Here is a 60,001-nt window from a genome sequence, read left to right as displayed (position 1 = left end):
GCGATACTTTGCCATTGTCGCCTTTTGCGATCGTTTGAGAATACGGCCCCTGTTTAGTGTGCGTCAGCAGTGACGAGAGCACCACCGCTCCTCCGTGATGTCATTTCTTTATACCTTTCGTCTCGAGTCACGTCTATGACGAATGTCACCTGTCCAAGGGTCATGTGGAGGCTTCAGTGATCTAACGAAGGCCACAATAAGCTATCGTTCAAAAGCACGAAGTGTTCGCCGGAGCACCGATATGAACGTACGCCTGCGCGCCAACGAACCGGCGAGCAAACTAGCCGAGCGGCTGAGCGGGCTGGCGGACCATTGGCAGTGAGAGACTTGGACATCACAAATTGCTTCGACGTCAACGTCCAGCAACTAGTTCCCCTCATTACAGAATGCAAGCTACTCCAACACTTGCGGTGCGCCGCCTGCACCATACCGCCCAGCGACGTGTTGATGTTGGTGATGCAGCGGCTACCGCACCTCGTTGAAGTCGAGTTTTCATGCCTCATCGACAGCGACGTGCACGCCGAGATTAGTCGCCTAGCCGGAATAGCGTGCACTCTAGGCTGCAGTGCTCTGAAACTGCAACGCCTGTACGTCGAAATTGGACAAGAGCACAACTTCCGCCTACTCTCCACCTTCTTGCGTTGCTGCCCAACGCGAGCTCCCTACACGTGCACCTAGTGTGCGGTGAATTCCATGAAGCCGTTCGGGAGTGCCACACCCTCCTTGAAGAGCACAGACAACTGGACACGTTCAGGTTCACCTCCGAGCTGCATTCGCCCTTTCAGTGCGATCCGCCCAGTGCTCTCCATTTCGCGGTCTATGTCGCAGTCTGCGCCAACTTCACCTACCAGAGGTCCAAAAACTTGCGGAGCTGCGCACGACTACAGGACCTCGCGGAGGCCGGCGTCGAACCCCAGACTATACCATTTCAGACGGCCTTGGTCGCGGTCGAAGACCAATTCACGCCTGAATGGCTTCGCGCGGCCAGCATCACACAGACTGGAGGGACGTGCGACAACTATGCCTAGTACTATTTGCCACACCTGTCTACCACCTTCCCACGGCGGACGGCACGTACCGCGACTGTCTTCGCGAGTTCAGCACGCAGCTCAGGCAGCTCGTCGAGCTCAACGTAAGCTCGTTCCATTTCGGACCCGGTATCGACGTCACCGCATTCTTTGAGGGGGGCTGGATGCCGTTCCTGCAGTCGCTCTCGGCGGCCCCTTGCGGTTTTCGCAGCGTCTTGACCCTGAAATGTCTGGCGACGTACTGTCCCGACTTCAAGGAACTGGACGTTCGCTTTGAGAGTAGAGGCAGCTTTTGCCGGTGCGCTGGATGCGAGTCTGAAACCCTTTACGTTAGCGGATTTCACAGCTTCCCCAGTCCCGCCTTCCGGAACGGGCTTGCCAGGTTGACACTGAGCCGAGTGCACGACGCTGCGTGCCTGTCGTTCCTCGAGTGCTGCAGGCCAGTTGCTACACTGCGGTTGTCCTACTGCCCTTTAGCTGGACTACGAGCGTATGTCTCGCGCGCTCGCCCACAGCAGTGATCCTATCTGCCTTATTTTAGAGCACCATCTCCTACGGTTGGACGACACGGATCTGCTGGTGAGTGCCTTTGCGTTGTGCATACCCTTTCCTTGCCACAAACGGGAAATACCTCCTTGGTTCTTTACATTCGAAGCGTCTCGACGACAGTAACTGTGGCCAATTTTTAGATTCATCTGTCTCTACACCGTTCGGGCTCCTTGCTTAGGACGGTTAAAGAGGAGTGCCTGTGATGCCGCACTGTAGTACTCGCGTGTCATAATGCACCGCACTGTACGCTTACCGGGCTGTTTTCTCTGGTGCATATCACTGATTGTAATGGCCCTCGCCATCATCCTTAGCCTGTTTTAGCCTTCTGCAGGACGAAGTCCTCTACCAATGATCTCCCTTCACCCTATCAAGTGTCAGCTGGTTCTCATTTATCCCTGCCAACTTCTTAATTTCGTCCCTCGATCTAACTCTGTCTTCCTCCACTGCTGTGCTCATTTCTTGTTAACCGTTCCGTTGCTGTTAGTGTCGTCTGGTTGTCGGTGCTACGCGTTACGTGGCCACCACAGGTTCATTTCTTTCGCTTGACATCAACCTATTTGTCCCATGACATTCTATCGTTCTGTCGTAGTCTTCCGATCCCTTATGTTACCGTATCGTTTCTAGTCCCATTTCATCATGCGTGGTTCTTAACTTTTTGCCTGGCTGCTTATCCCCGTGTTCCCCTTCAGTGCAATGCAAAAGCCATTTGTAAGCAGTGTAGTCTGCGTGTGTGTGGCTGTGTGTTATGCAATTTTTAAGCTATCACTGTTGTTTTTATTACATCAAAATTCTGTTTCTAGACTTTACTGCAGACCTGCAGATTCAGTCTATCGTGCTACCGACAGCTCCTGTTGCGTGTTAGTCGCCTTCGAGCTGTTTGAGCTTCCGTGTCACCAGTGCGGCCAAAAAATTTCCACATTGTTTCTATTACAGGAAAACCTGCACCGCTTCACCGACCTCCAGTACTTGTACCTCCTGTTGTACACGCGTCTGGACGAACGAGAGTTACCCAGTTCTACGACTTGCATCTTGCGGAGCCTACCACAGCTCAAGTGCTTGCACGTCCACTACGAATGCGACGACAGTCCCAGAGTCCTTAGGACAGCAACCTGGATGCGTGGACCTGGCGGGGAAATGAGTGACGAACTGGTACGCGGTGGTCCCTGCTTCCAAAGTTGTTCAACGGCTACCTTCATAGGACTCGCAAAGCCACTGAACCGCGACTTCCAGCCGATGCTGTAGTTGAAGGCTGGCAAACTTTTATGAATGACAAGCACAATTTGCTGAAGATAAGAAGTTGCGCCTTACCTTGCTTTAGTTGGTACATGTGCACTAATAAACACAGTACACTGTGTGCTAATTGTTTCTTCGTCATGGGATGGCTTGGTTCGTAGCGAAGCATGAAACAGACATGGCAAGAATGTACAAGCGCACACGACAATTTTACCACTTCCAACCAAATTCTTAATTTTGGTGTCGGTAAAACTTCATCATCGGCCTCACTACGCCCACTGCAGGCGCATCTCATCTCCAATGTTTCGTCAGTCAACCCTGGCCGGTGCTTGCTGCGGCGATGTTATCCCTTGAAACTTCGTAATCGCATCTGCCCATCTAACTTTCAGGCTTCTCCTCGCGCGCTTGGCTTTCTTTAGAACGCTGTCTTTTTTTTTTCTTAACAGCGGTCACTTTGTCTTTGCTCTACATGCCCTGCCCATTTCTTCTTTATTTCGACTAAGATGTCGATCAAACTCGCATAGAACAACGCGGCTAGCAATGTCTCGGCTTTGTGCCACTTTGAAAACTGCTTCAATGCAGCAATCTTCGACCTACTTAGTCACCATCACAACAATAAACAGGGATAATAATTGTAGGTGAAGTCCCCTTACAAGACACGCTTAGATAATCTACTTCTTTAGCGAACAATGACATTGGTTTGCTCACACGTTGTTCAGCGCCAGATATGATGCGACCGTTCCTATTGCTGATTTTCCCCTAATATTGAGCCAAAATATTGTCACGGGGTCGTGACGTCGACGAAGGCAGCAGTCGGCGTGTCTGGGATGAAACTCTTTGTTTGGCCGAACTTGTTGCCGGGAAACGGAAAGTCAAACAACAGCAATACACCGTGCACTGATAGCGGCGAACAGAGCGTCGGCCGTCGATAAAACTGATGATGGCTGGGACGCACCATCTTTTATACATCATACATCGAACTTTCTAGCCTTATCCCTGGTGGTTGCGCAAGCTCTGGAATAATCTTGACCATTGGCGTCATGTGCGCAATCTTGAAAAAATGGTCTACTACAATCTGGAATGTTCCCAGACATTCTGGCGCGGCCTGCGCAAGACAGAGTTCATACGCGCAACGGACCAGTTACACAAACATAGCAATGAAGCGCGCGTTGCAATATGCTTCGTACATATTGGGAGAAATGCAGTATCATTTTACGTTTTGTTCGTAAACAATGTCCCATGGTGCGCAGGTGCAGTAGACAAAGGTTCAACCGTGGACGTGCGTCGTCAAGTATTCAGCACACACACAAATACACACCTGAAGTACAGAAAAAGAGTCATTTGTGTCTGTGAGCTCGCGGTGTCGATTTATTTTGACCGCTGTACGTATCTTCCTAAGGGACAACAGAGAGACGTGGGTCAGGGAACAGACGGTCGTTACCTACTTCTTCGTCGAAACCAAGAAAAGAATGGGCAGCCATGTGGCGCGAAAGCAAGATAACCGCTGTTCAATAACAATGACTGAATGGATTCTAAGCGATGGCAAGGCCGTGAGGGTGAAGCAACATGTTAGATGGGTAGATGAGATTAAGAAGTTTGCGGCGACAACGCGTGAGTGCAGGAGGCGCAGGACCGGGTTGACTGGCGAAAACGGAGAGGCCTGAGCCCTGCATTGGATGACGATGGCCTGACATATAAAACGCAATGGCGAGTGCGGACCGTGTGTCCTGTGAAAGTTGACAGTGTTGCGGTCCCTGTTAGGTATAGGCATTTAGAAAGAAATACGTGTGGTTTAAAATGCCATTTAATTTTTTTTTAATTCTCGTTCTCGCGGTCACACCGCCGACGGCGACGTAACTGCGCGAACGAGTGCGTGCCACAGGAATTGGGCAAGCAAAGTGGGTACGAGCCACATATAAGGAACAAGCAAGCAAGCCGAGGTTTGGTTGCCAAGGAAGCCCATAACTTCCCATGATCCATTTCTTCAGGCTCTGAATAAAGTTGATTCCCTCTCTCTCTCTCGCTCTCCGTGTCTCCGGTTAACGTATGTTATAAAGCGTGGTGGGACAGTTAAATAACGACCGGGCGTCACACATATGAATTACGTAACTAGTGGGTCGTTCAAAGCTTCCAACCCATTACAAAGGGTTCAGCCATAATTCTTCATCGTCATCACCGTCGCATCAACAAACGCACATAATGCCTTGCAGATGGTACCCTCGCTTCTCCGCAGAATGACGAATAATCTCGTGGTGGGTGCTTCCCAACTTCCCAAAAATTATGATTTGTGGCGTAGTGGGTACGTTGTTGATGCACTTGTATTAGTAGCCACAAGAGAGTTATAACAGGCTCTAAATATAATTGTATAAGTACATTTTCTGTGCGTCTGTTCTCGAATCCTGCAAAGTATTGCTCGTGTATTTCTACTTTTTTATTTTTTTGTTTTTTGTATTTAGAAATATTCTCCCCCTTATGAAATGCCCCTAAGGGGCCCTAAGGGTCATAAATTGATTATGATGATGATGATGATGATGATGATGATGATGATGATGATGATGATGATGATGATGCTATGTGCGCTTTCCGCGCAGGCCTGGCGTTTTTCTTGCGAGCGTGCGAGAAACACCCAGGTGTTCAGACGTCGGTCGTCGTGCAGAGCCTGGAGCACCTCTGGTCGCAATGTCGAGGGCACCACGAGAAGGCAATCGGCTAGAAGCGGCGAGAAGTTCTTCTTTAGGAGAACACCGTTGCGCAAGAAAAATAACGTTGGTCCCCACGTGAATACCTTTGGAACAACGGTGGTTCTGCCCTCGAGGTATTCCACAAGGCCCGTGAGTTCTGGGTCCGTCCGCTGTCGTTCGGCGAAGTCGTCGGCACTTGTGGTTCTCAAGAAGCAGTCATCCTCCTGGTCGTCCTGCGGCGGTGTGTCGACTGGGTCGTGAGATAGGAAGTCAGCGTCGGAGCGCTTTCTTCCGGACTGGTAAACGACGGTAATGTCCATTCCTTGAAGTCGTAGGCCCCACCGTGCGAGGCGACCTGAAGGGTCCTTTAACTTAGCTAGCCAACTCAAGGCGTGGTGGTCGCTAACAACTTCGAAGGGCCGGCCGTAGAGGTAGGGGCGAAACTTGGATGTAGCCCAGATGATGGCCAGGCACTCTTTTTCTGTCGTGGAATAGTTGATTTCGACATTTGATAGCGACCGGCTAGCATAACCCTGTCTAGCCCGTCAGTCTTCTGCACAAGGACGGCGCCGAGTCCTACGCTGCTTGCGTCGGTGTGGATTTCCGTATCGGCGTATTCGTCGAAATGCGCTAGTGTCGGAGGCATCTGAAGGTGTCGTTTCAATTTTTGAAATGCTTCTATTTGCGCCGTTTCCCACTTTAATGGCACGTCGGTCTTGGTGAGGTGCGTTATCCGCTCGGCTATCCGTGAAAATTCCTTGACGAAGCGTCTGTAGTACGCGCACAAGCCGAGAAAACGGCGTACGGCCTTCTTGTCGGTGGGTGGCGGGAAGGCAGCGATGGCAGCTGTTTTCCGCGGCTCCGGGCTAACGCCATCCTTGCTGATCACGTGACCCAAAAACAAGAGCTCCTCGTACGCGAAGCGGTACTTTTTAGGCATCAGGTTGAGTCCGGAGGTCTTGATTGCTTGAAGTATAGTTTCAAGGCGCCGAAGGTGTTCGTCGAAGTTTGAGGAAAACACAACGACGTCGTCCAAGTACACGAGGCACGTCTGCCACTTCAAGCCGGCCAGTACTGTATCCATAATCCGTTGAAAAGTCGCAGGTGCCGAGCAAAGACCAAAGGGCATGACCTTGAACTCGAACAGGCCGTCTGCTGTTATAACGGCAGTCTTTTCACGGTCTCTCTCGTCGAATTCTATTTGCCAGTAACCGGTCTTGAAGTCCATCGACGAAAAGTAATTTGCTTTGTGTAGTCGATCCAGAGCGTCGTCTATCCGGGAAAGGGACACATGTCCTTCTTCGTGACTTTGTTCAGGCGACAATATTCAACGCAAAAACGTAGAGTCCCATCCTTCTTCTTCACTAGCACCAGGGGGATGCCCACGGACTCTTCGACAGCTGGATGATGTCGTCGCATAGCATTTCCTCGGCCTGTTTCTTAACGGCCCCGCATTCTCGCGTCGAAACTCGGTACGGGCTCTCATGGACTGGTCCGGCACCTTGCTCTGTTAAGATGCGATGTTTCGCGACTGAGGTCTGTCGAATTGTTGACGACGACGAGAAGCAGTCCTTGAATTGCAGGAGCAGGGCTTTAAGCTGGTCTTGCTTGTGCTTCGGAGGCTCGGGTTCCCGTCGAAATCTCTTTGGAGACCTCCATCCTGCAAAGCAGGTTCGGTAGCATCGAAGAGGACGAAAGCATTGCTGGCGTCCATGAATTCGTCGATCTAGGCGACCGTCGTACCTATATTGAGGTGCCTATATTCGTGGCTGATGTTTGTCAGCACTACCTTTGCTTTGCCGTCGCGCAGCTCGGCTATGCCTCGTGCGACGCAAATCTGACGGTTCTGAAGAAGGTGCTGATCGCCCTCAACGAGGCCTTCCAGGTCTGCTGATTTCTGAGTGCCGACAGAAATGACGCTGGAGCGAGAGGGAATGGTGACCTGGCCTTCCAGCACATTCAAGGCGTGCTTCCCAGGCGGCGTGTACGGCGGTAGTGCTTTTTCTGTGGATAGTGTTATCGACTTGGATCTCAGATCGATGACTGCACCATGAAGGCTTGAGAAGTCCATACGAATGACATCTCTCGAGCAACAGTGCAGGACTACGAAGTTCGCGGGATAAATCCGGTTGTTAATGGTGAGTCGCACTGTGCAGATTCCCTCCGGCGTTACTAGACGACCTCAAGCTGTCGGTATTCGGGGCCTTCCAGGCTGCCTAACTTTCTTCAGCTTCGTGGCGAACGATAAGCTGATGGCACAATAGTCGGCTCTGGTGTCTACGAGCGCGTGACGCTGTGGCCATCGATAAGAAGGTCGAGGTCGCTAGTTCGTCGTCTCGCGTTACAGTTAGGTCGTGGCGTAGGGTCACGGCTACGCCGGTTTGTTCCGCTGCTGCCCGTTTGCGTTGTCAGGTCTACATCTCTCCGCGAGGTTTTGTCGTCCGAGCTTCTCTGGTTCACGTCGTGCCCTGAAGGTTTCGTCGTGGCGTCGTCGTCGGCCAGCGGAGGATCTTCAGTATTTCGCCGTACAGCAACCGCACCTCCATCGATTTACTGCCCTTAGTTTTCCGGATACGGGCTAGGTGACCGGCCCCGAGGTTGGCCAGTCTATGGTCGGCATTGGAGAGAGACGTAGCGGCCTGGCGATGGCGGAAAGGAAAGGTTGTCGGGGTGTTCACTGCGCTCCTGCGAAGTAGTCGGCCGATGTCGCGTGGTCGTTCACCCTGCTGTGGACGCGGCACCGTACAATGGCGAACCCCGCAATCCATCTGTCTGTACTGGAACCGGCGGTAGGTGTGGCCAGCTCTCCGCAATGGTAAGCAAAGTGGGCGGTGGGCGGGGGGCGTCAAACGTCGGTCTTCCTCGGCGTGTATCGCTGGCCGGTGGCGGGCGGTATGACGTTGGTGGTGGCGGCGGTGGTGTCCGGCGGCGGGACTGCGGTGGTGCGGCGTCCTCCACGTCGGCGGTGAGGGGGCGCGTTACGGCGGGCCTGCAGGGCAGCGTAGCTCATAGCTTGTGGCTCAGGCTGCACTGATTCAGGTTTGCTCCCAGAAATAGCTGGATTTCCTGGCGTACGCGTGGCCGATCGGGTCCACTGAGGCTGGAAGGGGGTAACAATTTACGCAGCTCCTCCCGCAACGATGGCCTCTGATGGTGTCACGCAGGTCATCACATCTGCAGCGCCTGAACCTCGCCGTAGGTCGTCGTAGGAATGTGGCGGTTCTACTGCCTCGTACGCATTTTCAGTGTCTTCTCGATCGCTGTCGCTTCCTTCAGGAATTCCTGGACGGTCTTGTGCGGGTTACACATCAGCCCAGCAAAGAGTTCTTGCTTGACTCCTCGCACGAGGAAGCGGACTTTCTTCTCCACGAGCATGTCGGGGTCAGCGTGGCGGAACAGTAGGCCATGTTTTCGTTCGGGTGTTGTGCCTGTGTCTCCAATAAGGCCGCGGCCCTTTCTTTTCGGACGACGCTTGTGAACGTCGCCAAACAAAAAATTGCCGCGAATGAGGTCCCAGGGACGGAGTGCGGACTCCCGATTCTCGTTACCAGGTCCTCCCTGCGTCTTCCAGGTAAAAGTACACGTGGCGGAGGTTGTCGTCGTCAGAGTTCCACTTGTTAAATGAAGAGACCCTCTCAAACGTCTCCAGCCAGATATCGGGGTCTTCACATGGTGAACCAGGGAATATCGGCGGCTCCGTGCGGCTGCCTCACTATCGCTGCAGGGGACACTGCGGCCGTCATTGTGCTTGTTGTCTTCGTCGCCGTGGCTCTTGGCTTGTCCGGTAGGGGTCCGTATGGAGGGGTAGTCCTTTCAGTCTGCGGCTGGCTCGACTTTCGCTGATGGTATCGGTTGTCTTGTTCGCGACGTGGGCAGGGTCACGGCTTGGCGGGGCCGTCCGGTACATGAACGAGGCAGCACCTCCACCAGAGTCACGTGGCCGTGACGTCGACGAACACAACAGAAGGCGTGTTCGAGGTGAAACTGTTTCTTTGGCCGAACTTGTGGCCGGCAAATGAAAACTCTACTACAGCAATACACGCTGTACACTCATAGCGGCGAACAGGGCGTCAGCCGTTGATAAACTGCTCATGGCTGGCACACGCCCGTCTTTTATACATCACGCATCGAACTTTCCAGTCTTATCCTGGTGGTCGCGCAAGCTCTGGAATAATCTAGACTATTCGGTCCTGCGCGCAATTTTAACAAACGATCTACTACAATCGCGAGCTTCTCGACACTGCGGCGCGGCCAGCGTCGAAGCGTTGATAACCGTCCCTGCTGGTCAAACCCGAATATATCAAATAAAACAAGCGGGCGTAGCAATATGTATGACGTAAGTTACCTCGGAAGACGTATAATGTAATGAGATGTACCATAGTTTCTCTCACAAAACGAACCCTGTATCCCAACGGCTGGTTCATCTGTGTAATGATTCCCAGTGTTGGCTAAATGTTGCCTAGCATTGTACAGTCTTGGCGGATAAGTGGCAGGTGCCAGGGCAACGTTTGACAGCACATGCGAAACGTCATAAGTGACGTCATTAAACTTATTCTTTTACTTGGACCTAGAAAACTTCGTCTTCATTGTTTGTCTCGCGCTGTGGGGTTCCTTCACAACGCCTTGTTTTGGACAGCACCCGGTACACCACTATATCGGCCATAGGTATGCGAAGTTTCTGCAGTTCATTCCATCCACAGTAATTCGGTGCACACAAATGTCCCTTTGTAGTCTTCGGAGGGTGGTAGGCTCTTCCATGCCTAATTTTGGATGAAGAAAGTGGATATTGCCTTCTTTCTAACCGCAGTCTGCAATAGTGCGGCGCAGTTGATTGAATATCCTCCACTCTCGACGCTTCTGGTTAAGAAGCCAAATCCCGTCTGGTATGCTCATGGCCGATAGCATGTTCTGCTTCTTTTCCTGCCAAAGGTGGCAAAACATTTAGTGAGCTGTCAACATTGTGCCGTCCTAATAAATGCGTAGCCGCTTCATATGTGAATAAAGAGGCAATATATTTAAACTGGGCGGGGCAGATTATAAAGCGCCATTCATTTAGACAAAAAACTGTCTAGCAGCCAGTAGGATCCCCTGAAATCAGCTGACCAATCTCAGCATCTGTCAGCCCTTACTTGTATATTTGGCTCTTATTTATTCTTTTTATTGTGTACAGTTATTAAGGACAAAAACGCGAAACACGTCTTTTTTAATGTAAGGCCTGCTATGAGCGATCGCTCGAGAAAATCGTCGCATATCGCTACAAATATGCGCGGTAACATAAGGCTGGCGTAGACATGTAGGCGATTGAGTCAAAATTACGTCAATATAACACGAACTCAAGGCGCTGCAAACGAAAGTATCTGCATTACTTAGCCCTAAGTTTCGCGTTTCAATTCGTAAGCAAGGTACATTTACAACCCCGAATTTCTCAACGTAAGATTCTGGTCATCACGCTTTATCACACCGCGAAGCAGCACGTTATCAGCGATAATCCAGGAACTCTTGTAAAGCGTCGATATCAGTCATCTTGCGTGATTCCAGTGGCTCTGGAATGTCCGGCGCTGTAAACGCAAAGGCATGATGTCACACGAACGTTTTTTTTTTTTTTTTCATGCGGCGCCGTCGAACCCACGAGGTCCTGAATCTGCTTAGTTTTATGATATCACAGGCATATAAGACGGCGAAATCAGCAGATATAAGCGCTGACACTCGATAATGACCGTTACGAGTGACTCCTTTGAGCAGTTATACCTGCCGTGGAGGCCCGTAGCCAGGGGGGGGGGGGGGGAGGCACCCCTCCACCCGCCTTGAATTAGATGACACATGGTGTTTTATCGAAAGTAAATCATGAAAATAGGCGTTTTTCTCAAATAGTCAAGGCTTTCAGCATGTAGCCCCCCTCCCGAAAAAAATTCGTGCTACGGGCCTGCTGCCATGTTACAAACGCAAAACTACGTCACACACCTTCGCCGCGACACACATACGCCCACAAAAGCGTTTCGCCTTAGCATACGTTAAAGGGACACTAATAGAGCAAAATGATTTTTCTCATTTTAATAAAGTACTATTTCACGATACGAAAACCGCACGCTTGCTGCGAGAAGACGCTTAGTAAGAGAAAACGCGCAAAAACAATATGTGTGCCGACGCCTCCATGAAGTTCTGGTGATTTTCGATTTTCTCGATTTCTCCTCCATTATAAACCAATTGATAGCGAAATTCACGACATTAGAGTTCTCAGAGCCAATTTATCGATCTAATCCGATTCACTGTTTTTCTTTGTGTCCCTTTTAGGTTGCTTCGAGAGTGACGACAGCACAAGCGCACACCCGTGACGTCACATTATTCAAACTACCGGAACGTATCACGCCTGTGACGAGTGTCACCCGGACGCTCCGCTGCTATATATTTCGGATGAAGTTATCTGGCCACGCCACTTGAAGTTATCATTCGACGAGGGTGAACCATTGGCTATCCTATCGAAATGAACGTACGCCTCGCGCCAACGAACCGCTGAGCAGACTGCCGAACAGCTGAGGGACGTCGGCGGGCCACTGTCCGTAGGGGAGTTGGACCTCACAAACTGCATCGGCGTCGACCGTCAACCAACTACTTCCCCTCATCGCCGAATGCGGGCTTCTCCAACGCTTGCGTTTGCCCCTCCTGCGCCATACCGCCAGCAATGTGATCAGGCTTGCGATGCAGCAGCTACCGTACTTACGGAAGTCGAGTTCTCCTGCCTCGTTGACAGAAATGCCTTGCAGGCCGAGATCAAAAACATAGTCTCATCGAAGTACCCTCCAGGCGGCGGCGCTTTCACCCTGAGACGCATATACTGCGAAGTGGGCCAGCATCACAACTTTGTCCTACTGTTGGCTTTACTGCACCACTCCCCCAATGCGAACGATCTACACGTGCATTTAGTGTGCGGTGATTTCCAGAAGACTGTCGAGGCGTGCCGCGGCCTCCTTGCGACGCACAGACAGCTGGAGACGTTCACGTTCACCTCGGAACTGCCTTCGCCTATCCAGGACGAACCGGTTCCACCATTCGATTTCGCCACGCTCGCCGCCGTCTGCCAAATATCAGCCACCTGAGGCCCGTAAGCTACTGGAGCTGTGCTCGACTACGGACCTCGCGGATGACAGCGCTGCAAGACGGATTATGCTATTTCAGACGATCCTGGTCGCTGTGAGGACGACCTCACGACGAATGGATTCGTTGGCCAGCGTGAAACACGATTGGAAGAACGTGCGCCAACTATGCCTCGTCCTGTTGCCGCCGCGCCCGTCCATCTTCTACCAGCGGCAGGCGGCAACTACCGCGACTGTCTTCGTGCATTCAGCAATGCACTCGCGCACGTCGTCGAGATTAACATAAGCACGTTCCATTTCGAAATTGGTCTCGACGTTACCGCGCTTCTTCAAGAAGGCTCGCTGCAGTTCCTGCAGTCGCTCTCGGCGCCCCCTTGCGGCTTTCGTCGCGTGTCAGCTCTGCGCCGTCTGGCGCTCCACTGCCCCGACTTCCAGGAACTGGACGTCCGCTTCGAGAGGAGGGGCCGCTTTTCCCGGTGCGATGGATGCGAGGGCAATAGCTCCCTTGTTACCGAGGAAGGTACCGAATTTCGCGACGGCGCCAGCCCCGTCTTTCGGAACGGGCTTGCGAGGGTGACCTTGAGCCAACTACACGACGCTGCGTGCCTGTGGTTCATCGAGTCTTGCAAGCCAATGGCCACACTGCGGTTGTCCTACTGCTCTTTGGAGATTCACTACGAGCTTCTGCGTCGCCCGCTCGCCGACAGCAGCGGCCCGAGCTGCCTCATCATTCAGCACCACGTTTTGAGGTTGGACGACACAGCTCTGCTGGTGAGTACCTTTGCCCTTGCCCACACCATTTTCTTGCCGCGAACGCGAAATGTCTCACTGCTTCCCTATGTTCGACTCGTGTGGACGACACCAGAAGTATTACGAATCATGTTTCTCTACGTACTACGCGTTCTCACGTTGCTTACTATGGTTCTAGTTGAGTGCGCGTGTAGCGGTTAACACTGTCATGCTCTAATGGCACTACACTTTAAGCTTCGCTGTGCTATTTTCTGTCGCATATACCAGTGATTGTTTTGCGTCTTAGTGTAATGGCAACAGATTTCAAACCTTTAACAACTTACCGCTGCTGTTTCTGCTATTTTATGATCCTCTGCTTCCAGAAGTTACTACAGACCTGTATATCGAACCTGTATACGGACAACTTCTATTCTTTCCAAATTCTCCTTACGCTGTTCCTCTCCCGAAACACCGATGAGACCCTAGTTTCCACGTCGTTTCCATTGCAGGCCAACCTTAACCGCTTTGGCCAACTGCGGTACTTGTACCTTCTATTGGAAACGCCTCTGTCACCCAGCGCGGCATCGAATGCCGTGACCGCCGCCAGCCGGAGCCTACCGCAGCTGAAATGCCTGCACGCCCACTACCAGGACGTCGTCGATCCCAACCTTCTCGGCACTATCACGTGGCTGCGGGACCTGGAGGGGCAAAGGTGATCGCGTGCTTCGAGGCGGTCCCTGCTTCCAAAGTTGTTCGACGGCTACCTTCATAGGACTCGCAAAGCCGCTCAACCGTGACATCCAGCCGATGCTGTAACTGAAGGCTACGACACTTTTACGAAGGACACGCAAAATTTTGCTGTAGAAAAGACGTTGCACCCTACCTTTCTTTAGTTGGTACATGTGCACTAATAAATAGATCAGACTGTGGCTTATTGCTTCCTTCTCTCTGGTTGGCTTGGGCATAGCGAAGCCAGAAACGAGGACAACACTCGGACACAAGACTTTTTTTTAATGTTTCGACGAAAATTTTTCAAGTTAGATGTCGCAAAATCTCACCATCGGCCTGACTACGCCACGGCAGGGCAGAGGCCTCTCTCCTGTTTCGTCGATCAATTGGTACGGTGCTTGTTACGAGTACATTAACCCCGCACGCTTCTGAATCACAACTGCCCGTATAACTTTCTGCCTCCCCCCTCCCGCGCTAGTGCCGTCTCTTGGAATCCATTCTGTTAATCTTAATGGCAAGTGGTTATTTCATTTCTCTCTGCATCCCATGCCCATCCCGTCTTCGTGATTTCGACTAAGGTGTCGGCAATGTTTATACGCACAGAAACCACGCCCATAGCATATCGCATTCTTTGTGTTGCATATTACGAAAACAATCTACTGGGTCACAATCACAAGACCAACATAATACATAGCTCGTGAAGGACGCTTCAGGTAGGCTAAGGTAATCAACTTTATAACGAACAATGACACTGTATTGTTTCCACGTTGTTCAGCGAAAAATATCAAGAGCCCGGTTTCTTTCATTGAACATACAGACTTCCGTTATTTTTCTGCCAGTATGTACGGAGGACGTTTCGACAGAAGTGTAGTCCCGTTCGACGTTTCCCTCGTGAGCAATGCCCCGTGACGCGCAGGTGCAGTAGAGCGCGATCCAACCGCGGACGTGCGTCAAGTATTGAACACAGACGCAAGTATAGACATCAACTATATAGACAGATGGTCACTTGTGCCTAAGTGTGGGCGGCGTTGATTTAGTTCAGATCACTGCGTTCGCATATCAAAATGCACCTGCGAGTGCGGACCGTGTATCGTGTGAACGTTGAAAGAGCGTCTGGATCGTTTTTCTGCACAGCCATTTACAAAAAGAAAACGCGCATCTTCCAAGAGGATTTAAAATTTGTAACAATGCAGCTCTTCTTTAGGACCCCTAGCTGTCGTCATTGTTGGCGTGGTCACGCTAAAAAAGGCCACTTCACCAAAGTGGAGAGGAGGGTGTCTAATGAGGGGAGGAGAGAGAAATAGGTGACTTGAACGAGCTTACGTAAGGCCGACGATTCAATGAGTGGATACAGTAGAAGTCACGTGATGAAGCTTACGTGAGGCGGACGATTGAAACAGTTGATTGAAAGGAGATCCGTTGCCCCTGAAATGGCAGGAGGTACACTGGAGGTGACAGCAAAAGATTTAGCAGAAAGAGAGAGGAGTTTAGACTAACCCAGGCCGACCAGAGCCGTCGATTGGAACTACAGACCTTACTTAGCTTAAATAAAGAAACGAGAAAAAATTACTCAGAATTATCTGCGCACAACGAAAGAAGAGAATTTCCTAGAATAGTGAATGGGCAGTTCTTCACTGTTCGACGGCAGTCCCTCGCCCTCAGTCTTTCTGCCATTTCAGGGGCAACAGCTCCCCTCTTACTTCACTCTTTGAATCTCCTGCTTTACGCAAGCTTCATCACGGAACAATCCCTTTCAACCAACAATTTCAATCGCCCTCCTTCCAAAAAGGGGCCCCGCAACACCCTTCCATGTAATCATCGAATGGCTTCATAAAAACAGCCTGTTGCCTCACGAGTCGACTGTCGCAAAAATGTTTAGAATCGCCAAGTACGAGCGGAGTTACAGGGATATGTCGCACCCTTCAAGCGCTTTCGCTCTCCTTTCTTACCAGCAGGCACGCTTAATGCTACGCAGAGGGGATGACAAGAGTGAAAGAAAATGCGCTCTTTCGTCAGCTCGCGTTGGGCACTTTCTTTTCTTTTTTTCTTCGAACGCGCGGCTTATTTTCAGTGTGATCGCCACCGCGGAAACGTGCCGGCATCCCGCGGCCGCCGCAGTAACTATGTAGCTCGCGGTACTGAAATCAGTCAATGGCCGGGACGTTGCGTTTGCGGCATCATTTGTCGAGAGAAGAAGGAACTATTTCTAGGTCAATTCGAAAATTAATTGAAAACACCAGGCCATGTGCTCTGCCGCGATGTTTGGCTCACGTGTTTTCAGGAGCCTCTACTACCGATGGGCAGCATTTTCTAACCATGCCAAAAAAGTGTTGCAAGGCCCCTTTAAGGTTCATCACGTGACCTTCCTTCCAGTTCACTGTTTGGATTGCCCGCCTTACGCAAGCGTCATCATGTGACCACCTTTCCCTCAACGCCTCTCCACCCTTGTCACGTGCCCTTTTTAGCGTGACCACGCCAATGACGCCGACAGCACAGAGTCCGCATCAACGCCTTCACTGTAAAACTGTTCCGACTCTAAGGGTCCTATTAAATTTGCCATAGCACGCAGGAAACCCGTATTAATGAATCATATGGGTTTGACTAGCTCCTGCTAGCAGATTAAACCAGGTTTGGTCTTTCCTCGGTTTTATTGAACACTGCATAAACTTTACCGCGAGTCGAAATAAAGCTCATGCAGATTAGCTCCCGCGCCAACGGAGGTGATGAAGTCATTAACTTCTTTAGCATGCCCGTCAAGCTCACAGTGTAAGCGTCCATGTACTGCGCATATAATCCGACTAAGCCGTCACGGCAACTGACAAATAATTTGGTGACGCATCAACAGTGCGCCGTGCTGGGTAACAGCCTTATACATAAATGAAACATGAAACGTTTAAATGTCTCACGGGAATGGAGGCGGAGGGGTACCATTACTACGCAAGAAAAAAAAAGAGTACCCGATGCTCATTCGGACAAGAGAGTGAGCTGACCAATCTCCATCTGTGTCAGCATTTAGTTGTACGGCTTCGTTTCAAATTGTGATTTTCACTCTGTGGGTTCCGGACCACCAACTACGATGGCAAGAATACAGTTGCCGCCCGCTCTTCCATGCCCAGAAGCTGCACGCTAGCTACGATAATCCACGAAATCTTCTCGAAGCGTCCGTAACATCGATGCCGCGTGATGCCAGCGCATCTCGAACGTAGGCTGCTGTGAACGCCCACGAATGCTCTCGAAGGAACTTCATACCCTATGAAGCCTCGTCGTATGCACAAGGTCCGGTATTTATTTCTTTTTGTGAAAAAAAAAACATAATGGTTACTATGCCGAAGTGGTCATCGACCGCTTCGAACAGTTACCTCCGCGGAGCTAAAACAGCACAACTCGGCCACACTTCTTCAGAAGAACAAACATACGCATAAATTTGCGCAGCGTTCCTAATTAGTATGAGCAAGGTATCTTCGCAGCGCCTCTTCCACGTCCCCCAAACCCGTTGGTCGAATCCAAAACACCAAATGCTTCACAATGGATGAAGAAATGAAGACGAAGCGATGATACGACGCCGATAATGGCCTGCCTTTGGTCTGCGCCTTTCCTGGAGCAAAGTTGGGCAGTCAAAGATTCTTGGAATTCAACATGGGGGGACTATGGCCGCCATTATCCTCAAATACATTCGTGGCCCTAACCCTGCTCTTTAAACAATGACGGATTGTGTCCGCCTGATTAACGATATGAGGTAGATTTAGCGCAATCTCACCCCCCCGCCCCTCCCAGAGACAACTAAAGGATGCGCGCGCATATGAACATAGGCTTCCAAAGCAACGTCGGGCGGCACCACTGCTCTGATCGCAACTAGGGGCATCCACGGCCAGAACACTGCCGCCCCAGTTTCCGCGCACGCGCAGAGCTCTCAGATTGCATCTGTGGTGCGTCGCAATGTAACTATTGCTGACTAGCAGTGCTCTGGCCGAATGAGGAGCGCATGCGCGCACGTGTCCTTGCCGCCGCCGACGGCATATCCGGCGACAAACTGCCTTCGCGGGCGGCGTCTGCCCCCATTAGCTCATTGCTCATCCGCGCAAGTACCGCGCCCAAACTTCAGTTTGGGTTCCCTATACGCCCTTTAAAGAGTTCGCCTTGCAATCTCGGCCCGTATTCTCAAACGATCGCGAAAGGCGATAGCATCGAGTTTGGCGACGTAGAATGTGATGCGTTCAACAACTAAAGAAACGCTTGTGACGTCATTGTTGCACTGGCCGTTGGTGTTACGAATGTCTCGCAACTCAGGAGTGAGTGCACCCGACTGCGACGTTTTCGAGCGTATGCTAGCTTCTACGCAGTGGCCCGGCTTGGCTGTGGCTACTTGAAATATAAGACGTGTTGAAAGTGCTTTCAACGTTCTCTTGTGCAATTGTTTAATGCACAGTATAATCTTTAAAGAATACAATTTGCGTGTAATGTATTTTCGTTGAGACTTTACTACGGCGTACTCGGAGAGTTCAGGTGTAGTGTGCCGCCGCAGCGACATCGTCTCAACATCTCAACATGTTAACGGCACGCGATAAACCACGCGAGCAACGCACCGTTCATCTTCCTGGAACGTTCAAACCACGAAATGCCACGCGCTGGCAAAGAGCAAGTAGTGAAAAGACCCCAAGGTAATGCTCGCTGAAAGCATCAGAGTGAAAAGTGCTGCGCACATCCACCGAGGATTAAGCGCTAGAAGCTACCGTCTGTGTCAGTGAAATGATAGACTTCACCACCAACCGAATGTGATAAGGTGTGTTCGTTTATTCCAGGCATGTCAGGAGCACCGTAGAGCACCGTCATGTCGACGGAAATAACAGATGGCGCCCGCACTTTCCCGGTTTTGCTCAATAGCCAATCAGAGCGCCCCAAAGGCGATACTTTTGCCATTGTCGCCTTTTGCGATCGTTTGAGAATACGGCCCCTGTTTAGTGTGCGTCAGCAGTGACGAGAGCACCACCGCTCCTCCGTGATGTCATATTCTTTATACCTTTCGTCTCGAGTCACGTCTATGACGAATGTCACCTGTCCAAGGGTCATGTGGGAGGCTTCAGTGATCTAACGAAGGCCACAATAAGCTATCGTTCAACAAGCACGAAGTGTTCGCCGGAGCACCGATATGAACGTACGCCTGCGCGCCAACGAACCGGCGAGCAAACTAGCCGAGCGGCTGAGGCGGGCTGGCGGACCATTGGCAGTGAGAGACTTGGACATCACAAATTGCTTCGACGTCAACGTCCAGCAACTAGTTCCCCTCATTACAGAATGCAAGCTACTCCAACACTTGAGGTGCGCCGCCTGCAACATACCGCCCAGCGACGTGTTGATGTTGGTGATGCAGCGGCTACCGCACCTCGTTGAAGTCGAGTTTTCATGCCTCATCGACAGAACGATCGTGCACGCCGAGATTAGTCGCCTAGCCGGAATAGCGTGCACTCTAGGCTGCAGTGCTCTGAAACTGCAACGCCTGTACGTCGAAATTGGACAAGAGCACAACTTCCGCCTACTCTCCACCTTCTTGCGTTGCTGCCCCAACGCGAGCTCCCTACACGTGCACCTAGTGTGCGGTGAATTCCATGAAGCCGTTCGGGAGTGCCACACCCTCCTTGAAGAGCACAGACAACTGGACACGTTCAGGTTCACCTCCGAGCTGCATTCGCCCTTTCAGTGCGATCCGCCCAGTGCTCTCCATTTCGCGGTCTATGTCGCAGTCTGCGCCAACTTCACCTACCAGAGGTCCAAAAACTTGCGGAGCTGCGCACGACTACAGGACCTCGCGGAGGCCGGCGTCGAACCCCAGACTATACCATTTCAGACGGCCTTGGTCGCGGTCGAAGACCAATTCACGCCTGAATGGCTTCGCGCGGCCAGCATCACGCACGACTGGAGGGACGTGCGACAACTATGCCTAGTACTATTTCTGCCACACCTGTCTACCACCTTCCCAGCGGCGGACGGCACGTACCGCGACTGTCTTCGCGAGTTCAGCACGCAGCTCAGGCAGCTCGTCGAGCTCAACGTAAGCTCGTTCCATTTCGGACCCGGTATCGACGTCACCGCATTCTTTGAGGGGGGCTGGATGCCGTTCCTGCAGTCGCTCTCGGCGGCCCCTTGCGGTTTTCGCAGCGTCTTGACCCTGAAATGTCTGGCGACGTACTGTCCGCGACTTCAAGGAACTGGACGTTCGCTTTGAGAGTAGAGGCAGCTTTTGCCGGTGCGCTGGATGCGAGTCTGAAACCCTTTACGTTAGCGGATTTCACAGCTTCCCCAGTCCCGCCTTCCGGAACGGGCTTGCCAGGTTGACACTGAGCCGAGTGCACGACGCTGCGTGCCTGTCGTTCCTCGAGTGCTGCAGGCCAGTTGCTACACTGCGGTTGTCCTACTGCCCCTTGGAGCTGGACTACGAGCGTATGTCTCGCGCGCTCGCCCACAGCAGTGATCCTATCTGCCTTATTTTACAGCACCATCTCCTACGGTTGGACGACACGGATCTGCTGGTGAGTGCCTTTGCGTTGTGCATACCCTTTCCTTGCCACAAACGGGAAATACCTCCTTGGTTCTTTACATTCGAAGCGTCTCGACGACAGTAACTGTGGCCATTTTTTTAGATTCATCTGTCTCTACACCGTTCGGGCTCCTTGCTTAGGACGGTTAAAGAGGAGTGCCTGTGATGCCGCACTGTAGTACTCGCGTGTCATAATGCACCGCACTGTACGCTTACCGGGCTGTTTTCTCTGGTGCATATCACTGATTGTAATGGCCCTCGCCATCATCCTTAGCCTGTTTTAGCCTTCTGCAGGACGAAGTCCTCTACCAATGATCTCCCTTCACCCTATCCAGTGTCAGCTGGTTCTCATTTATCCCTGCCAACTTCTTAATTTCGTCCCTCGATCTAACTCTGTCTTCCTCCACTGCTGTGCTCATTTCTTGTTAACCGTTCCGTTGCTGTTAGTGTCGTCTGGTTGTCGGTGCTACGCGTTACGTGGCCACCACAGGTTCATTTCTTTCGCTTGACATCAACCTATTTTGTCCCATGCCACATTCTATCGTTCTGTCGTAGTCTTCCGATCCCTTGATGTTACTCGTATCGTTTCTAGTCCCATTTCATCATGCGTGGTTCTTAACTTTTTGCCTGGCTGCTTATCCCCGTGTTCCCCTTCAGTGCAATGCAAAAGCCATTTGTAAGCAGTGTAGTCTGCGCGTGTGTGGCTGTGTGTTATGCAATATTTAAGCTATCACTGTTGTTTTTATTACATCAAAATTCTGTTTCTAGACTTTACTGCAGACCTGCAGATTCAGTCTATCGTGCTACCGACAGCTCCTGTTGCGTGTTAGTCGCCTTCGAGCTGTTTGAGCTTCCGTGTCACCAGTGCGGCCAAAAAATTTCCACATTGTTTCTATTACAGGAAAACCTGCACCGCTTCACCGACCTCCAGTACTTGTACCTCCTGTTGTACACGCGTCTGGACGAACGAGAGTTACCCAGTTCTATGACTTGCATCTTGCGGAGCCTACCACAGCTCAAGTGCTTGCACGTCCACTACGAATGCGACGACAGTCCCAGAGTCCTTAGGACAGCAACCTGGATGCGTGGACCTGGCGGGGAAATGAGTGACGAACTGGTACGCGGTGGTCCCTGCTTCCAAAGTTGTTCAACGGCTACCTTCATAGGACTCGCAAAGCCACTGAACCGCGACTTCCAGCCGATGCTGTAGTTGAAGGCTGGCAAACTTTTATGAATGACAAGCACAATTTGCTGAAGATAAGAAGTTGCGCCTTACCTTGCTTTAGTTGGTACATGTGCACTAATAAACACAGTACACTGTGTGTTAATTGTTTCTTCGTCATGGGATGGCTTGGTTCGTAGCGAAGCATGAAACAGACATGGCAAGAATGTACAAGCGCACACGACAATTTTACCACTTCCAACGACAAATTCTTAATTTTGGTGTCGGTAAAACTTCATCATCGGCCTCACTACGCCCACTGCAGGCGCATCTCATCTCCAATGTTTCGTCAGTCAACCCTGGCCGGTGCTTGCTGCGGCGATGTTATCCCTTGAAACTTCGTAATCGCATCTGCCATCTAACTTTCAGGCTTCTCCTCGCGCGCTTGGCTTTCTTTAGAACGCTGTCTTTTTTTTTTCTTAACAGCGGTCACTTTGTCTTTGCTCTACATGCCCTGCCCATTTCTTCTTTATTTCGACTAAGATGTCGATCAAACTCACGCGCATAGAAACAACGCGGCTAGCAATGTCTCGGCTTTGTGCCACTTTGAAAACTGCTTCAATGCAGCAATCTTCGACCTACTTAGTCACCATCACAACAATAAACAGGGATAATAATTGTAGGTGAAGTCCCCTTACAAGACACGCTTAGATAATCTACTTCTTTAGCGAACAATGACATTGGTTTGCTCACACGTTGTTCAGCGCCAGATATGATGCGACCGGTTCCTATTGCTGATTTTCCCCTAATATTGAGCCAAAATATTGTCACGGGGTCGTGACGTCGACGAAGGCAGCAGTCGGCGTGTCTGGGATGAAACTCTTTGTTTGGCCGAACTTGTTGCCGGGAAACGGAAAGTCAACAACAGCAATATACACCGTGCACTGATAGCGGCGAACAGAGCGTCGGCCGTCGATAAAACTGATGATGGCTGGGACGCACCATCTTTTATACATCATACATCGAACTTTCTAGCCTTATCCCTGGTGGTTGCGCAAGCTCTGGAATAATCTTGACCATTGGCGTCATGTGCGCAATCTTGAAAAAATGGTCTACTACAATCTGGAATGTTCCCAGACATTCTGGCGCGGCCTGCGCAAGACAGAGTTCATACGCGCAACGGACCAGTTACACAAACATAGCAAATGAAGCGCGCGTTGCAATATGCTTCGTACATATTGGGAGAAATGCAGTATCATTTTACGTTTTGTTCGTAAACAATGTCCCATGGTGCGCAGGTGCAGTAGACAAAGGTTCAACCGTGGACGTGCGTCGTCAAGTATTCAGCACACACACAAATACACACCTGAAGTACAGAAAAAGAAGGTCATTTGTGTCTGTGAGCTCGCGGTGTCGATTTATTTTGACCGCTGTACGTATCTTCCTAAGGGACAACAGGAGAGACGTGGGTCAGGGAACAGACGGTCGTTACCTACTTCTTCGTCGAAACCAAGAAGAAGAAATGGGCAGCCATGTGGCGCGAAAGCAAGATAACCGCTGTTCAATAACAATGACTGAATGGATTCTAAGCGATGGCAAGGCCGTGAGGGTGAAGCAACATGTTAGATGGGTAGATGAGATTAAGAAGTTTGCGGCGACAACGCGTGAGTGCAGGAGGCGCAGGACCGGGTTGACTGGCGAAACCACGGAGAGGCCTGAGCCCTGCATTGGATGACGATGGCCTGACATATAAAACGCAATGGCGAGTGCGGACCGTGTGTCCTGTGAAAGTTGACAGTGTTGCGGTCCCTGTTAGGTATAGGCATTTAGAAAGAAATACGTGTGGTTTAAATGCCATTTAATTTTTTTTTAATTCTCGTTCTCGCGGTCACACCGCCGACGGCGACGTAACTGCGCGAACGAGTGCGTGCCACAGGAATTGGGCAAGCAAAGTGGGTACGAGCCACATATAAGGAACAAGCAAGCAAGCCGAGGTTTGGTTGCCAAGGAAGCCCATAACTTCCCATGATCCATTTCTTCAGGCTCTGAATAAAGTTGATTCCCTCTCTCTCTCTCGCTCTCCGTGTCTCCGGTTAACGTATGTTATAAAGCGTGGTGGGACAGTTAAATAACGACCGGGCGTCACACAATATGAATTACGTAACTAGTGGGTCGTTCAAAGCTTCCAACCCATTACAAAGGGTTCAGCCATAATTCTTCATCGTCATCAACCGTCGCATCAACAAAACGCACATAATGCCTTGCAGATGGTACCTCGCTTCTCCGCAGAATGACGAATAATCTCGTGGTGGGTGCTTCCCAACTTCCCAAAAATTATGATTTGTGGCGTAGTGGGTACGTTGTTGATGCACTTGTATTAGTAGCCACAAGAGAGTTATAACAGGCTCTAAATATAATTGTATAAGTACATTTTCTGTGCGTCTGTTCTCGAATCCTGCAAAAGTATTGCTCGTGTATTTCTACTACTTTTTTATTTTCTTTGTTTTTTGTATTTAGAAAATATTCTCCCCCTTATGAAATGCCCCTAAGGGGCCCTAAAGGGTCATAACATTGATTATGATGATGATGATGATGATGATGATGATGATGATGATGATGATGATGATGATGATGATGCTAGAAATGCTGCGCTTTCCGCGCAGGCCTGGCGTTTTTCTTGCGAGCGTGCGAGAAACACCCAGGTGTTCAGACGTCGGGTCGTCGTGCAGAGCCTGGAGCACCTCTGGTCGCAATGTCGAGGGCACCACGAGAAGGCAATCGGCTAGAAGCGGCGAGAAGTTCTTCTTTAGGAGAACACCGTTGCGCAAGAAAAATAACGTTGGTCCCCACGTGAATACCTTTGGAACAACGGTGGTTCTGCCCTCGAGGTATTCCACAAGGCCCGTGAGTTCTGGGTCCGTCCGCTGTCGTTCGGCGAAGTCGTCGGCACTTGTGGTTCTCAGAAGCAGTCATCCTCCTGGTCGTCCTGCGGCGGTGTGTCGACTGGGTCGTGAGATAGGAAGTCAGCGTCGGAGCGCTTTCTTCCGGACTGGTAAACGACGGTAATGTCCATTCCTTGAAGTCGTAGGCCCCACCGTGCGAGGCGACCTGAAGGGTCCTTTAACTTAGCTAGCCAACTCAAGGCGTGGTGGTCGCTAACAACTTCGAAGGGCCGGCCGTAGAGGTAGGGGCGAAACTTGGATGTAGCCCAGATGATGGCCAGGCACTCTTTTTCTGTCGTGGAATAGTTGATTTCGACATTTGATAGCGACCGGCTAGCATAACCCTGTCTAGCCCGTCAGTCTTCTGCACAAGGACGGCGCCGAGTCCTACGCTGCTTGCGTCGGTGTGGATTTCCGTATCGGCGTATTCGTCGAAATGCGCTAGTGTCGGAGGCATCTGAAGGTGTCGTTTCAATTTTTGAAATGCTTCTATTTGCGCCGTTTCCCACTTTAATGGCACGTCGGTCTTGGTGAGGTGCGTTATCCGCTCGGCTATCCGTGAAAATTCCTTGACGAAGCGTCTGTAGTACGCGCACAAGCCGAGAAAACGGCGTACGGCCTTCTTGTCGGTGGGTGGCGGGAAGGCAGCGATGGCAGCTGTTTTCCGCGGCTCCGGGCTAACGCCATCCTTGCTGATCACGTGACCCAAAAACAAGAGCTCCTCGTACGCGAAGCGGTACTTTTAGGCATCAGGTTGAGTCCGGAGGTCTTGATTGCTTGAAGTATAGTTTCAAGGCGCCGAAGGTGTTCGTCGAAGTTTGAGGAAAACACAACGACGTCGTCCAAGTACACGAGGCACGTCTGCCACTTCAAGCCGGCCAGTACTGTATCCATAATCCGTTGAAAAGTCGCAGGTGCCGAGCAAAGACCAAAGGGCATGACCTTGAACTCGAACAGGCCGTCTGCTGTTATAACGGCAGTCTTTTCACGGTCTCTCTCGTCGAATTCTATTTGCCAGTAACCGGTCTTGAAGTCCATCGACGAAAAGTAATTTGCTTTGTGTAGTCGATCCAGAGCGTCGTCTATCCGGGGAAAGGGACACATGTCCTTCTTCGTGACTTTGTTCAGGCGACAATATTCAACGCAAAAACGTAGAGTCCCATCCTTCTTCTTCACTAGCACCAGGGGGATGCCCACGGACTCTTCTACAGCTGGATGATGTCGTCGCATAGCATTTCCTCGGCCTGTTTCTTAACGGCCCCACATTCTCGCGTCGAAACTCGGTACGGGCTCTCATGGACTGGTCCGGCACCTTGCTCTGTTAAGATGCGATGTTTCGTGACTGAGGTCTGTCGAATTGTTGACGACGACGAGAAGCAGTCCTTGAATTGCAGGAGCAGGGCTTTAAGCTGGTCTTGCTTGTGCTTCGGAGGCTCGGGTTCCCGTCGAAATCTCTTTGGAGACCTCCATCCTGCAAAGCAGGTTCGGTAGCATCGAAGAGGACGAAAGCATTGCTGGCGTCCATGAATTCGTCGATCTAGGCGACCGTCGTACCTATATTGAGGTGCCTATATTCGTGGCTGATGTTTGTCAGCACTACCTTTGCTTTGCCGTCGCGCAGCTCGGCTATGCCTCGTGCGACGCAAATCTGACGGTTCTGAAGAAGGTGCTGATCGCCCTCAACGAGGCCTTCCAGGTCTGCTGATTTCTGAGTGCCGACAGAAATGATGACGCTGGAGCGAGAGGGAATGGTGACCTGGCCTTCCAGCACATTCAAGGCGTGCTTCCCAGGCGGCGTGTACGGCGGTAGTGCTTTTTCTGTGGATAGTGTTATCGACTTGGATCTCAGATCGATGACTGCACCATGAAGGCTTGAGAAGTCCATACGAAGAATGACATCTCTCGAGCAACAGTGCAGGACTACGAAGTTCGCGGGATAAATTCGGTTGTTAATGGTGAGTCGCACTGTGCAGATTCCCTCCGGCGTTACTAGACGACCTCAAGCTGTCGGTATTTCGGGGCCTTCCCAGGCTGTCCTAACTTTCTTCAGCTTCGTGGCGAACGATAAGCTGATGGCACAATAGTCGGCTCTGGTGTCGACGAGCGCTGTGACGCTGTGGCCATCGATAAGAAGGTCGAGGTCGCTAGTTCGTCGTCTCGCGTTACAGTTAGGTCGTGGCGTCGGGTCACGGCTACGCCGGTTTGTTCCGCTGCTGCCCCGTTGCGTTGTCAGGTCTACATCTCTCCGCGAGGTTTTGTCGTCAGAGCTTTCTCTGGTTCACGTCGTGCCCTGAAGGTTTCGTCGTGGCGTCGTCGTCGGCAGCGGAGGATCTTCAGTATTTCGCCGTACAGCAACCGCACCTCCATCGATTACTGCCCTTAGTTTTCCGGATACGGGCTAGGTGACCGGCCCCGAGGTTGGCCAGTCTATGGTCGGCATTGGAGAGAGACGTAGCGGCCTGGCGATGGCGAAAGGAAAGGTTGTCGGGGTGTTCACTGCGCTCCTGCGAAGTAGTCGGCGATGTCGCGTGGTCGTTCACCCTGCTGTGGACGCGGCACGTCAATGGCGAACCCACGCAATCCCATCTGTCTGTACTGGAACCGGCGGTAGGTGTGGCCAGCTTCTCCGCAATGGTAGCAAAGTGGGCGGTGGGCGGGGGGCGTCAAACGTCGGTCTTCCTCGGCGTGTATCGCTGGCCGGCTGGCGGGCGGTATGACGTTGGTGGTGGCGGCGGTGGTGTCCGGCGGCGGGACTGCGGTGGTGCGGCGTCTCCACGTCGGCGGTGAGGGGGCGCGTTACGGCGGGCTGCAGCAGCGTAGCTCATAGCTTGTGGCTCAGGCTGCACTGATTCAGGTGCTCCCAGAAATAGCTGGATTTCCTGGCGTACGACGTGGCCGATCGGGTCCACTTGAGGCTGGAAGGAGGGTAACAATTTACGCAGCTCCTCCCGCACGATGGCTCTGATGGTGTCACGCAGGTCATCACATTGCAGCGCCTGAACCTCGCCGTAGGTCGTCGTAGGAATGTGGCGGTTCTACTGCCTCGTACGCATTTTCAGTGTCTTCTCGATCGCTGTCGCTTCCTTCAGGAATTCCTGGACGGTCTTGTGCGGGTTACACATCAGCCCAGCAAAGAGTTCTTGCTTGACTCCTCGCACGAGGAAGCGGACTTTCTTCTCCACGAGCATGTCGGGGTCAGCGTGGCGGAACAGTAGGCCATGTTTTCGTTCGGGTGTTGTGCCTGTGTCTCCAATAAGGCCGCGGCCCTTTCTTTTCGGACGACGCTTGTGAACGTCGCCAAACAAAAAATTGCCGCGAATGAGGTCCCAGGGACGGAGTGCGGACTCCCGATTCTCGTACCAGGTCCTCCCTGCGTCTTCCAGGTAAAAGTACACGTGGCGGAGGTTGTCGTCGTCAGAGTTCCACTTGTTAAATGAAGAGACCCTCTCAAACGTCTCCAGCCAGATCTCGGGGTCTTCACATGGTGAACCAGGGAATATCGGCGGCTCCCGTGGCGGCTGCCTCACTATCGCTGCAGGGGACACTGCGGCCGTCATTGTGCTTGTTGTCTTCGTCGCCGTGGCTCTTGGCTTGTCCGGTAGGGGTCCGTATGGAGGGGTAGTTCCTTTCAGTCTGCGGCTGGCTCGACTTTCGCTGATGGTATCGGTGTCTTGTTCGCGACGTGGGCAGGGTTCACGGCTTGGCGGGGCCGTCCGGTACATGAACGAGCAGCACCTCCACCAGATGTCACGTGGCCGTGACGTCGACGAACACAACAGAAGGCGTGTTCGAGGTGAAACTGTTTCTTTGGCCGAACTTGTGGCCGGCAAATGAAAACTCTACTACAGCAATACACGCTGTACACTCATAGCGGCGAACAGGGCGTCAGCCGTTGATAAACTGCTCATGGCTGGCACACGCCGTCTTTTATACATCACGCATCGAACTTTCCAGTCTTATCACTGGTGGTCGCGCAAGCTCTGGAATAATCTAGACTATTCGCGTCCTGCGCGCAATTTTAACAAAACGATCTACTACAATCGCGAAGCTTCTCGAACACTGCGGCGCGGCCAGCGTCGAGCGTTGATAACCGTCCCTGCTGGTCAAACCCGAATATATCAAAATAAAACAAGCGGGCGTAGCAATATGTATGACGTAAGTTACCTCGGAAGACGTATATGTAATGAGATGTACCATAGTTTCTCTCACAAAACGAACCCTGTATCCCAACGGCTGGTTCATCTTGTGTAATGATTCCCAGTGTTGGCTAAATGTTGCCTAGCATTGTACAGTATTGGCGGATAAGTGGCAGGTGCCAGGGCAACGTTTGACAGCACATGCGAAACGTCATAAGTGACGTCATTAAACTTATTCTTTTACTTGGACCTAGAAACTTCGTCTTCATTGTTTTTCTCGCGCTGTGGGGTTCCTTCACAACGCCTTGTTTTTGGACAGCACCCGGTACACCACTATATCGGCATAGGTATGCGAAGTTTCTGCAGTTCATTCCATCCACAGTAATTCGGTGCACACAAATGTCCCTTTGTAGTCTTCGGAGGGTGGTAGGCTCTTCCATGCCTAATTTTGGATGAAGAAAGTGGATATTGCCTTCTTTCTAACCAGCAGTCCTGCAATAGTGCGACGCAGTTGATTGGAATGTCCTCCACTCTCGACGCCTTCTGGTTAAAGAAGCCAAATCCCGTCTGGTATGCTCATGGCCGATAGCATGTTCTGCTTCTTTTCCTGCCAAAGGTGGCAAAACATTTAGTGAGCTGTCAACATTGTGCCGTCCTAATAAATGCGTAGCCGCTTCATATGTGAGTAAAGAGGCAAATATATTTAAACTGGGCGGGGCACATTATAAAGCGCCATTCATTTATACAAAAGAACTGTCTAGCAGCCAGTAGGATCCCCTGAAATCAGCTGACCAATCTCAGCATCTGTCAGCCCTTACTTGTATATTTGGCTCTTATTTATTCTTTTTATTGTGTACAGTTATTAAGGACAAAAACGCGAAACAAGTCTTTTTTTAATGTAAGGACTGCTATGAGCGATCGCTCGAGAAAATCGTCGCATATCGCTACAAATATGCGCGGTAAACATAAGGCTGGCGTAGACATGTAGGCGATTGAGTCAAAATTACGTCAATATAACACGAACTCAAGGCGCTGCAAACGAAAGTATCTGCATTACTTAGCCCTAAGTTTTCGCGTTTCAATTCGTAAGCAAGGTACATTTACAACCCCGAATTTCTCAACGTAAGATTCTGGTCATCACGCTTTATCACACCGCGAAGCAGCACGTTATCAGCGATAATCCAGGAACTCTTGTAAGCGTCGATATCAGTCATCTTGCGTGATTCCAGTGGCTCTGGAATGTCCGGCGCTGTAAACGCAAAGGCATGATGTCACACGAACGTTTTTTTTTTTTTTTTTTCATGCGGCGCCGTCGAACCCACGAGGTCCTGAATCTGCTTAGTTTTATGATATCACAGGCATATAAGACGGCGAAATCAGCAGATTAAAGCGCTGACACTCGATAATGACCGTTACGAGTGACTCCTTTGAGTAGTTATACCTGCCGTGGAGGCCCGTAGCCAGGGGGGGGGGGGGAGGGCACCCCTCCACCCGCCTTGAAATTAGATGACACATGGTGTTTTATCGAAAGTAAATCATGAAAATAGGCGTTTTTCTCAAATAGTCAAGGCTTTCAGCATGTAGCCCCCCTCCCGAAAAAAATTCGTGGCTACGGGCCTGCTGCCGTGTTACAAACGCAAAACTACGTCACACACCTTCGCCGCGACACACATACGCCCACAAAAGCGTTCGCCTTAGCATACGTTAAAGGGACACTAAAGAGCAAAATGATTTTTCTCATTTTAATAAAGTACTATTTCACGATACGAAAAACCGCACGCTTGCTGCGAGAAGACGCTTAGTAAGAGAAAACGCGCAAAAACAATATGTGTGCCGACGCCTCCATGAAGTTCTGGTGATTTTCGATTTTCCTCGATTTTCTCCTCCATTATAAACCAATGATAGCGAAAATTAACGACATTAGAGTTCTCAGAGCACAATTTATCGATCTAAGCCGATTCACTGTTTTTCTTTGTGTCCCTTTTAGGTTGCTTCGAGAGTGACGACAGCACAAGCGCACACCCGTGACGTCACATTATTCAAACTACCGGAACGTATCACGCCTGTGACGAGTGTCACCCGGACGCTCCGCTGCTATATATTTCGGATGAAGTTATCTGGCCACGCCACTTGAAGTTATCATTCGACGAGGGTGAACCATTGGCTATCCTATCGAAATGAACGTACGCCTGCGCGCCAACGAACCGCTGAGCAGACTGGCCGAACAGCTGAGGGACGTCGGCGGGCCAACCGTTGGGGAGTTGGACCTCACAAACTGCATCGGCGTCGACGTCAACCAACTACTTCCCCTCATCGCCGAATGCGGGCTTCTCCAACGCTTGCGTTGCCCCTCCTGCGCCATACCGCCCAGCAATGTGATCAGGCTTGCGATGCAGCAGCTACCGTACCTTACGGAAGTCGAGTTCTCCTGCCTCGTTGACAGAAATGCCTTGCAGGCCGAGATCAAAAACATAGTCTCATCGAAGTACCCTCCAGGCGGCGGCGCTTTCACCCTGAGACGCATATACTGCGAAGTGGGCCAGCATCACAACTTTGTCCTACTGTTGGCTTTACTGCACCACTCCCCCAATGCGAACGATCTACACGTGCATTTAGTGTGCGGTGATTTCCAGAAGACTGTCGAGGCGTGCCGCGGCCTCCTTGCGACGCACAGACAGCTGGAGACGTTCACGTTCACCTCGGAACTGCCTTCGCCTATCCAGGACGAACCGGTTCCACCATTCGATTTCGCCACGCTCGCCGCCGTCTGCGCAAATATCAGCCACCTGAGGTCCGTAAGCTACTGGAGCTGTGCTCGACTACGGACCTCGCGGATGACAGCGCTGCAAGACGGATTATGCTATTTCAGACGATCCTGGTCGCTGTTGAGGACGACCTCACGACGGAATGGATTCGTTTGGCCTGCGTGAAACACGATTGGAAGAACGTGCGCCAACTATGCCTCGTCCTGTTGCCGCCGCGCCCGTCCATCTTCTACCCAGCGGCAGGCGGCAACTACCGCGACTGTCTTCGTGCATTCAGCAATGCACTCGCGCACGTCGTCGAGATTAACATAAGCACGTTCCATTTCGAAATTGGTCTCGACGTTACCGCGCTTCTTCAAGAAGGCTCGCTGCAGTTCCTGCAGTCGCTCTCGGCGCCCCCTTGCGGCTTTCGTCGCGTGTCAGCTCTGCGCCGTCTGGCGCTCCACTGCCCCGACTTCCAGGAACTGGACGTCCGCTTCGAGAGGAGGGGCCGCTTTTCCCGGTGCGATGGATGCGAGGGCAATAGCTCCCTTGTTACCGAGGAAGGCTACCGAATTTCGCGACGGCGCCAGCCCCGTCTTTCGGAACGGGCTTGCGAGGTTGACCTTGAGCCAACTACACGACGCTGCGTGCCTGTGGTTCATCGAGTCTTGCAAGCCAATGGCCACACTGCGGTTGTCCTACTGCCCTTTGGAGATTCACTACGAGCTTCTGCGTCGCCCGCTCGCCGACAGCAGCGGCCCGAGCTGCCTCATCATTCAGCACCACGTTTTTGAGGTTGGACGACACAGCTCTGCTGGTGAGTACCTTTTGCCCTTGCCCACACCATTTTCTTGCCGCGAACGCGAAATGTCTCACTGCTTCCCTATGTTCGACTCGTGTGGACGACACCAGAAGTATTACGAATCATGTTTCTCTACGTACTACGCGTTCTCACGTTGCTTACTATGGTTCTAGTTGAGTGCGCGTGTAGCGGTTAACACTGTCATGCTCTAATGGCACTACACTTTAAGCTTCGCTGTGCTATTTTCTGTCGCATATACCAGTGATTGTTTTGCGTCTTAGTGTAATGGCAACAGATTTCAAACCTTTAACAACTTACCGCTGCTGTTTCTGCTATTTTATGATCCTCTGCTTCCAGAAGTTACTACAGACCTGTATATCGAACCTGTATACGGACAACTTCTATTCTTTCCAAAATTCTCCTTACGCTGTTCCCTCTCCCGAAACACCGATGAGACCCTAGTTTCCACGTCGTTTCCATTGCAGGCCAACCTTAACCGCTTTGGCCAACTGCGGTACTTGTACCTTCTATTGGAAACGCCTCTGTCACCCAGCGCGGCATCGAATGCCGTGACCGCCGCCAGCCGGAGCCTACCGTACCTGAAGGGCCTGCACGCCCACTACCAGGACATCGCCGATCCCAGACTTCTCGGCACTATCACGTGGCTGCGGGGACCTGGAGGGGCAAAGGGTGATCGCGTGCTTCGAGGCGGTCCCTGCTTCCAAAGTTGTTCGACGGCTACCTTCATAGGACTCGCAAAGCCGCTGAACCGTGACATCCAGCCGATGCTGTAACTGAAGGCTACGACACTTTTACGAAGGACACGCAAAATTTTGCTGTAGAAAAGACGTTGCACCCTACCTTTCTTTAGTTGGTACATGTGCACTAATAAATAGATCAGACTGTGCTTATTGCTTCCTTCTCTCTGGTTGGCTTGGAGCATAGCGAAGCCAGAAACGAGGACACACTCGGACACAAGACTTTTTTAAATGTTTCGACCAAAATTTTTCAAGTTAGGTGTCGCAAAATCTTCACCATCGGCCTGACTACGCCCCGGCAGGGCAGAGGCCTCTCTCCTGTTTCGTCGATCAAGTTGGTACGGTGCTTGTTACGAGTACATTAACCCCGCACGCTTCTGAATCACAACTGCCCGTATAACTTTCTGCCTCCCCCTCCCGCGCTGTGCCGTCTCTTGGAATCCATTCTGTTAATCTTAATGGCAAGTGGTTATTTTCATTTCTCTCTGCATCCCATACCCATCCCTTCTTCGTGATTTCGACTGAGGTGTCGGTAATGTTTATACGCACAGAAACCACGCCCCATAGCATATCGCTTCTTTGTGCTACATATTACGAAAACAATCTACTGGGTCACCGCACAAGATCCAAGATAATACATGCTTGTGAAGTGACGTTTCAGGTAGGTTAAGGTAATCTACTTTATAACGAACAATGACACTGTATTGTTTCCACGTTGTTCAGCGAAAAATATCAAGAGCCATGTTTGCTTCATTGATCTGACAGATTTCCGTTATTTTGCTTCCATTATATACGGAGGACGTTTCGGCAGAAGTGTAGTCTCTCTTGACGTTTCAGTCGTAAGCAATGCCCCGTGACGCGCAGGTGCAGCAGAGCGCGATCCAACCGCGGACGTGCGTCAAGTATTGAACACAGACGCAAGTATAGACATCAATTATATAGACAGATGGTCACTTGTGCCTACGTGTGGGCGGCGTTGATTTAGTTCAGATCACTGCGTTCGCATATCAAAATGCACCTGCGAGTGCGGACCGTGTATCGTGTGAACGTGGAATGAGTGTCTCGATCGTTTTTCTGCACAGGCATTTACAAAAAGAAAACACGCATCTTCCAAGAGGATTTAGAATTTGTAACAATGCAGCTCTTCTTTAGGACCCCTAGCTGTCGTCATTGTTGGCGTGGTCACGCTAAAAAAGGCCACATCACCAAGTGGAGAGGAGGGTGTCTAATGAGGGGAGGAGAGAGAAATAGGTGACGTGAACGAGCTTACGTTAAGGCCGACGATTCAATGAGTGGATTACAGTAGGAGTCACGTGATGAAGCTTACGTGAGGCGGACGATTGAAACAGTGATTGAAAGGAGATCCGTTGCCCCTGAACTGGCAGGAGGTACACTGGAGGTGACAGCAAAAGCATTTAGCAGAAAGAGAGAAGAGTCTAGACTAACCCACGGCCGACCAGAGCCGTCGATTGAAACTACAGACCTACTTAGCTTAAATAAAGAAACGAGAAAAAATGACTCAGAATTATCTGCGCAATACGAAAGAAGAGAATGTCCCTAGTAATAGTGAATGGGCAGTGCTTCACTGTTCGACTGCAGTCCCTCGCCCTCAGTCTTTCTGCCATTTCAGGGGCAACAGCTGCCCCTCTTACTTCACTCTTTTAATATCCCGCTTTACGCAATCTTCATCAGGAAACCCCTCCTTTCAGACAATTTCAATCGCCCTCCTTCCAAAAAGGGGCCCTACAACACTCCTCCAAGTAATCATCGAATGGCTTCATAAAAAGAGCCTGTTGCCTCACGATCGACTGCCGCAAAAATGTTTAGAATCGCCAAGTACGAGTGGAGTTACAGGGATATGTCGCACCCTTCAAGCGCTTTCGCTCTCCTTTCTTACCAGCAGGCACGCTTAATGCTACGCAGAGGGGATGACAAGAGTGAAAGAAAATGCGCTCTTTCGTCAGCTCGCGTTGGGCACTTTCTTTTCTTTTTTTCTTCGAACGCGCGGCTTATTTTCAGTGTGATCGCCACCGCGGAACGTGTCGGCATCCCGCGGCCGCCGCCGTAACTATGTAGCACGCGGTACTGAAATCAGTCAATCAATAGCCGGGACGTTGCGTTTACGGCATCATTTGTCGAGAGAAGAAGGAACGATTTCTAGGTCAATTCGAAAATTAATTGAAAACACCTGGCCATGTGCTGTGCCGTGATGTTTGGCTCACGTGTTTTCAGGAGCCTCAACTACCGATGGGCAGCATTTTCTAACCATGCCAAAAAAGTGCTGCAAGGCCCCTTTAAGGTTACTCACGTGACCTTCCTTCCAGTTCACTGTTTGGATTGCCCGCCTTACGCAAGCGTCATCATGTGACCACCTTTCCCTCAACGCCTCTCCACCCTTGTCACGTGCCCTTTTTAGCGCGACCACGCCAATGAACGCCAGAGCACAGAGTCGCATCAACGCCTTCACTGTAAAACTGTTCCGACTCTAAGGGTCCTATTAAATTTGGCATGGCACGCAGGAAACCCGTATTAATGAATCATATGGGTTTGACTAGCTCCTGCTAGCAGATTAACCAGATTTTGGTCTTTCCTAGGTTTTATTGAACACTGCGTAAGCTTTACCGCGAGTCGAAATAAAGCTCATGCAGATTAGCTCCCGCGCCAACGGAGGTGATGAAGTCATTAAGTTCTTTAGCATGCCCGTCAAGCTCACAGTGTAAGCGTCCATGTACTGCGCATATAATCCGACTAAGCCGTCACGGCAACTGACAAATAATTTGGTGACGCATCAACAGTGCGCCGTGCTGGGTAACAGCCTTGTACATAAATGAAACATGAAACGTTTAAATGTCTCACGGGAATGGAGGCGGAGGGGTACCATTACTACGCAAGAAAAAAAAAAAGAGTACCCGATGCTCATTGGGCAAGAGAGTGAGCTGACCAATCTTCATCTGTGTCAGCATTTAGTTGTACGGCTTCGTTTCAAATTGTGATTTTCACTCTGTGGGTTCCGGACCACCAACTACGATGGCAAGAATACAGTTGCCGCCCGCTCTTCCATGCCCAGAAGCTGCACGCTAGCTACGATAATCCACGAAATCTTCTCGAAGCGTCCGTAACATCGATGCCGCGTGATGCCAGCGCATCTCGAACGTAGGCTGCTGTGAACGCCCACGAATGCTCTCGAAGGAACTTCATACCCTATGAAGCCTCGTCGTATGCACAAGGTCCGGTATTTATTTCTTTTTGTGAAAAAAAAAACATAATGGTTACTATGCCGAAGTGGTCATCGACCGCTTCGAACAGTTACCTCCGCGGAGCTAAAACAGCCACAACTCGGCCACACTTCTTCGGAAGAACAAACATACGCATAAATTTGCGCAGCGTTCCTAATTAGTATGAGCAAGGTATCTTCGCAGCGCCTCTTCCACCTCCCCCAAACCCGTTGGTCGAATCCAAAACACCAAATGCTTCGCAATGGATGAAGAAATGAAGACGAAGCGATGATACGACGCCGATAATGGCCTGCCTTTGGTCTGCGCCTTTCCTGGAGGCAAAGTTGGGCAGTCAAAGATTCTTGGAATTCAACATGGGGGACTATGGCCGCCATTATCCTCAAATACATTCGTGGCCCTAACCCTGCTCTTAAACAATGACGGATTGTGTCCGCCTGATTAACGATATGAGGTAGATTTAGCGCAATCTCACCCCCCCCGCCCCTCCCAGAGACAACTAAAGGATGCGCACGCATATGAACATAGGCTTCCAAAGCAACGTCGGGCGGCACCACTGCTCTGATCGCAACTAGGGCATCCACGGCCAGAACACTGCCGCCCCAGTTTCCGCGCACGCGCAGAGCTCTCAGATTGCATCTGTGGTGCGTCGCAATGTAACTATTGCTGACTAGCAGTGCTCTGGCCGAATGAGGAGCGCATGCGCGCACGTGTCCTTGCCGCCGCCGCCGGCATATCCGGCGACAAACCGCCTTCGCGGGCGGCGTCTGCCCCCATTAGCTCATTGCTCATCCGCGCAAGTACCGCGCCCAAACTTCAGTTTGGGTTCCCTATACGCCCTTTAAAGAGTTCGCCTTGCAATCTCGGCCCGTATTCTCAAACGATCGCGAAAGGCGATAGCATCGAGTCTGGCGACGTAGAATGTGATGCGTTCAACAACTAAAGAAACACTTGCTTGTGACGTCATTGTTGCACTGGCCGTTGGTGATACGAATGTCTCGCAACTCAGGAGTGAGTGCACCCGACTGCGACGTTTTCGAGCGTATGCTAGCTTCTACGCAGTGGCCCGGCTTGGCTGTGGCTACTTGAAATATAAGACGTGTTGAAAGTGCTTTTAACGTTCTCTTGTGCCATTGTTTAATGCACAGTATAATCTTTAAAGAATACAATTTGCGTGTAATGTAATTTTCGTTGAGACTTTACTACGGCGTACTCGGAGAGTTCAGGTGTAGTGTGCCGCCCGTAGCGACATCGTCTCAACATCTAACATGTTAACGGCACGCGATAAACCACGCGAGCAACGCACCGTTCATCTTCCTGGAACGTTCAAACACGAAATACCACGCGCTGGCAAAGAGCAAGTAGTGAAAAGACCCCAAGGTAATGCTCGCTGAAAGCATCAGAGTGAAAAGTTCTGCGCACATCCACCGAGGATTAAGCGCTAGAAGCTACCGTCTGTGTCAGTGAATGATAGACTTCACCACCAACCGAATGTGATAAGGTGTGTTCGTTTATTCCAGGCATGTCAGGAGCACCGTAGAGCACCGTCATGTCGACGGAAATAATAGATGGCGCCCGCACTTTCCCGGTTTTGTTCAATAGCCAATCAGAGCGCCCCAAAGGCGATACTTTTGCCATTGTCGCCTTTTGCGATCGTTTGAGAATACGGCCTCTGTTTAGTGTGCGTCAGCAGTGACGAGAGCACCACCGCTCCTCCGTGATGTCATATTCTTTATACCTTTCGTCTCGAGTCACGTCTATGACGAATGTCACCTGTCCAAGGGTCATGTGGGAGGCTTCAGTGATCTAACGAAGGCCACAATAAGCTATCGTTCAACAAGCACGAAGTGTTCGCCGGAGCACCGATATGAACGTACGCCTGCGCGCCAACGAACCGGCGAGCAAACTAGCCGAGCGGCTGAGGCGGGCTGGCGGACCGTTGGCGGTGAGAGACTTGGACATCACAAATTGCTTCGACGTCAACGTCCAGCAACTAGTTCCCCTCATTACAGAATGCAAGCTACTCCAACACTTGCGGTGCGCCGCCTGCACCATACCGCCCAGCGACGTGTTGATGTTGGTGATGCAGCGGCTACCGCACCTCGTTGAAGTCGAGTTTTCATGCCTCATCGACGGAACGATCGTGCACGCCGAGATTAGTCGCCTAGCCGGAATAGCGTGCACTCTAGGCTGCAGTGCTCTGAAACTGCAACGCCTGTACACTGTCAATTTTTATGAAAGGGAACACGCGAGCGCGTGGCCCGCGAGCTCCGGCGGCTGCTTGCAGCGCCTTCAGGCGTGCGCGAGTAGCAACCACGGTATCTTTCCGCGTCATCTAGTGGCGAATAAAACAACCAGTCACGGGTAATATGCAACCAGCTGCAAGATTGCAACCCCCTCCCCCTTCAAGGCGATTACACAAGAGGCCGGGCCAGCGGCGTGTCGTCTGCTGCTCGTAAACTGCGTTTGGCACGCGGGCGCAATCGAAACGCGGAAGCTCTGTCGCTTGGCTTTCGCGCGTTACACTTCGGCCGATTTGGATTTAAGCGACAGCGGTCCAGGCAGGTAAATTTTCGTTGCTGGTTTCCGGTTTTCAAATCTCGCATCGAATTCTGTCGAAAAACATTTTTCTGAGTAGAATCCCACTTAGCCGAGAACGTGTCACCTGTCGTTACAAAATGTGGTGGCAAGTCTGCGCTCGATGCTTTAAAGTCATGCATAGTGACTTCCGCCGGGTTTGTGTTGAGAGCGCGAAATGGCGCTGCATAGCAAACAGAAGGAGAAAAGGCTTTGTCATGGTTGTAAAGATCTCGATCGATAATTATCACTAACATAAATGACGTGAGCATGAAACATGAAAAAAAAAAATCAATGAGTTTATTGAAACTGGAAAAATGTCGTCTTGCTTTGACCCCCACATAAAAAGTAAATACACATTATTGACAATTGTTAATACCTCATGGCGTCACCATTTGCGGCCATAACAGCTGCCATTCTAGCTGGTAGGGATTGATAAAGAGCGGCCGTTAGGGACGTGTCCCTTCTCAGCTTCTCCCACTCCTCCTTAATGACAACCCAGAGGTCGCCCGCCGAGAGTCCTGCAGGACTGGCCCGCCAGCGCGCTTTTCAAAAGTCCCCAGAAGTTCTCGATGGTGTTAAGATCTGGAGACTGGGGAGGCCAAACCCGGCGGGAAGTCACTATGCATGACTTAAAGCATCGAGCGCAGACTTGCCAGTACATTTTGTAACGACAGGTGACACGTTCTCCGCTAAGTGGGATTCTACTCAGAAAAATGTTTTCGACAGCATTCGATGCGAGATTTGAAACCGGAAACCAGCAACGAAAATTTACCTGACTGAACCGCTGGTCGCTTAAATCTAAATCGGCCGAAGTGTAACGCGCGAAAGCCAAGCGACAGCGCTTCCGCGTTTCGATTGCGCCCGCGTGCCAAACGCAGTTTACGAGCAGCAGACGACACGCCGCTGGCCCGGCCTCTTGTGTAATCGCCTTGAAGGGGAGGGGGTTGCAATCTTGCAGCTGGTTGCATATTACCCATGACTGGTTGTTTTATTCTCCACTAGATGACGCGAAAAGATACCGTGGTTTAGTGTGCCTCGATGCGTGCGCCCCTCTTAGGGTGTTGCCATTCTTTGAAGGGGCTGATGCCGCCACGACGCCATTTTTTGCCCCGCGTCTCGTGCCTCTCAGCGCAGCTGCCGTAGAGCGGTGAGACGCCGGTAAGAAGCCGTGGGCTAAAATATGGCAGCCGCGCCGCAGTAGACGCCGCAGATGTCCTCACCCTGGACAAAACGCGCAACAAAACGCGCATCAAGGCACCCTACCGTGGTTGCTCTCGCGCACGCCTGAAGGCGCTGCAAGCAGCCGCCGGAGCTCGCGGGCCACGCGCTCGCGTGTTCCCTTTCATAAAAATTGACAGTGTACGTCGAAATTGGACAAGAGCACAACTTCCGCCTACTCTCCACCTTCTTGCGTTGCTGCCCCAACGCGAGCTCCCTACACGTGCACCTAGTGTGCGGTGAATTCCATGAAGCCGTTCGGGAGTGCCACACCCTCCTTGAAGAGCACAGACAACTGGACACGTTCAGGTTCACCTCCGAGCTGCCTTCGCCCTTTCAGTGCGATCCGCCCAGTGCTCTCCATTTCGCCGTCTATGTCGCAGTCTGCGCCAACTTCACCTACCAGAGGTCCAAAAACTTGCGGAGCTGCGCACGACTACAGGACCTCGCGGAGGCCGGCGTCGAACCCCAGACTATACCATTTCAGACGGCCTTGGTCGCGGTCGAAGGCCAATTCACGACTGAATGGCTTCGCGCGGCCAGCATCACACACGACTGGAGGGACGTGCGACAACTATGCCTCGTACTATTTCTGCCACACCTATCTAATACCTTCCCAGCGGCGGACGGCACGTACCGCGACTGTCTTCGCTTGTTCAGCACGCAGCTCAGGCAGCTCGTCGAGCTCAACGTAAGCTCGTTCCATTTCGGACCCGGTATCGACGTCACCGCATTCTTTGAGGGGGGCTGGATGCCGTTCCTGCAGTCGCTCTCGGCGGCCCCTTGCGGTTTTCGCAGCGTCTTGACCCTGAAATGTCTGGCGACGTACTGTCCCGACTTCAAGGAACTGGACGTTCGCTTTGAGAGTAGAGGCAGCTTTTGCCGGTGCGCTGGATGCGAGTCTGAAACCCTTTACGTTAGCGGATTTCACAGCTTCCCCAGTCCCGCCTTCCGGAACGGGCTTGCCAGGTTGACACTGAGCCGAGTGCACGACGCTGCGTGCCTGTCGTTCCTCGAGTGCTGCAGGCCAGTTGCTACACTGCGGTTGTCCTACTGCCCTTTGGAGCTGGACTACGAGCGTATGTCTCGCGCGCTCGCCCACAGCAGTGATCCATCTGCCTTATTTTACAGCACCATCTCCTACGGTTGGACGACACGGATGCTGGTGGATGCCTTTGCGTTGTGCATACCCTTTCCTTGCCACAAACGGGAAATACCTCCTTGGTTCTTACATTCGAAGCATCTCGACGACAGTAACTGTGGCCAATTTTTAGATATCTGTCTCTATACCGTTCGGCTCCTTGCTTAGGACGGTTAAAGAGGAGTGCCTGTGATGCCGCACTGTAGTACTCGCGTGTCATAATGCACCGCACTGTACGCTTACCGGGCTGTTTTCTCGGTGCATATCACTGATTGTAAGGCCCTCGCCATCATCCTTAGCCTGTTTTAGCCTTCTGCAGGACGAAGTCCTCTACCAATGATCTCCCTTCACCCTATCCAGTGTCAGCTGGTTCTCATTTATCCCTGCCAACTTCTTAATTTCGTCCCTAGATCTAACTCTGTCTTCCTCCACTGCTGTGCTCATTTCTTGTTAACCGTTCCGTTGCTGTTAGTGTCGTCTGGTTGTCGGGGTACGCGTTACGTGGCCACCACAGGTTCATTTCTTTCGCTTGACATCAACCATTTTGTCCCATGCCACATTCTATCGTTCTGTCGTAGTCTTCCGATCCCTTGACGTTACTCGTATCGTTTCTAGTCCCATTTCATCATGCGTGGTTCTTAACTTTTGCCTGGCTGCTTATCCCCGTGTTCCCCTTCAGTGCAATGCAAAAGCCATTTGTAAGCAGTGTAGTCTGCGTGTGTGTGGCTGTGTGTTATGCGATTTTAAGCTATCACTGTTGTTTTTATTACATCAAAATTCTGTTTCTAGACTTTACTGCAGACCTGCAGATTCAGTCTATCGTGCTACCGACAGCTCCTGTTGCTGTTAGTCGCCTTCGAGCTGTTGAGCTTCCGTGTCACCAGTGCGGCCAAAAAATTTCCACATTGTTCTATTACAGGAAAACCTGCACCGCTTCACCGACCTCCAGTACTTGTACTTCCTGTTGTACACGCGTCTGGACGAACGAGAGTTACCCAGTTCTATGACTTGCATCTTGCGGAGCCTACCACAGCTCAAGTGCTTGCACGTCCACTACGAATGCGACGACAGTCCCAGAGTCCTTAGGACAGCAACCTGGATGCGTGGACCTGGCGGGGAAATGAGTGACGAACTGGTACGCGGTGGTCCCTGCTTCCAAAGTTGTTCAACGGCTACTTCATAGGACTCGCAAAGCCACTGAACCGCGACTTCCAGCCGATGCTGTAGTTAAAGGCTGGCAACTTTTATGAATGACAAGCACAATTTGCTGAAGATAAGAAGTTGCGCCTTACCTTGCTTTAGTTGGTACATGTGCACTAATAAACACAGTACACTGTGTGTTAATTGTTTCTTCGTCATGGGATGGCTTGGTTCGTAGCGAAGCATGAAACAGACATGGCAAGAATGTACAAGCGCACACGACAATTTTACCACTTCCAACGACAAATTCTTAATTTTGGTGTCGGTAAAACTTCATCATCGGCCTCACTACGCCCACTGCAGGCGCATCTCATCTCCAATGTTTCGTCAGTCAACCTGGCCGGTGCTTGCTGCGGCGATGTTATCCCTTGAAACTTCGTAATCGCATCTGCCATCTAACTTTCAGGCTTCTCCTCGCGCGCTTGGCTTTCTTTAGAACGCTGTCTTTTTTTTTCTTAACAGCGGTCACTTTGCCTTTGCTCTACATGCCCTGCCCATTTCTTCTTTATTTCGACTAAGATGTCGATCAAACTCATGCGCATAGAAACAACGCGACTAGCAATGTCTCGGCTTTGTGCCACTTTGAAAACTGCTTCAATGCAGCAATCTTCGACCTACTTAGTCACCATCACAACAATCAACGGGATAATTGCTAGACCCCGAAGGAATACATTATCGAAAGTTGTGTATGATATCCACATGATTGCACCATAAAGTGAACTTAGCTTCGATAATACTGACGCATGCAGTATAACGCGAGGGCTGACGTTACGTCGCAACGCAAGTTACCCTTTCAACGCCAGTGTTGTCGACGTGCCTGGCAAGCCCACGATGTGCACGCCACTATACTACACTTACAAAAAACAAGTCGATTCACCTCATAACGCTTGGCTGAAAGCCATAGATACACCGTAGAAGTACTCGCTGACTGCTTCGCATGAAACAGATTCCCACAACGCGTGGGATCTGCCGAAATTTTTTTTTATCATAACCTCTAAATAACTGCTCCTGCCAGTGTTTTAAAGGGGCCCAGCAACACTCTTGCAAGTAACCATCGACTGCTGCAAATGTTTTTAGAATCCATCAAGTACGAGTGGTATTAGATATTTGTCGCACGCTGCGATCGCCCCCTCTCTTCTCTCGTCCCGCCAAGCGCGCTGGAAGCAAGCAGGGAGGGATGGTACGGGGAAAAAAAGTTACGACACAGGCGCGTCATGACCTTGGGCATTATCTTTTTCTTTGAACGCGTGGCGTGCGCACCTGGCGGCCATGGTAACTTTGCAGCTCACGATGCTCAAGTTGGCCACTGGCCATGAAATTCGGGTGTGTGGTGCAGTCATTTGGGTATATGGCATCACTTATAGAAAGAAGAGGGAACGATTTTTAGCTGACCTCGAGAATCAAATTCCAGGCCATGTGCCTTGATGTTTGGCTCACGTGTTCTCGGGAGCCTCGACTACCAGCAACTATTTTTGACCATGTTGAAAAAGTTTTGCGGGGCCCCTTTAATTAAGCACACTTGTGGGTGCACACAATTTTGCACATTTCTCGTTAGCCGTCGACTCGCATTTTCAAAACAAGCACTCGGCTGTCCCTACTGCGTGACACTAGCACTGGGTTTCCTGCACAATTCTGCATAAGTTGCGCACACGTCAACTGCCGCATGCGAAACTTTGATCTCCTTCAAACTTCAGAACACGAGACAGCAAACACCAACGTCCAAAATCAGTAAACCAAGTTTTTATTCTGCACCACAATCCATGCCTTGAATCCACGCCAGTGACGACAGAAGCGAAGGTGGGATCCAATGAGTCACTTTGGCCGAGCCACATCGGCGGGAGCCGCAAACGACACCACACCGGCAGCTAGAAACAACAACCCAGCACCCAAACCTTTTTTTTAAATACAGCGCACGAGCCCTTTGGTGCCTCACCTGTTTTCGCTATCTTTCACGGGCAACCGCGACGCGTCACCAGTACATACAACACGCATGAGCTATTAAAAAAATAATGAAACGATGCAAAGGGCGCCGGTTGCAGGTTTTTTGCGATTGCTACTGAAGCTACTGTACATGTCCTCTGTCGCGCTAAACATCGGTTTTTGTAACGAAGGGCTCGACTCAATGTGAAAAACTCGGGACAAAATAAAGCTGCTTGAAAGAGTTGCCGAAATGCAAGACTTCGGGCTTTCTTTAAATTAGAAATGAAGATGCAGTGCACTTTCCAGACTGTCGACGTGCGAGAATCTTTGCATCCCATAGAAATCGGACGGCGGCTGAGAGAGTTCCGTCCTACGCCGTCGACGCTTTCGCATCCACGTTCAGACTGAAACGTCGCACGATGTGCCATTTCCGATCTATTCCTGCATATATGATTATACTTCTGGTATACAGCTAACAAACGCTGGTAGTACTGACGAGCACACACGTGCAACTTTGGAATCAGTTTCCTGTCGCCATCCTTCAAACACGCACTCAACATACAAGAAGAAAAAAAAAAATCTCATAACCGATAATGATAAGTTGTCCCCATAGTCAAGAAAGAGAGAGACGGAGAGGAACACCTTTTTTTTTTTTTTCATTTTCGCTGAGACTGTACACAAGTTGTCGACCGGCCCACCCTGACATGACCCTTCCTGAAACACCAACTTTCATTCACTCGGTGAGAAGAAAACAAAAGTGCAAAAGTCACACTCCACACACTCATCTCGAGGCAAGAGACTTAACACGACGCAAGCATTTGAAAGCCTACACAACAAAGCCACTGCAACATTGTTGCGCATCATAATACGGCTACCAGCTAGAGGGAAACTGGAGGGCTTGCAGATGGCCGCGTGCGAGTCCGTCGTTGCTCTGCCTCCGCGGGTGTTCTCTATGGGACAAGTCGTCGTGGGTGTTCCGGGGGGCAACAGACTAGTAGTAATAGCCATTTGGGAAGACCAAGAACCTCGCTCGATGCCCAGAGCACCGTTCCTGGGGTTCCATGACACCTATGTACGGTTGGCCGCAAAATGTTTTACGGTTTGCAGAGATATGAGAGAGCCAGGTCACGCAACCCAGATTTTCAAAGTTCTGTGCAGCTTGTAAAGTGGCTCTGCAACCGATTCATTGTCGCGTCAAATTAGAAGGGCCACATTTTATGGGTAAGGATTCCGTACATACACATACCGCATTTACATGATACGGATAATGATTCCATATTAGTTACAGACCTGGGACTCCGTATTAGTTACGGAATCACTGCTCCGTAAACTTCTGCAGCCAACTCTTACATTCTCCAACATTGTCAGTTTGCTTCTGCCCCCTCAGTAGAGAAGTTCTTCACTGTGCCGGGCACTCACCACGTTGCTGTCGCTCGTAGGCGAGGCGACGAGCAAGTGCTGCTCCAAGCAGCCATCTGCAAGCCCTGTCCCACGAGTTTCTACTTTTAAAGATGAACGTGTTTACACACGGCAGAGGGAAAAAAAAGGAAAACAGAAAAGACTTGACTCGAGGAAGCACAGGGCTGGTGTGAATTTCAGTCCGTATGAGACGAGAACAAAAAAAAAGAAGAAAGAAAATGGGTGGGTTACGACGACGACATCATCAGACGGGAAAGAAAAAGTATCAACAGAGAATGTTTGTTGGCTCCAAGGAACTGCCGTGAACAGCGGCTGCCGAGGGGGTGACTGCAGAAAGCGCCCACGGCAGCCAGGGTGTTGTTTGCGCGCTCCTTCTTCAAAAAGGTGGGAAGGGCGGTGTCTGCGGCGGCACTTTGGACAGCTGGGAGCCTCGCTTGCTTCTAGGCGGGCAGTTTTAACGCCTTTCCCTTGATGACTGCGACAAAGAGAAAGTGAAAAAAAAAAAAACATTAAAATTAACACACGCCTGCATGTGTCAAAATGAAGTTCCTGGGAGTCAGTTATGAAGCACGTCACAATAGTGTGTGTGCATCCTTTGCTTGTGTGCAGTGTCATGTTGTTTCATAGCTCAACATAACAGTGATGTCAAAAATAGACAAATGACAAAGGCTGCCATCTTGATTCTACCCTACCGTCCGCACAGACTGCTTATGCTGCCATCTACAGTGACATTCGAGAGCTGCAAGAGTGAGCCAATAGCACCAATGAAGGAAGAACTGGAGCATTAACCAGACAGGATGCCATAGAATTGTTGATCAAAAGGCTCCTACTGGTTTGGTTTTGACGATTCTTGCTTTCAGACACCTCCTCGAGCTGCAATAGCTCTCTTGTTTCTTTCTCTTTATCTGTTATTCACAACAACCCCCAAAAAAAGTGGGCAGATCCCCCGTACTGTGGGAATCGATGTAATGCGAAGCATGCGGCGGGAAGGTGACTGTGGCGTCATTTTTTACATTGAGCAAGACATTACGAAATGACGCTAAAGATAGGGGCAAATGGTATACACACACAGATATGTTGAAGAGTTGCACATGTGTTGCATAACCAGTTGTTTGCAGTTGCGTAACGATGCTAACAGCAACATAGGTATTACCAACACCAGACGCGGTAAGCCAATATGTAGTGCTTATACTTGTCCGTTATGATGGAGAATGTACGCACGTTTCTCGAACCCGTGTACGTGTGTGGAAGGGGTTCTTGACAGTTCTCACGTAAATGGCGGCGAGCGCAATGTCTTTGTTATTGTGTAGGGATGGGCGAAGCCGTTTTTATTGCGACTTTTATTGATGATGATCGCTTCGATCGTTCCAAAGAACGAACGCGTTCAACTGTTGGCGCGTTGCGCACGCCGAGGTGGGGCTATTGTTGTCGAAACAGTCGATCGCACACCGCGCAGCTATATCGAAGTGCGGTCCAGGAAGTTCGCTTGAAGCGCGCGGCGGCCGATGAACGAGGGCCCGCGCTCGCTCACGCATCGCGCGTCCCCGCGCCATATGTGTGTCGCTCGCTTCGCACGCTTTCGCGGCGTCTCGCCGCCGGCCTTCACACAGGCAATGCGCCGTTGCTAACCCCCCCGCTCCTCGCGCCGTTGCTATGGGACGGCGGATTCAGGTGCTTATAAGTGCATTCACTTAAAATATTTGAATTTGCTTCGATACGAGTTTGTATTATTCGAAATCGGTATTCGAAATGAACGAATATATGCTGACCGCACATAACCTCCCTGTAAAGGTGGTTTCCGTGCGTCGGTTGCTGTGCCGTGAAACCACCCATCCAGGGGGGAATCCGCACTGCCGCAAAGCCACACTTCAAGGTTAAATGTATATATTTTTTTTACTTAAAAGCTTGTTATATGGGCTTATATGGGCTTATATGTGCTAAGTAAAGTAATTTCTAAATTGTAACGTATTGTACCACTTATAACTTGCACCCTACTGCTATCTTGATACCATTCCAAGGTTTCTTCCACCTCATTTCAAACCAATAGAGTGACATTTACTCATACCTAGTTCGAATCCTTAAAAATATTGTGCAAGGGTCATGACGAAAATGCTCATTTTTTTTAATAATATGTGGTAAATACTATTCGAACTATTCGATTCGAAATTATTTGACCAAATCACTATTCGGTTCGAACATGAAATTTACTGTTTGCCCATCTTTATTATTGCGATTTATGTCCACAACGCAGACCTCGCCGATTCCGCTGCTTGTCTGTGTGTGTTCGGTATCTTGCGGCCGGCGAAGTGGGATGCGGCCTCCGTTGAAGTTGCGCATCGCCGTGTTATATGTGCCCAGGCCTCCACAGCTGCAATGGAGCCACGTGCTGTGGATGATGCAGTGGGCTTATCGCTCCAGGTTTCAGAAAGTGCTAACACGCCACTTTCTGTGAGCAGAGCGTCTTTATCGACGTCGTGCACGTGTGCGTGCGCAGACGTTAACATGACATGACGCCTTCATCGTAGGAGCACATATGTAGTGTTTATTGCTTTGTTATAAAGTTAGATAGCCAGCTCCACAACCACAACTGACGTTACACCGACATTACGCCTGCATAAGCTGTTTTTCCAAGGCAGTTTCTAGACCTGGCGTGGCTCTGTGGTAGAATACCTGACTGCCGCGCAGAATGCTTATGTTCCGTTCCTGCTGGGATCCTAATTTTTATTCTTTGCATTCATCGGGTCAACGCTGCCGCTGTCGGTTTTTCTTAACACTCTCGCATTTAAATTACCAATGTCTGTTCTCGTGGTTTCTGAGTAGACATAAATTGGCAATCACCTGTGGCACATACCCGTATACCGCGGCCCGTGGTAAACGAGTATGTGCCACAAGTGTCTGGAGGAAAGGGTTTGACGACGTACGCGACAGGATTTTAATGTTGTTCATGTCATGAGCGGACAGTCATATTCGTCAAATCCTCTTACCCTGCCATGCCAATTTTGGTCTACACCAAGTTTAGAAGATGACCAGGAGAGCGCCGAGATGTAGGCGGACGGACGGACGGACAGACAGACAGACAGACAGATAGATAGAAACGACCAAAGTGCCTGAGGTTCGCTAAGAAATGCTTCGCATTTAAAATTGCTTTAGAAGGCACAGGCTGTATGGTTGACTGTTGCCCAACCAGGCAGTGGCACTCTCACACCTGCAACTTTAAAGGGGTACTGACATAAAAATTTTGGTGTGGCGTTTTTTTGCTGCAAAACGTTGCTGGAGGCCTATTAGTCATAGCGTGGCGCACATCGCTTGCTGCAGTGCGCGACAGATAATTAACTACAGTCTGCTTATAACCGACCAGCCTCAGTTTTGCTTTGGGAGAGCTCCGAGAACGACAAGCCGCTGTGTGCAACTAACACCATCTAGCTTGTGAAACGGCACACAGAACTGTGGCGCACTACTGCACTGCCTGCATGGCTTTTCACATGCAGCATGTGCAGCACGATGTCATTGCCGTCATCATCGTCACCTGGTTGCAAAGACTCCACACGTTTGCCGTGGGCACGGACTCGCCGCAGTCGCCACATAGTAGCCTGCTGCGCAAGCGTGGCAAAAGTGCAATGGCTACTATGACGTCATGATTTAGCTGGGCGTCTCTGAGCTTGACCGCAGTGGTGACATTGCGAAAGTATTGGGGTCCCCTTCTGGTCACTTTGTATGATGTAAATGTCGCGAGGTGCGGTGTCTAGCACTAGATCGGGCACGCGAACTTCGAAATTCATATAAATTACCTTCCAAGCTGTATTCAATGTTCAGATTTTGTAGATGATGTACGCATGTTCACGAGAATCGATCCCGCAGGCTATCGCAGCTGCAAAATTTTGTGTCAGTACCCCTTTAAGGCAGATATAATGTATCATATGAAGCTAAGGAAAACAAAATGCTTAATGGTATGCACATTTTTTAAGAGTTCCAAAAACATTTTATAACAGATTACAGCAGCCAAAAAAACTATTAAAAGGTGCAAAATTACAACAAAGCGGTAAGTATGGCAAGTAGTGCAGCTGCGATTCCATAGCTCACTGCTATCCCACTGTATCACGTGTATATTTCTCTGTGCATTAACAATGATCACACATCTTTCTCTGCTCATTGGCAATAAACATTTGCATGGCCAGCAGTGGCATAGGCAGAAATTTTTTTCGGGAAGGGGGGGGGGGCACCTCCATGATCCAACATTGGGTCTAGGTAGATTAGTGGGGTCGAGTGTCATTTCGTGCTCTCCATCCCATGGAAAAAAAAAAATTTCGGAGGGGGCACGGGCCCGGTGTGGCCCCCCTGGCTATGCCACTGATGGCCAGCAGTGCTTTGCACCACACCATTTTACTTTTCCACTGTTTCTTCATTAACATCGTGAACCTCTAATAATAATAATAATTGTTGGGATTTAACGTCCCAAAACCATGACATGATTATGAGTGACGCCGTAGTGGAGGGCTCTGGAAATTTCGACCACCTGGAGTTCTTTAACGTGCGCCTAAATCTAAGCACACGGGCCTCGAGCATTTTTGTCTCCATCGAAAATGCGGCCGCTGCGGCCGGGATTCGATCCTGCGACCTTCGGGTCAGCAGTCGAGCACCCTAACCCCTAGACCACCGTGGCGGGTCATGAACCTCTAAGACTTTTCAACTTGCAGTTTCTTGTACATTCCAGGACCAAGTACACAACAAAAACTGTGACCTTAATTGCTTCAGACACCTGCACTGTGGCAAAGCATGGGCCTGAATATTAGGTGGTTTTCATTGTTCCCCGCATATTTGATGTGGAAACACAGAAAGGAGCAAACACAGGCAAATATGCATCGTTTTTGCCTGAGCAAGCGGGCAAGGAACTAACAGGGACAGATGGGCAAGTTGGTAAATGTGCAACTTGAAGTAAAGCGCTGAAAAAAAAAAAAAAAAAGAACGGAGAGGAATGAAGAAGACAGGACAACGTGCTGTCCTGGACAAAGCGCGTTCTGTTTTTTTTTTGCGCTTTACTTAATCAGGCAAGGAAGCATGGCAAGCATTGCACTGAACAAATTGGACCATAAAAATGCAACCTGGAACTAGAATTTCAGCAATAAACAATGCAGCAACAATGCAGAATCTCGTTTCTTTAAGATCTGACCAAAAGAAATACTACAGATCACTGGAGTGGCCCTGAGCTAACTTAACCTCCCCTGACGCAACTCATCCAAAAGGTTACCAAAATCACCACTCAAGTTTGAGTTTAGTGAAGCCAGAATAGATATATAGATGTGGAAGACAGCAGTCAATCCAAGATGACCGAAGCAGCGCAAGACTTACCTCGCGTGACATACAGGTAGAAGAAGTCGCAGTAGAGGATGGTCTGCACTACTCCGGCCACGATGGCGATTAGGTCATAGAAGTTCTCGGTGTAGTAGCGGTAGACCCAGTTGAGCAAGTACAGGCCTCTGTAGGAGCCCAGGCAGAACAAGTAGTGGGAGGTGATGGTCTCGGCCTCGCCCGTCTTTGAGACCAGGAACAGCTGAGGCAGGATGGCCACTGCTTCCAGGTAGATGGAGAACGTCCACAACACCTGACGCGCAGCGGGTTGCATGAGAGAAACTTTTGAGATCGGCGTCAAGGCATGCGGTTTGGAAGACAATGAAATCGAGGGCGCAATCTTGCACACATTCTGTGATAGAACGTTCCATCGTACCACACGGGATTAGTTGAGGCTCGTCTGACCATCAGATGAGCCTCAGTACTGTCAATCATTTTGTCGCCTGCTAGGCAAAGAACGGGCACAGAACAGATGGAGACACCGTTCCCTCCGATAGAATAGATATAGAATGGTCTCTGGACGACTTGGATTGAATCGAAACGTAAGTATTCGAGCTGAAGAAGCGAATCAGCCTGCTTTGTGGCTGGCTTAATCCAATCCTGCGCCGACAGTTTGTGAAAATGGCCACCAGCACCACCACCAAACGTCTTGTGAAATTGCAACACCACCTTGCACCCAATCTAGAAGTTAACACCAATAAATAGTTAAAGTCGTTACGCTCTTGAATTTCAGGTTTTCAAAAATAATGCCCCCTTCCTGGGCACTTGCTCTTCCCCAATTGGCCCTCTTGTTCTCACGTGATGTTGCGTTCAGTTCTATCCCAGAATGCGTACAAGATCGCGCCGTCAACATTCACGACAACCATGCACACGTCCGAGTCCTCAGGCATGGCCCACAGCCTTAAAATGCTTAGTCCCGTCACCGTGACGGCATGTGTCATAAGTCGGCAGTTTCTCGTCAGGTTCTGCTCAAAACTACACACTGGTAGCATTGGCCAATGCTGTTAACACCACCTGTGCCTTGTTTTCGGAACAAAAGCAGCAAGAAAAATGCTGTCTCTTGACGAAGTGCTGGGCGGCTGCGTGAATTATAGATGGGCCAGCATACTGATGCAAGGCTTAAACAACATAATTACATGTTCTCACTACTTAAGGTTTGTGTACAGTGCCAACTGAGTGCCGGTAAACATGTTGGGCCCAGTAAGGCACGACATAAGCCTTGCTCGACCCTTTCGCTTGAGCTTGCAATAAAGCTCCAAGTCTGGGCAGATCCTACATCAAAGCATGTGCTACTTAGCAACAGCCTTGCAGACCTGCTACGAGAGAAACATGGCTGGTTCCATGAGCCTGTGCAATCACTTTGCCTGGACCACACTGCACACCTACCAATAATAACAATAATATACTAATAATCTAATAATCTGTGTGTTGCTACAGCTCTATCTATGCCTCCCAAGTGCTGTGAAAAAGTTCAGTGTGTCGCTGAGTTTTTGTTAAAGGTATGCAGAGTTGCCATCACCACCTGTTGCAGCACGCTCAGCAGGTGTTCCTTCAAACAAAGCCCCAGCTGCTCTCATGGGGGCCTGCGCTGTAACAGATGTAGGCTCATGAGGGCATACAAAAAGTGATGAAGCCATTCCCCACTGCGAAGGTAGGTGAACAGAGCAGCTGACGGGCGCACTCTCATCGCGGGTGTTCTCACAATGTGAAGTCAAACCATACTTGCCACGCACGACTGTGCACCAATGCAGTGCCTAGACTAGACTGATGTGTCAAAACACGTACCACTCCACTGAAGTTTTCTGCAGGTCACGTCGTGGTGTTGCACCACCTCGGGGGTTGGCACACCTTTGACCGCTGAGTCACTGGACCTAATGCACATTCCTCAATCTTGCAAGTGTACGCCCACCTTTCGTCACAATACAAGTGTCAACACATGTACCAAATGTAAGAGTTGACCTCCAGAGCTATTTCAGACAAGGATTTGGCAATTTGAATCTTCGAAAGCACACCTTTCGGACAGTTTCGTGGACCTAACAAGTCCAAAAAGTTGTATCCTTGTCTTCGCCTAGAACATCAAATGGCCCTCAGATATCAGTTTGCATCATGTGATGCATGAACATGACTCCTGTTAGGTTTTCTGGCTGTTTTTTTTTAATGCAATGAATTTAACAAGACCAGCTCATTCTTAGCACGTTTTTCTATAAAGTCACGTAGGAACTGAACACGTTCACAGCACTTAGTAGGTTAAGACAAAACATGCAACTGAAGCCTTCATACTCAGTGCATAGTCCTTTTTGTTTTTTCAAGAAAGCAAACAACAGCGCAAGAAGCAGCTCTGAACTCAACACACATGCAACGGATCACACCCGATCCTGCTGTCCGTGTCTTGCACCAGACCCACCCAGAACGCATATTTCCAGTAACGTATGTACGTGCAGCATGCAAATTCCCGGGATGAAACCCACAGAACAGGTAATGAAAAATTTTTTTTTAAATCCTAGCCAAAAACGCTCCAAAAGCCAAACATGACAGCTGCAGATTCCCAGCTCCCTCCATTTTGAAAGTTATGCAACGACAGTCATGGTGCGTCTTTCAAACCAGAACTCACTCTTCTTTAAAGAAAAGCGAACAAAAAGCAGGCAGAGCATACATTGTACAGCATAGCTTGTAGCTTCATTTCCCCAAAGGACAAATGTGCAGGGTTAATAATAAAAAAGTTGAAACTTGAGCTTCCAAAAACATTCAGGCGTTAAATGAAAAACAGTTCCCACAAGAGGAACGTAACCCATACATATTTGCAAGGCTTTTGCAAGACTTGTGCCAGACAGCAGGCTATTACACTATACGATGAATGTTCACATTTCACTCCTAGACCTTTTTGTGACCCCTCAAAAAGATGTAAAAGCACAGGTTTTCTGGAGCTTTCTGCAAGAGAAAAAACAGTTCTATTATATGGTTCGCAGCTGCAGGGCCAACCGTGTCCATACAGAGTGCACCAAGTACCCCCAACACCACATGGCAGAAAGAGAGAACCTCCGCATGTATTGTTAACACATCACAGCTCCGATAAAGCTTGTACCTTAGGTACCCCTGCATTTCCAACAGGCACAGCCAATAGAATGTTTGAATGTACCACCATGAGTGTACCACCAATGAGTGTACCACCAGTGCATGAGTGTAGCATGAAGATACCACCAATGAGCAGGCAGAACCCGGCGGCCATGCGGATGCAAGGATGGGGGGTTGGTGTTAAGGCATAGGGCCACAGGATGCAAGCTGTAGCATGAGAGCTATCGTGACACCGGGCAGGTCCGACGATGAAGCTAATCGTCTGAATTTCCGTGAAAAATAGTGTCTATGGAGTGTCCTTCGGGTATCAGGGGTTATGATTACACGAGGACAAGAAAGGAACACAAGTATAAAGCTGTGAGCCTCGTCTGTGTGCGTTTCTTCCTGTTCGCATTGACCGTAGCACCGCCTTCTGAGGTCGAACACAAGCTAGCTCTCAATCTTCAGGCCGTTCCTTCCAAACAGGCCAGCACGCTACCTTAAGTTAACTCTATGCGATCACCCTGCCTGCCCACCCCACTTCCCTTCTAGTGAATGTTGGCCAACCCCGTTTGCACCCTAAATCTAATCAGCCTACACACCTCTTAACACGATGTCTATTATTTTCAGTTCTATCGCTCATCAAGCTGTAGTGTTCCTATGTTACTGTCATCCCCGAAGTTCCTGTGCTGCTTCATCTTGAACTTTAAATTCATGTGCAAACTGTCAGAGAACAACGCGATGGCCGCCTGTACCCATTTGCTCGTCAGATTGTCCCACAAAATGACTGCTGGCAGAGTAATAGTGAGAAGCTAAATGCTTCAGCCTCTCTTTTGCTAAAGCTGGCATTCATGCAGCGTATATTAGACAGTTTTAGAACAGCCGCTTGCCACCAAACGAATACGCTTCCTTCTAAACTTGCTCGTGGAGTTAGTTACAGACGCACGAAACGTCCAATTTCCAAGATCGTTCGGCGATTCCAGAGTTCGTGGGCCTAACGAGATGCGTCCGCAAAAAGGACAGGACGGTTGCTAACGGAACATCTTGGCTTGAACATGTCTGGTGCCGGGCGGCGCTTCTAACTTTTGGGTATTTAAGCAGCGACGGTGACGCCGTACCGTTTGCGCTAGGGTACTACCGTTCCATGCTAATCGTACCCCGGCCCGAAAACAATTTATCTGCGAGAGTTGCTCGATGCGTACGGTAACACTCTCAGACGATTATCGTAACTAATACAGGCCTTGCAGATTAAAATAGCAACATGTCAACCACGACGACACAGTAGGTCTGTACTTACTGTACGGTAAGGTGTCACTGTTAAGATCTTGTCGTCTTTACATTAGTGTTCCTGTGCATTAAATGGAAATTCTCAAACGGATGCTTACCATAATGTCTCGCAAGGGGTGCTTTCGTTTTACGTGGGAAAGGTGACAACTGTTATTCTAAAGCGGTCTACTGCTTACGCACAACCACCCCCTCCAAAAACAAAAAAGGAAGGGAAGAAGCCCAGTGAGTCCCGCAGCCACCACCGCATCGCTAATGCCACCTCGTGTGCAACCACCCTCGCCCAGAAGGACTTAAAAATTTGCAGGGAGGCCGTGCCAAGAACAGCTCTACCTCCAGGGGGTCTCTGAACAGCAGGGTCGCGTGGGAGAACACCACTTCGAAAAACCCACGCTCGTGGCCGCCGGGTTGTGTCTGTGTCAGCAGAAGGATCCCGCATTCAGAACATTCCCAGACACAAGAAAGCAGTCGGGTGGAGGCGCAGCGCAGCAACGCAAGAAGAGAGCACACAGGTGCAGTGCTTAGAAAACAAAACAGAACAACCTTCACAACATCGTTGGGTTGACAACTTTTTCAAGAGAATACTGCAAATCGGTTCTGCTGGAATCCCGCAAGGTGGCGGAAGGGTTAAGAATGGGAAAGTGACAAACACGTGTTTGTAGCACGAAGCCACAAGGAAATCCATACGGATTTTTCATAAAGTAAGCTTCTTGGTTGCCCAAAAATTCGTCTTGGTCCGGGAGGTCGAACCCGGGAGGACCAACGCCTTTCCGGGGAAGTTGCTCTTTCGACTGAGCTGACCAGGAAGCTAGCGAATGGCAGCGCGAGGGCAAATTTATCGACAACCCGAAGCACCTGAACGCAGAATGCTGCAAGGTGGCGGAAGGCTTGAGAATTTTCCATTCAATTTCCCATTCTTTTTCAAGAGACTCATCAACATTAGCAAGTTTCCCTACTCACCCTAATGACAAGTTTTCGCAGCATAGGAGAATTTCAGTTTGCACTAGATACAATTAAAACGATTTCATAATGTCTACCTCACCAACATTCTATAAACTTTTCATTGAGACATATATACGAACATATACAGTAGAACCTCGGTGATACGATCACGGCTCGTACGAATTTCGGGGTGATACGAATTTTTCTGTGGTCCCGGCCAAGGCCCATTAGCCTGCAATGTAATGGAGTACGGTTGTTACGAACCGATTTTGACCCGGTGACGTTTGATGCGTACGTACGCTGCCACGCAGGTATGAACAGGTGCTGCCCGTGCTGTTGCAGAAGACAAGGCAATCATGCGCGGTCATGCGCCGCGCATGATCGCGCGTGAGCTTGCCAGAACAGGCCGTCAGTGGAGCGTCGTAACCTCCGAGACATCCGAGACAGTACGCGCGACATCCGAGACAGTGCTCGCGAATCTTGGAGACGCCTTCATGTACCTTTGCGTTTAGATTAGAGATGATGCTCACTTAGCGCTCTCTCTCTTTTACGCGTCGACACGTGCTGCTGTGCTCGAGACAGCGTCATTGTACTTTGTTTACACGTGCCTGCCACGTAGATGCAAGCCATGTCATTCGCGAAGAAGCTAGCCCTAGCAACATCAACATGCAACACTGTCGGGGACGTGCAGACCTGCCAACTCTTCGATTTCCACAGGGGATTCACGAATTTTGAGCAAACCTCCTGATTGTGCGGGCACGGCCGTAAATCTCCCGAAAAACATTCAAAACACCGTCAGCGATAAGAAAGTAATAACAACAAAGGACAGCGCTCCTAAATTTTTCTGGCGTTTGACTGTGTGCAAAGTGCTCCATAAGACATTTACAGCGCAGCACTCTGATGTCATGCAAAAAAAGCGCACTAAGATTTGGAAAGTGCTACTACTAGCTGTCACGGGTCACAGCACACCTGGTTAATTAATTACACATGTGTGCACGCGCCACATATTTATTAGTGCAAGTATGATCGTTGACATCTAAAAACATTACTGGCAGTAATTCAGAACTATTCATGACGTTGCTGTGTCCATGAGAAACAATAAATGAAAACATACGCCAGCTTTGCTTTTGTCGCATATTAATTTTCCACGTTTTCCGTTGATACGAATTTCGGATGATATGAATATTTTTGGTGACCTCGCGAGATTAGTATCACCGAGGTTTCACTGCATATAAGCTGCAAGCACAGCAATACCTTCTATGTTCAGCCTTTCCTAAAGTTCAGCAATGAATAGCCAAAAGACATAGTTAACGTAATAACTATAACATGGTAGCCTTGACAACTCCCTTTTCATCAGAATTACATATGGAATGCAATGTCTTTTTGATCACAAATAGATATAGTGCTGCACTTTTGAAAAAGTACAATAGGTGCTAGCAGGTTCAAAAATATTGCAAGAATAAATTTAGCTTGGGAGGAAGGGGGGTAGGGGTCACATGTCAAAACTGCTAGTATTCATTATGATGCACGCCGTAGCGGAGGACTCTGGATTAATTCCGGCTACCCAAGGTTCTTCTTTCTTCTTTGTTTTTTTTTAGTGCGCACCTAAATCTATGCACACTGGTATTTTTACGTTTCGCTCCTACCAAAATGCTGCTCTTGTGGCTGGGAAGTCGAACCCACATCCTTGAGCGCAGAACCTGGACGAACACTTTACCCGCTAGGCTATTATGGTAAGGAATGACGCCACAGCCAACTTCTAGAGTTACCTTGATGCAATCTTTGCGATTAAAAAAAAATTGGTGATATTCGCAACGATGACCTTCAACATTATGGCAGAACGGCGCAAGATACGAGAGTGTGAAACACGCAGGACACAACGCTGACTATCATCTGTTGCATATTAGTTCTGCAGAATTCCACAAGGTGGCGGAAAGGTTAAGAAAATGAAATTTCCCCGTCTTAACCCTTCCGCCACCTTGTAGGATTCTGGATAACCGATACGCAATGTTTCTGTGTCTGTGCACTTCAAGTTGTCGATTAATTCGCCTCGCGCTAACCAGGACGCTAGCATCCTGGTTAGCTCAATATTGAGAGAGCGACTGCCCCGGAAAGGCGTTGGTCCCGGGGTCGATCCCTGGACCTGGACGAATTTTTCGGCAACTAAAAAGCTTTCTTTTCCGAGAAATCCGTACTGTTTCCCTCGTGGCTTCATGCTACAACAGACGGGTGGTTGTCAATTTCCTTTCCTTGAAAAGGCCTGGCAAAACTTTTTTTTGGCATTGTCAGAAAACGCCGCCAATCGACAGTCGAGGCTCCTGAGAACATGAAAGTTAAACATCATGGGGCAGCATGCAGCCCGTAATTTACAATTATTTCTCAAAGTCAGTCAGAAATCGCCCATTCTTCTCTCGACGAATGATACCACAAACTCAAATAACCGTGCCATCGACCGAAAATCCACAGCCGTTGGCTGATACGAGCATCGTGAGCTGCATAGCAACCGCTGGAGAATGGCGCGTTGTGACCGTGCACTCACTCGTGAGAAAAGAAAAGAAAAAAGTGCTCAAGGTCATGACAAGCACTGACGAACGGACACTGCTTCTTGTCCCTTGCCTTGTCATCTCCACCTCCCTACCCCCTCACGTAGCTTTCAGCGCACTTGCTGGTACGAAAGGAGAGAGAGAAAGCGCTTAAAGCGTGCGACAAATCGCTGTAACCCTGTTCGTACTTGACGAATTCTAAATATTTTTGTGCCAGTCGATTTGTGAGGCAATAAATCCCTTAAATGAAGCCATTCGATGATTACTTGGAGAAGTGTTGCAGGGCCCCTCTAAATATCAACTGTTGTGTCCTGTGGTTTTCACTGTCCTATATTTGGCGCTGTTCTGCCATAATGCTCGTGCATCAACTAGCCCATCTAAGCACCCTCGTGGTGGATCACCTCGAAGTGACCACGACCTCACTCACCTCTAGCGGGGTGAACTCGTGGTTAATGAGCAGCGCGAGCAGGCAGACGGGCACGAGGAGGAACTCGATGCGGAACGTGTCGTGGTTGCGGTCGTTGGTGGCCTTGAACTTGACGTACATGAGGTACAGCGTGCCGAACGAGGTGGCCAGGAACACCACCTTCATCACGCTGTTGTAGGGCGACACAAACGTCGTGAACAGGTCCAGGTAACGCGCCGTGTACGTGATGGAGAACAGGATCTGGCTCTTGCCAGAGATGCCTGCGAGAACAGAGGAGAAAGCAACGGCGTCAATGAAACTGGCTATTCACACGTTTCCCGATTTGCGTTGTCATTAACTATACTCGCGGACAACTTTTCTTGCCAATGAAGTGAAGGCTACGGAGCCAAATCGCGCGTATCCTACCGCTAATGAATGTATTGTAGTCCCACAGTTGGGACTCCATATTTTCTGCGTGAGATATAAAAAATACTCCTTTATTTTTTATATCTTACTCTTAGCGACAGGATGCAGCTCATGCCAGTGACATATTCGTTTGACTTTATACGTTGTCACTCTGCATTTTTGCATGCGTGAGA

At 50.1% G+C, this 60,001-nt stretch overlaps 2 protein-coding genes across 2 annotated transcripts; one reads left to right on the top strand and one right to left on the bottom strand.

The window, feature by feature from the left end:
* Positions 1-20,236: 20,236 nt before the first annotated feature.
* On the top strand, positions 20,237-21,896 carry LOC119376947 (uncharacterized). Its single transcript, XM_049411511.1, has 2 exons — positions 20,237-20,564; positions 21,474-21,896. Exons 1-2 carry the CDS (start codon positions 20,478-20,480, stop codon positions 21,780-21,782), a joined length of 396 nt encoding a protein of 131 aa, XP_049267468.1. The 5' UTR covers positions 20,237-20,477; the 3' UTR covers positions 21,783-21,896.
* Positions 21,897-44,209: 22,313 nt separating this feature from the next.
* Positions 44,210-59,683, bottom strand: LOC119376948 (ER lumen protein-retaining receptor; the record flags this gene model as incomplete). Its single annotated transcript, XM_037646608.1, is given in 4 exon segments — positions 44,210-46,305; positions 51,177-51,429; positions 55,845-55,925; positions 59,424-59,683. Coding segments are annotated over 4 exon segments (629 nt in total), but the record flags the coding sequence as incomplete, so codon positions are not given.
* Positions 59,684-60,001: the final 318 nt, after the last annotated feature.

The sequence above is a fragment of the Rhipicephalus sanguineus genome, unplaced genomic scaffold (assembly GCF_013339695.2).
Source record: "Rhipicephalus sanguineus isolate Rsan-2018 unplaced genomic scaffold, BIME_Rsan_1.4 Seq295, whole genome shotgun sequence".
NCBI classification, from domain to species: Eukaryota; Metazoa; Arthropoda; class Arachnida; order Ixodida; family Ixodidae; genus Rhipicephalus; species Rhipicephalus sanguineus.
This window is presented reverse-complemented; position numbering and strand designations above follow the sequence as displayed.

Coding starts and splice junctions, on each gene's coding strand:
- LOC119376947 (XM_049411511.1), top strand. CDS start 20,478: ATGTCTCGCGCGCTCGCCCACAGCAGTGATCCTATCTGCCTTATTTTA. Junction 20,565..21,473: donor TGGACGACACGGATCTGCTG/GTGAGTGCCTTT, acceptor TTTCTATTACAG/GAAAACCTGCACCGCTTCAC.